Source organism: Xyrauchen texanus, chromosome 10, assembly GCF_025860055.1.
Source record: "Xyrauchen texanus isolate HMW12.3.18 chromosome 10, RBS_HiC_50CHRs, whole genome shotgun sequence".
In the NCBI taxonomy this organism is placed as follows: Eukaryota; Metazoa; Chordata; class Actinopteri; order Cypriniformes; family Catostomidae; genus Xyrauchen; species Xyrauchen texanus.
Window position 1 is genome coordinate 46,698,751 of NC_068285.1, and position 58,984 is coordinate 46,757,734.

General features: G+C 41.9%; 2 protein-coding genes across 2 annotated transcripts; one reads left to right on the top strand and one right to left on the bottom strand.

The window, feature by feature from the left end:
* The first annotated feature begins 25,928 nt into the window (after nucleotides 1-25,928).
* Nucleotides 25,929-43,594, top strand: clic1 (chloride intracellular channel 1). Its single transcript, XM_052135567.1, has 6 exons — nucleotides 25,929-26,429; nucleotides 34,841-34,950; nucleotides 36,784-36,909; nucleotides 37,128-37,234; nucleotides 40,121-40,302; nucleotides 40,387-43,594. The coding sequence occupies exons 1-6, from the start codon at nucleotides 26,391-26,393 to the stop codon at nucleotides 40,546-40,548; spliced, it is 726 nt and encodes a 241-aa protein (XP_051991527.1). The 5' UTR covers nucleotides 25,929-26,390; the 3' UTR covers nucleotides 40,549-43,594.
* Nucleotides 43,595-43,710: 116 nt separating this feature from the next.
* lypc (ly6 domain containing, pigment cell) lies at nucleotides 43,711-53,254 on the bottom strand. Its single transcript, XM_052135581.1, has 3 exons — nucleotides 52,943-53,254; nucleotides 52,221-52,343; nucleotides 43,711-44,506 (listed from the first exon to the last, which is right to left on the bottom strand). The coding sequence occupies exons 1-3, from the start codon at nucleotides 52,995-52,997 to the stop codon at nucleotides 44,292-44,294; spliced, it is 393 nt and encodes a 130-aa protein (XP_051991541.1). The 5' UTR covers nucleotides 52,998-53,254; the 3' UTR covers nucleotides 43,711-44,291.
* Nucleotides 53,255-58,984: the final 5,730 nt, after the last annotated feature.

Consider the following 58,984-nt stretch of genomic DNA (forward strand, 5'->3'; position numbering starts at 1 on the left):
GTCAAAGACTTTGATCACATTTACTAAAAGCTTCCAAAACATCCCATAAAAAACAATGCTCAACTCAATCAAAAGCTTTCTCCTCAAGTGATACCAGGCCTACACATAAGTTTTCCAATATCCAGGATATTCCTGACAAAAGATATACAGGTGCTGGTCATATAATTAGAATATCATCAAAAAGTTGATTTATTTCAGTAAATTCCATTTAAAAAGTGAAACTTGGATATTATATTCATTCATTACACACAGACTGATATATTTCAAATGTTTATTTCATTTAATTGTGATGATTAAAACTGACAACTAATGAAAATCCCAAATTCAGTATCTCAGAAAATTAGAATATTACTTAAGACCAATACAAAAAAAGGATTTTTAGAAATGTTGGCAAACTGAAAAGTATGAACATGAAAAGTATGAGCATGTACAGCACTCAATACTTAGTTGGGGCTCCTTTTGCCTGAATTACTGCAGCAATGTGGTGTGGCATGGAGTCAGTGGATCAGTCTGTGGCACTGCTCGGGTGTTATGAAAGCCCAGGTTGCTCTGATAGTGGCCTTCAGCTCTTCTGCATTGTTGGGTCTGGCGTATCGCATCTTCCTCTTCACAATACCCCATAGATTTTCTGTAGGGTTAATGTCAGGCAAGTTTGCTGGCCAATTAAGAACAGGGATACCATGGTCCTTAAACCAGGTACTGGTAGCTTTGGCACTGTGTGCAGGTGCCAAGTCCTGTTGTAAAATTAAATCTGCATCTCCATAAAGTTGGTCAGCAGCAGGAAGCATGAAGTGCACTAAAACTTCCTGGTAGACGGCTGCGTTGACCTTGGACCTCAGAAAACACAGTGGACCAACACCAGCAGATGACATGGCACCCCAAACCATGACTGACTGTGGAAACTTTACACTGGACTTCAAGCAACGTGGATTCTGTGCCTCTCCTCTCTTCCTCCAGACTCTGAGACCTTGATTTCCAAAGGAAATGCCAAATTTACTTTCATCAGAGAACATAACTTTGGACCACTCAGCAGCAGTCCAGTCCTTTTTGTCTTTAGACCAGGCGAGACGCTTCGGACGCTGTGTCTTGTTCAAGAGTGGCTTGACACAAGGAATGTGACAGCTGAAACCCATGTCTTGCATACGTCTGTGCGTGGTGGTTCTTGAAGCACTGACTCCAGCTGCAGTCCACTCTTTGTGAATCTCCCCCACATTTTTGAATGGGTTTTGTTTCACAATCCTCTCCAGGGTGCGGTTATCCCTATTGTTTGTACACTTTTTTCAACCACATCTTTTCCTTCCCTTCGCCTCTCTATTAATGTGCTTGGACACAGAGCTCTGTGAACAGCCAGCCTCTTTAGCAATGACCTTTTGTGTCTTGCCCTCCTTGTCAATGGTCGTCTTTTGTACAGCTGTCAGGTCAGCAGTCTTCCCCATGATTGTGTAGCCTACAGAACTAGACTGAGAGACCATTTAAAGGCCTTTGCAGGTGTTCTGAGTTAATTAGCTGATTAGAGTGTGGCACCCGGTGTCTTCAATATTGAACCTTTTCACAATATTCAAGGAAAGGAATGAACACTTGAAATATATCAGTCTGTGTGGAATGAATGTATACATTATCCAAGTTTCACTTTTTGAATGGAATTACTGAAATAAATCAACTTTTTGATGATATTCTAATTATATGACCAGCACCTGTATTGTCAAAAATGTGTCTCCCCGGTACACAATATGTTGGGTCAGAATGTATTATCTGGCCTAACACTTTACTTAGTCTGTTATCCAGAGTCTTTAAAAAGTGTAACGATGCTGGCTAGCACAATGATGAAGATGATGACGAAGGCGTGAGATGAACTCAAGTGCAATTTATTTAAACAAAACTTGAAATCCAAAAACCCTAACTATAAAAGTGAACTAAACATAAACATGAACTAGACATAAACTTGACAAAGATTAGACTAGACTAGACTTGACTTGACTTCACATGGCATGAACAAAAGAACAAAGTTGCATTTACATACAACTTGTGACAAGCACAATGGTAAACATGAGGTCTTAAATACATGACATGGATAAGACAACCAATAAACAGACAGAACTATAAACAAGATTACAAGACTATTAAACATGAACCAATAACAAGACAAGACTTATAAACAAAGGAACCAATGAGAACAAGACACATGAACAGAGAGGGAAACATGAAATTACATGACAAGAACCAGGAACTAAACTTTTCAAAATAAAAGACATGAAGACATGAACCAACAGAATTAACATGTAAACATGACAGAAAGTATCTTGTAGTCAGTGCATAACAAGGAGACTGGTCTCCAATTGTTTATGTTGTTTAAGTCTCCTTTTTTTGGTTACAATGTTAGCACAGCCCTACGACAGCTCAAAGTCAATAGACCCTTCTTTGTGCTTTCATTAAATACCTCCAGTAGGTCTTTTAATTCTGACCAAAAACATTTAAAAAAATTCAACAGAGAGACCATCTAGACCAGGTTCTTTTCCACACTCCATGCTCCATAGTTCTTTGTGCAACTAATCTAAGGTCATTTTTACTGAGTAAAGCATTTGCTTCAACTGAAACTTTCACTAAGTTTTCAAGGAAAGGGTTGACATCTGTTTCACCATTACAAAATGAAACATTTAAGTTCTTTATAAAAGTCATTTGCTCTCATTCTGATTTCAGAAGGGGTTGTTAATAGATCCCCATTCTCTGCTAGTAAGGCATGTATAACCTTATTATGACCGTTCTTCTTCTCTAAATTAAAGAATAATTTAGATGTTGCAGCCATCAATTCAATATTTTGAAAGCGGGATCTAACTAGAGCACCTCGAGCCTTTGTCTCTAGTAAGTCAGACAGAGTTTTTTCTTTACTCTGAAAGCTTCCAACACATGCGGATTTTGATCTCCCCCAAACTGCTCTTGGAGAGTAAGTATATATTTTTTCCAGTGATTTCATTCTGTTTGTGATGTCTCTGGTGACATAATTGGAATATTGCTGGCAAAACTGCCTAATTTCTATTTTTGCGCAATTCCATGATAGCCTCAAAGATTGAAAACTTTTTTCTCTCTGTAAAATAATAATGACCTCTCAACAACTTCTTCTCTTGTTAGTACAGCTTACTTTGTTATTCCAAGACACAGTTGCAAATCCTGTTCTGCAAGAGGATGTGTCTATAGGAATGTATTTCCTGTTTCTGTACTCTCACGTATCACACGTAGCTCAAACATATATAATGATGAGCTGGACAATAAACTTTGAAGAAGGATCTGATATGCTGTGGTGTCTGTATCACTTCTTTCTTCCCTCAGCTGAGACTCCTAATCGAGACGGGGACTGCAGATCAAGAATAATCAAATATATTGCATGACAAAAAGCACACAAGACTCTCCCTTAGATTTTTCCAAACAAACTTAAAAGCCTCTCTAAAATTCTTATCACGTAACAGGCCATTATTAAAATATCAGTATGCATTTTTTGCTTTTATAAAATTAAGCGAGAGAACTCATTGTACCATACTGTGATCAGACAAAGTAACCAGGACTATGCAACATTTCCTAACCAAACTGGATTGTTGTCTAAAACAATAAAATCTATCTAACCTTGCAAAGGAAAACATATTGTCAAAAGTATGAGTCCAGGTATACTGCCTCTGATCTCCATGAAGATTTCTCCAAACATCAACCAGTTCAAAAGAGTGTATCATTTGAGTTAGCCTTCCACGAGAGGGCAAATGAGGCTCTTTAAGGTTCCTATCCAAAGCTTGTGTAGTGCAATTAAACCCTCCCTATTCACCCCCCAGCAAGAAAAAATCAATCACAATCTTTCAGTGCATTACATAATACGTCTAAAAAAAGCATCCCATCAGCATTTTTATTTGGGGCGTAAACACACATAAAAATGAAAATATGATTCTCATAATGTGCTCTGACTTTTAAAATCTTCCTTTTACAATCTCCTCAACTTGATAAGAAACAGGTAAAAACAACCTGGAAAACAAAATCGCGACCCCACCACTAGTTAAGGAGTTGTGACTTAACACAGATAACCCATCAAACTCTCTGAACCAGTCGGATTCAACTGCAGCATCAATACAGGTCCTTCTCAAAAAATTAGCATATTGTGATAAAGGTCATTATTTTCCATAATGTAATGATAAAAATTAAACTTTCATATATTTTAGATTCATTGCACACCAACTGAAATATTTCAGGTCTTTTATTGTTTTAATACTGATGATTTTGGCATACAGCTCATGAAAACCCAAAATTCCTATCTCAAAAAATTAGCATATTTCATCCGACCAATAAAAGAAGTGTTTTTAATACAAAAAAGGTCAACCTTCAAATAATTATGTTCAGTTATGCACTCAATACTTAGTCGGGAATCCTTTTGCAGAAATGACTGCTTCAATGCGGCGTGGCATGGAGGCAATCAGCCTGTGGCACTGCTGAGGTGTTATGGAGGCCCAGGATGCTTCGATAGCGGCCTTAAGCTCATCCAGAGTGTTTGGTCTTGCGTCTCTCAACTTTCTCTTCACAATATCCCACAGATTCTCTATGGGGTTCAGGTCAGGAGAGTTGGCAGGCCAATTGAGCACAGTAATACCATGGTCAGTAAACCATTTACCAGTGGTTTTGGCACTGTGAGCAGGTGCCAGGTCGTGCTGAAAAATGAAATCTTCATCTCCATAAAGCTTTTCAGCAGATGGAAGCATGAAGTGCTCCAAAATCTCCTGATAGCTAGCTGCATTGACCCTACCCTTGATAAAACACAGTGGACCAACACCAGCAGCTGACATGGCACCCCAGACCATCACTGACTGTGGGTACTTGACACTGGACTTCAGGCATTTTGGCATTTCCTTCTCCCCAGTCTTCCTCCAGACTCTGGCACCTTGATTTCCGAATGACATGCAAAATTTGCTTTCATCCGAAAAAAGTACTTTGGACCACTGAGCAACAGTCCAGTGCTGCTTCTCTGTAGCCCAGGTCAGGCGCTTCTGCCGCTGTTTCTGGTTCAAAAGTGGCTTGACCTGGGGAATGCGGCACCTGTAGCCCATTTCCTGCACATGCCTGTGCATGGTGGCTCTGGATGTTTCTACTCCAGACTCCCCAAGGTCTGGAATCGGTCCTTCTCCACAATCTTCCTCAGGGTCCGGTCACATGTTCTCGTTGTGCAGCGTTTTTTGCCACACTTTTTCCTTCCCACAGACTTCCCACTGAGGTGCCTTGATACAGCACTCTGGGAACAGCCTATTTGTTCAGAAATTTCTTTGTGTCTTACCCTCTTGCTTGAGGGTGTCAATGATGGCCTTCTGGACAGCAGTCAGGTCGGCAGTCTTACCCATGATTGCGGTTTTGAGTAATGAAACAGGCTGGGAGTTTTTAAAAGCCTCAGGAATCTTTTGTAGGTGTTTAGAGTTAATTAGTTGATTCAGATGATTAGGTTAATAGCTCGTTTAGAGACCCTTTTCATGATATGCTAATTTTTTGAGATAGGAATTTTGGGTTTTCATGAGCTGTATGCCAAAATCATCAGTATTAAAACAATAAAAGACCTGAACTATTTCAGTTGGTGTGCAATGAATCTAAAATATATGAAAGTTTAATTTTTATCATTACATTATGGAAAATAATGACCTTTATCACAATATGCAAATTTTTTGAGAAGGACCTGTATGTGTTTCTTGAGCAAACTGTACATCTAAATTCCCCTGTTTCATTTACTCAAATAATTGAGCACTTTTCATTCGTTTCCTAGCTCCGTTTAGATTTATGGATGCTACACGTACTTCTCCCATACTGCTACAAAGGAATTAAGATGTACTGGTTGCTCAATTTAGGTAAACTCAGGAAAGGGCATTTATCTTTGCAAAGATTTTCTTTAGCCGATAGCCTTCCTGATCAGTGAAGAGTCCTTAAGTCTTGAAAAGCATTGTTTTCTCCACAAACTGTTTCACATCTGTAAAATATTCATCAACTTGAACTTTGCGTGCATTCTTTGTTCTTTTCAGAAACTACTTAATATCGTCTACCCCATACACTCTACCAGAGGGCTCCATTGAGTTCGGACTATTCGCTTTCAATTTCTGTGTCAGTCTGACTTTACTCTGAAAACTCATCTTTCTTAGCCTGTATAACTGTGTGTCACTGCTTTAATATTCTCTTCTGGAGTGTTTTAAAAACTTCATCATCTGCCATCTTTTCTGCAATAACTTCCCCTTCAGCAATTAAATTAGTTGTGCTTTCTGTGATGTCAGTAGTTTGAACAGTTCACTGCTCAACTTCACTAACATCTACACTAACACTTTCATCCATATGTACCTCAGCAGTGATTACATCAAGGTTTTGCAACCCCACAGTGGTGTCAGTGTTTGTTTCCAAGGCCTGAGAGTCAGCAGACTACACAGACTCTCTTAAAGCAGAGGCTGGAACATTCTCCATTAATACACTGCATTTTCTGCCTCTCTTACAGAGTTTACTGCATTTGTTTTCTGACTTTGTGGACAGGCACGAATGAGATGTCCAGTTTCATCACACCCCAAAACATTTCATATTCTGAGTTGTTGCATAAATGCTGAAAAAAAGCTGAAATTGTCATATTTAAAGTTCAGCTTCATATCCAGATCATCATTATTATCCTTCATGTATACATGTCGCCTGAACGACGCTACAAGCTTGAGCAACAGGGATTTACTGCTAATCTGAATAATTTTAATCAGTGACACTAGCTTGCCATAATGTGACAGCATATCAGACAACAATTAATGTTTAATGAATGGAGGTACATCAGACAGTATTACCCATTTGGATGGTGTTGACAGGGTTAAATGTCCCATTAATCACCACGCAACTTTCCACCTGCGCTTTCCCGAGGTCCACCGTTTTCAGAAAAATTAGGATCATGTTGTTCATTCTTGACGTGGATATAATGTTCACGTAACCAACAGTTTCTCCAACAGCCAAGCTGCACTCCTTTATGCTGGTGTTTGAGGCTATCTTACCAGATCCTCTGCACCTGCAGCAGCCATGCTTCACACACCTCACCTGAGGCAAACACCTGTGTAACGGCAAAAAAAACTCCTATCTTAGCTAAAAAACTCACTAAACTATCAAAAATAAAGAAAAAGAACCAAAGACAAAAAAAGAGCAATAAGAAAAAGTTATAGAAAGTAGTACACACTATTATACTCATCACAATCTCAACGCTCCTCACCCCCTCAGCACATGCGCAAGAGAGAGAGAGAGAGAGAGAGAGAGAGTCAGACAGACAGAGAGAGAGAGAGAGAAAGAGAGAGATGTTTAACAAAAACTTTATTGATACAATTACAAGTCAAAATGTATCAAAATAATTTAGTTATGCAATCTACAAAAAACATCATCAACCTCTTATCAAAGAAAAACAAAATCAAAATAAATATTATTCCTTTTAAAAAAGTAAAACCAACAGACCATCATCAATTGTACATAAAATTCCATTAAATATCGAAATTTCAGAAAACCTCATCTCATCTGTCACGAACCCCGCTCCTCTGCCCCATCCCCGCTTCGTCGCACACACACTCACTCCTCAAGCTCGCACGCTCGCTCCGCCCCCTCGAGCTTTTCACGCTCTTTTTGCTCTCTGGAGCCCTCACGCCCACTTTGCTCCTACTCGCTCACATGCTCGTAGGCAATCTCCCTTCCTCGAGTTTCTCACGCGTTTCCAATCCCCCAGAACATTATGACCACCTGCACTCGCGTCATCTGCACTCCTGCACATTAGTTTCACCTGCACTCGTCTCATCACCTATCATTGTTTACACCTGCACTCGCCCCTATATATTTCACAACCCGTTCGTCTCACTGCTGTTGGTTATTGTATTTAGTTTCCCATGTCTTTGCCCCCCGCTAGTCTCGTCTAGTTTTGACCTCCTCTCGTTCACCTCTTAGCTTGCCAGCTCCCCTTGTTCCCCTGTCTTTTGCTCCCACTAGTCTCGTCATTTTCCTCTTGATTCCCCGGCTTTGACCCTACTCTTTCCACGACCTCTCTCTTTAGATTTGCCCCTTTTATATTCTCCGATTCCCCGGCTTCGACCTCTCGCTCCCCTTGACTACTCTTCACTGGATTTGCCCCTTGATTGCACTTTTGCCGGCCTGAAATAAAACGCAGTTTGACTTACATTGTGACTGTCTCTTCTTGTGCGGGTTACATCATCATTGATAAGAGTATAATAAGCTAATTCTGCAATCATACTCTTAAACATAATTTCAACATGTCTACAAAAATGTTTTCCTTGTTTTCCAAATCACTAGTTTTGCTGTTCCTATCAAATAATTTAATAAACATGCTTTCCTTCTGATAGAAAAACTACTATTCACCCCTCCAATAAAAACATTATCTAAGAACTCCTCCTCATTAAATGTTTGAAACCAATTCTTAAGCATCTTAAAAATGCCTACTAATCTTTCACATCTTAAAAACACATGTTCTAAATGTTCAACCCTCCCACAAAACCTACATTCCTCTCCTAATGCTGGATTCAGGTGTGCCACATGTCTGTCTCTAGCTATTGCCCAGTTCTCCAAAATGTAGCATTGCCTGGTAAAAGGTATAAGTTTAGACAGACTCACCTCTCCCAGCCTTATTAAAAATAGATGTCTGTCCAATCCAAGACCACCAGCCTTCTGTAAAATCCCTTTTTCTGAGTCCAAGAAAGGTCTTTATGGTATAGGAGTCTCTGGGCCACTTGTATTCTGAAAGCATGAATGTGGCTCTTTACGTCCACCAAGCCCTGTCCTCCTTCCTGAACAGGAATATAAAGCGCTGCATGAATCCAGAGCTCTCCATTCCAAAAAATGTCCACAAATGTCTTTTGTATATTACAAATCATGTCATCAGGTGGCTCCATAACAATAGTTTGATGTCACAATGTGGAAGTGGCCAGGTTATTTACTACAAGAACACTTCCTCTGTACGACAATTGTGGCAATAGCCATTTCAATTTAGACAATCGGGCAGACACCTTATCCAGGATTCCCTCTCAATTTTTACTTTAAATTGTTTATTCCCTAAAAAAAAATGTCAGCCCTTCCTCTTCCCCACAGCAATCCACTCAGCAATTGTGGAGGTCCTATCACCTCTCAATTCCTGATAATAAACCCTTCACATTTCCCCAGTTTACTCTTGCTGATGATGCTTTCTCATACTGTTCAATAGCCTTTGTTAACACTGTAACATCATTTTGACTTGTAATAAACACTGTGATGTCATCAGCATAAGCTGATAGTGACACTCTAGAATTACTTATTATTCCGGGAATTTAAATTCCACACAGATCTCTTCTTAGTCTACACAAAAAAGTTTCAATCATAAGGCTGTACAATTGCCCAGAGAGCGGGCAGCCTTGTCTAATACCTCTTAATACTGGTATTGGTACACTTAAACCACCACCAGCTTTTACTATTACAGAGGCATTAGAATACAATAATTGAATATATGATATAAAAATGTCACCAAAACCAAATTGTTTTAAGACATTGAAAAGATAACATGATCAACTCGATCAAAAGCTTTCTCCTGATCCAATGATAAAATGCCAAGGTTAGAATTATTGAGCTGATTAAAATCAATTAGGCCTTGTTCAGACTGCCACTAAAAATCAGATTTTTTGCTAATCCAGATTGTATCCAGATGAGTTTTTGATAGTATGGACAGCAAAAAACCACATGAAATCCGATTTTTCCGAATCTGATTCAAACCACATCGGGAGGTGGTTCCAAATGCGATTGAAATCTGATTTTTTCAGATGCGTCTTAGTCCGGACGCTCTGGCTGCTCAATTCGGATTTCAAATGGTCTTTTGCGTCAGTCTTATCGTGACACACAATGATGATGTCAAAAGATTACTGCAGAACAGAACATCAGAACAATCAGAACAATATTTACCAGTCTCCTGGTAAAGCTTCAGGTTTGGAGAGCGAGATGATGCACCTCAATTTTTCTAAGATCTGTTTTGAAAGCATTGTCATGCCTACGTCGTTACCAAAGCAACCCATGTAGACAGGTTGGGTATGTCTGAATGCACAAAACTGATTTGATCACTTGCAATTAATAGTGTGGACAGTCTGCCTGAAAAGGTCTGATTTGAGAAAAAATCTGATTTGCCTACAGTCTGAACATAGCCTTCATCCTTCAGTAAAAAAAGATACAAAATGTCTGGTCCTTCTGAATTAATGATTCTAAGTAAAACTTGAGTCTGTTTGCTAGACATTTTGAAAATATTTTATAGTCCAGAATCTGGTCTCCAATTTTTCACAAGGCCAATATCCCCTTTCTTTGGGATTAAAGATAGTACTGCATGATGACAACTTGTAGGAAGTAGCTTGTTTTCAATACTTTCTAAAAGTATTTCATATGCATCTTGCCCAAGAATATCCCAAAATTGTTTATAAACTCTGCAGGTAGTCCATCAATCCCTGGGGATCGACCGGTAGACATTTGTTGCATTGCCTCTGTGAGCTCAGAGTGTAATTAGTTTGTCCAGGATCTTTTCTGCTCATCCCCTAATTTAGGTAATTCATTTAGCAGATCAGAAACATTCCCAGAATCACAACACTCAGCATCATATAAGTCTCTATAAAAATCTGATGAGTTGGTTACAAGAGTGGCAGATGTTGAGAAATGAATCGATTATCTGGAGTCACTGGAGAGAGATTTATCCGCTGAACTGCCAGCGACCAAAGTTGATTTGGAACACGTTCTTGGAATGCTTGAAGATCTTGAGAATTGGAGCCGCAGGAATAACGTCCGAATTGTTGGAATTCCTGAGCATGAGTAGGGCAGAGATACACACTGGATGAGCTTTTCCCAAGTCGGCTCGACATAACAGGCCATAAAATGGAAATCCCCTTTCGGAGATCTGATGAGGGAGAAAACAATCCTGGCAAAATTTCTGAGATAAAGAATCCGATAAAGATCTCGTAACTCCAGGCGAGGAGACAAGGAAAGTTTTCTTGGAAGAATCATAATATTTTCTTGTTCTCAGAGAGAGAGAAACGTGATAGGTTCAGGGAATGCAAGAAACTCTTGTATCAACATAAGATTGCTTTTGTATTGATGTTTCCGGCCAAGCTGAGAATAAGAGCAAAGGACGATTGCCAAGTATTTACATATTTACATGTATTATGTCCAAAACAGGCGCTGTCTTTTATAGAAACATTGGGTGACATGTGAGTGGGTTGACTTGCTGTACTTACTCTGGCTTTCGGAGGAAGCTGGGCGTAAGTTTTGTATCTTTTTTGTTGGTTCCACCTAGCAGCTGGAGTTTGTTTTTGAATAACACTTTTCCTTAAAGAAACTTTTGCATTGATGGAATATCACTTTCACACTGAAGTTCCCGTCCAGATTGAGAATAAACATTACAGATGACCGCGAAATATCGAAATGCTCACACAAAGGATGTCTTTAATAAAGCTGATGGACTGAGCAAGTCATGGTGTATACATGTGGCCTCCGAGTGAATTGACTCTTGCTCATCCGAGGAACCGGGATGCCTGTTTTGTTTCTTTATGTGTTGGTTCCACTTAGCGGCTGGAGCTTGTTTTGTTGAATAACATTCCTTCGGGACAGCTGTGGATGAATCTGTTCATTCTTTGTGCTTATGTCTCCTGTTGGCTGTAGTTTGTTTTGTGGAGTATTTTTACAGGACATTGGAATGATTACATCATCTGCTGCACTCATAAGTAAACAGCTTACTGAAAATTTGTTTGTCCGAGGAAACTGAATGGTTTTACATCAGCTGGAGTTTGTTTGGTGGAGGATCACACCTTTGAGACAGTTCTGTGAATAAATCTACATGTTTTTTGTGTTCATTCTGCCTATGGGCTGGTGTTTATTTAACAAAGTATTTTCTGTAATTTTGCCTCACAAATTTGTGAGACATTTGTGGAAATGTTTTATGGCCCCAGAATTGGTCAAAAGGGTATTTTAACATGGAATATGCAGAAAAGTGCAGACTAAGGATGCTCAGGTCAAAGACCATGTACACATCACATGATAAAAAAATCTAGACTTACCGAAATGTGCTTAACACAATAGAACTAACAGTCATATGATTTGCTTAGATAATTTCAAACCAATCACCAAAACAGTATCACCAATTAAAGTGAAGAAGACTTGAGTGACATTGATTTTTACTCAGATGTAGGATATATATGTACATGTATCTTTCTGTTCAAGGAGACTCTCTTGGTTGTTTTGGCCAGTGAGCTCCCAGCCGTGAACAAACTTAATTCCTGCAAAGAGCAACTTGGGAGTTGTGTCTGGTATATGCTGTGCAGCTGTAGAATAGAAGTACTAAATATTCTATGCTCAGAGGACCACAGCAGGGACAGCGATAGTGTTGGAAGACTATAGAGCCTCACTCAGGGTGAGGCTGTAATACTCAGAGTTAGCATTAATGATCAGACTAGCATACACCTGAGGAGGGCGGTGAGAGTGTATATATGCTTAAGACACGGTGCTCACATGTGGTTTGAAGTAGTGATATTATCTTCTTGATTGGTCGCCGTCACCATACTTTGGGAGGTGAATTACCTTGAATATTGGATTGGATTGTAAGTATTTGGAAGAGAATTACCTCAAGATACTGTAGTCAGATTGGTAGGTTGAATTCGTATTAGAGGTCTTCACAGATCCACCCAAACCCGAGGGGTTCACGTCTTAGGGAGCACATATGGCACTGAATGAGCAATCGTTGTTATAGTTCAGGGGTCGGAAACCTATGACTCGTGAGCTACAAGTGCCTCTTTGTTAAAAATCAAGTGGCTCGCCGGGTCTCTCACCATTCACCAAAACATGATCGTTTAAAACTTTCTAGAGATACTTTCCAACAGAAAGTGTGGGTGCGATTCCAAAGCTTGAAGTCAATGACACTGTTTTGGTTTCCTTTCTCCTGAATTTTACAGCCTAATTCTGGTGAACATGGTTTGAAATGAACACCCGCCAAATGCTGATTTTTCATGCCGAGTATTTTGCTGATGTACCAGCCACTGTGGAAGGCGAACAGAAAGACTTGTCGGAGAGATATATAACAAGAAATTAGACACAAAGACGCGCATTTGATGAAACGTGATTATATTTTGAAGACCAGATGAAAGAAAAGCCGTATCCCAGCAATACTCTGCATTCTCTGTTAAACTAACACCTGCCCAATCTGCTCTTTTCCATCAGACACCAGCCCCACATCTCTGTGGGAAAGAAAGAAGGTTTGTGGGGAAACGTGGGGGTTTGGCTCATTACCCAGTTAAAAACTGGGAACTGGACTTGGGATAGTAGTAGGAAAAACTATATCAACCAAGAATGGGTAAAAGCATATCTCATAATGCAGTCAATCGAGATTCACAGGCTGTGTATCGAGGAGAGAACAAAACCCAAATTTTATTCTAAAAGTGGTTCAGATTTATTGGTAGGCATTACAGACACTCTTTGGTTAAATTCTAAATGAATAGGGAGTGGCCAAATAAAAAATGCATGCACCATTTAGGCCACAGTATCCGCTCAGCAAAGAGGCTATAGAAGGAATATCAAAGGGCATGCGGCATTAGTAGAAAAAGGTACAATCATACCCTGCCAAAATTCACCTGTGGACTCTCCTATTCTGCTGGTATGGATGGCATCAGGAGAATGGAGATTTGTACAGGATTTGAGATTAGTAAATGGAGCCATATAGCCGCAATCTCCAATTGTACCAAACCCTTCTACAATTCTGTCTGAAGTGCCTAACAATGCTACATATTTTTCAGTTATTGATTTAGCAAATGCATTTTTCTCAATTCTAGTCCACCCAGATATTGAGAAAAAAAAGGTGAGAGGTGGACATTGACAGTAATGCCACAGAGCTAGACAGAATCATCAACTGTGTTTTCTGAGGAACTTTCTAGAAATCTGGAAAGTACCCTAATTCAGTAAGTAGATAATTTTATGCTGTGTTCTCCCAACAAAGACACCTGTGAGATCGATATGCGCACATTACTGGAGTTTTTAGTAGAGAATGGGCACAAAGTGTCGAAATCAAAACAACAGTTAGTGCAGCAGGAATTTAGGTACCGTGGTCACCTCATTTCAGCAAAAGGTCACGTGCTAGGATTTAAACTAATTGAAGTAGTTCTGAAAATTCTGAAACCCATCACAAAATCTCAAATGGTGTCATTTCTAGAAATTACGGGATATTATAGGCCATGGATCCAAGATTATGCAGAAATTTCAAATCCTCTAATAACAGCAGCTCATGAGTAAGAAAGTTCTTACTGACAAATTGGTATGGACGGAGGAATGACAGGTTGCATTTGAAAACTTGAAATTGGCTCTCTCAAATGCACCATGCTTAGGCTTGTCTAACTATTCAAAACATTTTGAGCTCTTCATTTCCGTAAAATTGGGGTTCATGTCCACGCTTCTAACACAACCCCATGGTGATCGCCGTCAACTGATCATGTATTACTCCAAACGATTAGACACTGTCGTACGTGGAATGCCACAGTGCCTTCGTTCGGTAGCGGATGCTGTTGAAGCTGTTTTACCGTGCTCGAATTTGGTGGCATTCCACCCTTTAACTGTGTTTGTTCCACTTGCAGTCACGAACGGCTCATTTAACTGCTGCCCATTCGCTGCACTGCCAGAATATCTTTCTGACAATGTCCAATGTCACATTGAAATGGTGCACCATATTACATCCATCCACACTGCTACCTACTGAGGATGACGGAGATCCTCATGATTGAACTGAAGTTGTAGGCATTGCTGCAAAACTGCATCCCGACTTACATTTACATTTATTCATTTGGCAGACAGTTTTATCCAAATCAACTTACAAAAGGCTTCTGGTGGGCGTGTAGCTCTACAGAAATGATTTTAGGTATGCTGGAGCAGACCCAGTGACTGTTTTGTATGCCAGCATCAGAGCCTTGAATTTGATACGTGTATCAACCGGCAGCCAGTGGAGACAGACAAAGACTGGTGTAACATGTGCTCTCTTTGGTTCATTAAAAACCAGATGTGCTGCTGTATTCTGGATAATTTGCAGAGGTCTAATTGCACTTGCAGGGAGGCCTGCAATGAGAGAGTTACAGTAGTCCAGTCTAGTAATGACAAATTACTGAACAAGCAGTTGTGTGGCATGTTCAGAGAGGAAGGGTCTTATCTTCCTGATATTGTAGTGTAAATCAACATGATCTCGCAGTCTTTGAGATGTTGTCTGTGAAATTTAGTTTGTTATCGATGGTTACCCCCAGATTTCTGACCGTTTTGGAAGGCGAAACTGTAATTGTACCGAGCTGCATGGTGATATTTTGTTCAACAGCAGGGTTGGCTGGAAAGACAAGGAGTTCGGTCTTGGCTGGGTTAAGTTGCAGGTGGTGTTATTTCATCCAGGCCGAGATGTCTGCCAGGTAGGCAGTGATTTGAGCAGTCACTGCCTTGTCGTTGGGCTAGCACAGGTTCACGCTATGCATTCGGCATCTGCCATGATCATGGGGCAATTTGTAAAAATCAAGGTTTCCTTACAGCAAATGGGAAACCTATAGTGCATTCAAAATTGATTGACAAATCACTCGAAATCCTACAACTTCCATCGGAAATTTAAATCTGTAAATGCACAGCACATGTTAAGAGCAACAATGACGTTTCAAGAAGTAATGATTTTGCTGACAGAACAGCAAAGAATGCTACACTTACACATCAGCCGTGTTAACCGCATTCACATCACACCTGATAATAATGTTCAGCTCCCACCAACATTGATCAAAATATGGGCACCGTTTAGGAGCGAAAACATTGGTTGAAGGGGGGTGTAAAGATGGGTATGGAAAATAAAAAAAATAAAAAGGCCTTTCCTACCAAAAGAATTATATCCAAATTTCGCAAAGTGGTCTCACGGGCCAGACCACACCTCAAAATTGGCAATGAATGATCCATTGGAACTTCATGCGAGGCCCCGGGATTTACAGTTGTGACAGAGAAAAACTGTTACATCTGCACAGCAAATAACATGGGAAGACTATGCATATGTTATTTTATTTGTTTCCCTGTCTCAACCTCGGGACTCCTATCCTGAGGTCACCGGAACCAGCTGGATCCAGCATTCATGCTTCGTGTTGGACTCAACTGCTACGTGTTGCTGAATGATGATTAAATACACCCGGTGCCAGCCAAACATCACTTCAGTCTATCATGATGGACTTCAGAGGATGAACTGATGCCAAATCCAACCATAAGACATGGGATACTTCATGTGCCACTGTCTGAACCTTGGATTTAGGATGGACCACACCGAACCTCACCGAAATTACCGGCCAGGTTGAACTGCGTTTCACATCCCTGATCTCTGCCTGCATCACCTTGGTCAATTTATGGACTACAATCAAATGGAATGCATAGACTAACAATTGCCAACAAAAGCCTTCATCAGCCAATTAACAAGGACAATTGCACCTATGTGAACTTCTGCAGTTAATCCAGAATGGACTTCAAAGTCATTGGTCATTAATCTTACAGTTCAAACAAAATCGATGTTTAAACACTGACCCTTAACACTTACTTAGTTTAATAATTTTAAACCATGACTTTAACTATACATAAGTAATATTTACATTATATTCATGATGTTAGCCAGAGGGGAACTGGTTTCTCCCAAGGTTATTTTTCACCATTAATCAACATCTTATGGAGTTTTGTGTTCCTTGCCACAGTCGCTTTCAGCTTGCTCACTGGGGTTATTAATACAATTATTATTTAATTACTTATTTTTAAACACGATAAACAATCGTATTTTATCTAATTACACAATGATGATTCATCGACATTATAAACATTACAGTTTTAGCATCTGTTAATGACTGATCTTCTGTAAAGCTGCTTTGAAACAAAGTGTGTTGTGAAAGGCGCTATACAAATAAAATTGACTTGACTTGACGACGAAGTAAGCCACAAACTTACTCTGTTCACCTTACACCAGAACATCCTTTTCAGCATATCATGATGGATTTCATTGAGTTGACACCATGCCAAGGTAAGTATTACCTTGTAATTGTTGATATGTTTTTAAAGTGGGTTGAGTGTTTCTCAAGTAGAAAAGCTGATGCTACGCAAAAGCTCTAATAAGAGAAGTTATTCCAAGGTGGGGAGTAAAAGAAAGAGTGTTCAGTAATAATGGGACACATTTTGTAAATAAAGTAATCACAGAATTGGCAAATGGATTGAGAATAAATTTGAAAACTCACTGTGCTTATATCCACCAAGTGGAGGTGCAGTGGAAAGGGCAAATCAGACTGTAAAAACCAAATTGTGTAAAATGATGGCAGAAACATGTATGACATGGATTCAAGCCTTTCCAATAGTCTTTATTGCCATGAGAGCCCGAAAAGAGTCCAGGATAGGCCTCAGCACACATTAAATTCTTATCGGTCGGCCTATGCGAGTGGGAATCGAGCCTCCTCCCCAGGAGGGCCTTGCGGCAGTCGATGAACAATTGAGAACAATTAAATCTATCCACTCACAGGTGAAAGCTGCTTTGCTGGTTCTAGGTGATGAACCCCAACATTCCTGCTAGGACACTGGATTTGGGTCAGAGACTTCCAGAGGAAGGCGAGGCACTGTCCGAGGTGGTTAGGGCCATATTAAATCATCCTGACAACCAACACTGCCATCAAGGTTGCCGAGCATGATACCTGGATTCACGTGTCGCACTGCAAACATCACCAAATGGACGGCAAGTAAACGGAGCCGAGGAGCTACACCTGCCGAAAAGAGATAGAAACATCTTGGAGGATGGAGACATTGAGATGTCTGTGGGGCTGGCCAGATGAGCATAGGGTCTGGGATCGACTGTGGGCCAGCAAAGGCTTCAAATTGATTGTGATAATCATAATATCAATCCCAGTGCTAATTCTGATAGATATGCTGATTTACTTCCAATCAGCTAGAATCTATACTATAAGAGAAATGCCTAAAGGTAGAATGAGATGAGAAGTGCCTGATTATCATGACCACACATCTAACACACAACAACACCATTTTGAATTGAATTTGGAAATACACACATTTTTCAGCCAAAAAACATGTACCTTGCAAAGATTGCTATGTTTTTGCTCACATTGCCTTCTCTGCCTCATACCCTTATCCTCTTTATCCAGAACTAATTGACGATGAAGAGAGAGGGTGTGTAATAATTAACATACCCGGACCAGGTGCTGAGTGCTCGCTGAGAATAATCAATGCTATCCAAGCAAAAGCAGAGTGGGGTGTATGTGCACAACTTGGGAAGGAATGTTGCACTTTCATTCCAGCATGATACTGATGGGGGAAATATTTCCAGGGTAATAACAGACATGAGAATGGGGAGTGACACACTGTGGAATGATGAACAGGAAAAATACAAGGGTCCAAATGTTAATTTGGATTGGATTTCTGATATTTTTCATGATGCTTTTGGTAATTTTCTGTGACCAATTCTCAAGTTTTTTATGCCTATGTAAAGGGGATTTAATGGAAAGGAGGAGGCGAGAACCGGCTTGATAATAATATTTTAATGAATAACTTAAAAGACACAAACACACGTCTCTCTCCTCGCACCACCATCTGCCATCAGCCTTTATCCCTCTTGGAGGCTTAATTAGCCTGATAAGGCACCAGGTGTGTATAATTACGACCCGGCCCCGCCCTCCGCCCTGCCACAATCCTCCCTTGTTTTCTCAGGCTGGGGAGCCCCCGGCCTGACGTACACCCCCACCGCCCTCTTTCCCTGGGGGAGGGCATGCTTTAAGCCTGGTCTGCCGGCAGGTCATTCCCATCTACCTGGAAGAGGGAGGGGACAAGGGGAGGGAAACAGAAATAATTAAAATGGGGGGTACTTCCTGTAACAGTGTAGTTAAACCATATATATACATACATATATATATTAAACCATATATATACATACATATATATATACATATACACACATATATATATATGGTTTAATTCCTCTCGCTTAGTTTCACTTTCTCTTCTCGCACAATGGGGCTCTTACGTGCGTTTAGCATCGGTTCAATCTCTCTCGTGCAGGTAATGGGTGTTCTCTTACGAGAGGTTCTCTCGTATTGCGTAAGCTAGCCTACGCTACAGGAAAGATTCATCTTTTCTGAGATATTGCCAAATTATCCTTAATTTTGTATCCATTGTCAACGCAGTGCGGCAGCTGCAGACCTTGAGCGGGCTAGCTAGCGAGCTCATTGGTTGCTCTGCGGCAACTGCTGAAGCCTATAGACGAGCTTGGGCGAACTCGCATCCAATGAGAGGCGTCCGCGCGCTCACTGCATCAAAGCCCGCCAAAAAGGGCGTGACTAGAGTGCATATAAGCGTAGTTCGTAGGCTGGAACCCTGATTTTCATCTCTTCAGCGAAGCTCTTTGCATCTCTGAACTGGAAGCCGCGTCGCCGTTCGAGGGGCATCTAGCAAGCGTGGACAGCGCTCGAAGAAGCCGGCCGTCTTCGCCACCTTCAGCAATCCTGCGAGCTACGCCATCCGGCGACGTATCCTTTTTTAGAGCAAGCTCAGTTCCTCAGCGAACTTCACAAAAGAGTATCGAGCGTCTTTTTAAAGATGCCTCGCACTTCCTGCGGCTCATGCCGCGCTCCTCTCAGCACCGGAGACCGACACAGCCCTCGCTGACGGCGGATGCGACCTCTGCGAGGAGCTTCCGATGTCGACCCTGCGGGCTCGACTCGAAGTATGCAAAACCGGAGCTGCCGCGCCGCCTTCTGTTTCGCCGCGCCGGAAGAAGCGCCGCTCCCAAAGGCTGCCGGAACCGGTTTTAGAAGAGCATCGCTTTCACCCTCCCTGCCCCCCCGGGACACGCAGTTGCCGCCGAGCGGCCGCACTGCTGCCACCTCGGAGAGCGAGGCGGAGGACAGCGAGGAGTGGTCACAAGCCTCCTCAACGGCCCAGGAATCCAGCAGGACCCGCGCCGGAGTCGAAGGGGAACTGATACGCCTCCTCACACAGGCCGTCGACCGCCTCGGGCTCCAGTGGTCACCGCCCCCTGAGCAGGCTCCCAACAGACTCGACGGCTGTTTTCTTCAAAGCCGTCACCGTGCGGCGCCCGCGGCCCGGGCCGCTCCCTTCCTGCCGGAACTCCACGCCGAGCTCTCTAAATCGTGGAACGCGCCTCTCTCGGCCAGGACTCGATCCCACGTCTCCACCGCTCTCGCTTCAGTGGACGGCGCCGCCGAGAAGGGCTACTCTTCCATCCCCCCGGTCGAGGATTCGGTAGCAGCACACCTTTGCCCGCCCTCCGCGAGATGGCGGTCTAAACCAGTGCTCCCGTCTAAGGCCTGCAGAACTACTTCCGCCTGTGTTGGCCGCGCCTATTCCGCCGCCGGCCAAGCCGCATCTGCTCTGCATTCCATGGCCGTCTTGCAGATCCTCCAAGCGGACCTTCTTCGGGAGTGGGATGAGAGAGGCAGGCACCCAGAGGCTGTTACAGATCTAAGGAGTGCGACGGACCTCGCCCTTCGCGCCACCAAAGCTACAGCCCAAGCTATAGGGAAGTGCATGGCCTCGCTGACTGTAACTGAGAGACACTTGTGGCTAACGCTAGCTGACATGGGAGAAACTGAGCGCTCCACGTTCCTCAACGCGCCGCTCTCTCCGTCCGGTCTCTTCGGTTCCGCGGTAAGTGGCATTGTTGACCGTTTTTCGGAAGTCCAGAAAGCCACCCAAGCCATGAATCTCTTCCTGCCTCGCCGCGCTAGCTCCTCTGCAGGCCGCCCACGTAACCAGAGCATCTTCACAGCGCCCAGCTCAACAAAGCCAGACTTCCCAGCGCCGACAGGGCGGCCGCCCCAGATCGCGCTCAGACAGCCGCCGTAGACCACCGCCCCCCCGCGGGCCTCGGCCTAAGATTGCGCTGAAACCTGAACAACCGAAGTCCTCCTAGCTTTGTTGAACAAACGACGGCTCAGTCCCGCCGCGGCGGACCACCGTCAAAGCTTCGCCCCCTGTCAGTCCCCTTCTCTCAGGCTACTGCAGTGGTGAATTTAGCAGCCAACAAGCCGGTGACACTGCCCGCTTGCCTGCACTCAAACGCCGTTTTCACGGTGACCCAAATAAATCTTGTAAAGAGCAAACATGTCTTATGTGTAGAAAATGTGCCCACAACCCTGTGTTCGCCCCTACACACAAGCATAACACATCCCGTGCCCCTATCAGAGCACGCTCTCATAAAGCGGTTACTGAACCGCTCGAGCGTCAGAGTCAATGAAGGCGCCCACAAATGCGTCGTGCGCCCATTCTCTGGCCGCTCTGTAACACGACAAGCCCTATGTGTAGAAAGCGTGCCCACAATCCAGTGTTCACTTCTGCACACAAGCACTGCATGTCTCGTGTCCCCACCAGAGCACGCTCACATAAAGCGGTTACTGAACCGCTCGAGCGCTAGAGTCAATAAATGCGCCCACGAATACGTGCGGCGCCCATTCTCTGCCCGCTCTGTTACACGGCCAGCAAACATTCCTCTGTGTGTAAGTCTTGTGCCCATGACTATGCTTGCGCATCACGTAACAGATGTGACTCTTTCCCCATTCATTCCAATCGGAAGTCACTCACAAAACAGCCTGTTCATGCTGTCTGCGAGCAATCATGCATAAACACACTAAACGCGCTCACACATTTTGTTCAGCTCTGTGTGCGGCAATCAGAGCGAATTGGCCATTCACCCTCTAGCGTTACGCTTCAAAGCGTGGGAAGCTATTCCAGGGATATCCAAGTGGGTGTTAAGCACAATACAACAGGGCTATTTGCTACAGTTCGATCGCCGCCCTCCTCGCTTCAGAGCGGCTCGAAACCACTGTGAACACGGAAGCAGCGTGCATGCTTCGTTCAGAAATAGCAAGCCTTCTGTGCAAAAGGGCCATAGAGAAAGTGCCACCCTCTCTGAGCGAGTCGGGGCTTTACAGCCGTTATTTTCTTGTTCCCAAGAAAGACGGCGGCCTCAGACCCATATTAGATCTCAGGGTTTTGAACAAGGTGCTTGCAAAAAGACCGTTCAAAATGCTTACAATCAGGAAACTCCTCGCGCATGTGCGCCAGGGGACTGGTTTATTTCTCTCGATCTGAAAGATGCATACTTTCAGATTCAGATAAATCCCGTCACAGGCCATTCTTGAGATTCAGCCTCGACGGCCAGGTTTATCAATACACCGTCCTTCCGTTCGGCCTGTCCTTAGCACCCGTACTTTCACGAAGTGCATGGATGCGGCGCTCGCACCCCTGCGGAGTCAGGGTTTGCAAATTCTGAACTATTTGGACGACTGGCTGATTATGGCTCAGTCACATATGGAGCTTCTGTCTCACAGAGCAGTTCTCCTCAGCCATCTGAACAGTTTGGGTCTTGCAGTCAATTGGACCAAGAGCTCACTACAGCCCAGTCAGACAATTTCCTTCCTTGGGATAGAACTAGACTCCGTGGCAATGACGGCTCGCTTATCTACACAGCGCGCGCCGTGTTCAGCGACTAGCCGCATCTTTTCAGATGAACAGCCTCACGCCTCTGAAGAAATTCCAGAGAGTGCTAGGTTACATGGCCTCAGCCGCAGCAGTACTTCAGCTGGGTTTACTGCACATGTGCCCGCTTCAGCATTGGCTAAGCACCCGGGCGTCTCGCCGGGCTTGGGCCACAGGCCGCCAGCCCATCAAGGTGACTCAGACCTGTATTTCAGCTCTGCAGCCTTGGACAGTGGCCGAGTGTTATCAGCGAGGAGTGACAATGGGAGCTGTATCTTGCCGAAAAGTCATCTCGACAGACGCGTCCAACACGGGTTGGGGCGCGGTCTGCGAGGGCTCTCCGGTTTTCGGCCTATGGACAGTTCAGGAAAAGCTCCTTCACATAAATTGTCTGGAAATGATAGCGGTCGAGTACGCGTTCGTGCGCTTTCTCCCGGTCATTCAGGGTCACCATGTCCTGGTCCGTTCGGACAACAGATCTGTGGTATCCTACCTAAACCGTCAGGGCGGTGTCAGATCCAGGAACCTTTTCCATCTGACGGAATGCATACTGAGTTGGTCCCAGTGCCACCTGCGCTCGCTGAGGGTGACGCACGTGCCAGGCCACCTGAACGACGGCCCGGACAGACTGTCCAGAGACAATATTCCCCCAGGGGAATGGTCCCTGCACGCTCAAACAGTCCAGACATTATGGCACCTATTCAGCAGAGCAGAGATAGACCTCTTTGCGTCAGAAGAGAACTCTCACTGCCCGATATTTTTCTCGAAAAGCGAGGATGCGCTGGCCCAGGACTGGCCCAGGCGCTCGCTTTACGCCTCCCGTCTCGCTATTGCCACAGGTAATGCAGAGGATCAGGGAAACGCATTACTCGGTGCTCCTCATAGCCCCGCGTTGGGAGAATCAGACATGGTTCCCGGAGCTTACGCAGCTGTCACTGACAGCGCCATGGCCCATCCCAGTGAGAGCAGATCTCCTCTCTCAAGCTTGCGGCACAATCTGGCATCCCCACCCAGAACGCTGGGCACTGCATGCTTGGGTGATCAACGACTACCCGTCGCTCTGCCAGAAGGAGTAATAAATACCATTATACACGCTAGAGCCCTTTCCACAAGAAGACTCTATGCGTCAAAATGGTCTGTGTTCTCAAAATGGTGCACCGACAGAGACCTGGACCCACGGACATGTGGGGTGTCGTCGCTGCTCGTATTTCTACAAGAGCTGCTGGATAAGGGCAGATCCCCATCCACGCTCAAAGTGTATGTGGCAGCCGTTGCGGCGTTCGCTGAACCCCTGCACGGCCAGTCATGGGGAAAAAACGAGCTGGTCATCCGCTTCTTTAGGGGAGCTAGAAGGATGAACCCCCGCACCCCCATCGGTTCCTATCTGGGATCTTTCTATAGTTCTCGAAACTATGAAAGCCCCCTTTCGAACCACTTCAATCCGTGGATTTGAAATACCTTTCACTCAAAACCGTTTTTCTGACTGCCCTGTCATCAGTCAAACGTGTGGGAGACCTTCACGCGCTGTCTGTCAGCCTGCGTGTCTTGAGTTTGGACCAAGTGACTCCAAGGTCATTTTAAAACCTAGACACGGCTATGTTCCCAAGGTGATCGGTACTCCTTTCAGAGCACAGGTCATTTCCCTATCGGCGCTACCAGCATCCGATAGCGAACGCGACGCCAATCTCCTTTGCCCAGTCAGAGCACTGAGATTATATACCGCGGCTCCGCCGCTTTCAGGCGCTGTGAGCAGCTTTTCGTTTCGTTCGGAGGGCGCACCAAAGGTCTCGCCGCCTCGAAACAGACACTATCTAGATGGATAGTGGACGCTATTGCTGCTGCATACGGCGTCAAAAGACCTGCCATGCCCGTTGGGCATTAGGGCTCACTCCACTAGAGGCATGGCATCCTCGTGGGCATGGTCCAGCGGGATTCCCATTCACGACATATGTGTGGCAGCGGGATGGACTTCCCCCTCCACATTTGTCAGATTTTACAATATGGAAGTGCCCGCTCTGCAGGCAAAACTACTAGCGGTTTAATACACTACAGCTCCCCTGGTGAGCTGCACTGATGGGACACATTCCACACAGACCGGCACCGCCGCTCTGTCGTTCCCTTCCCACTATGTGCTTATATATTACACAAACACTGACCCGCATTCTTGCCGGCCAAATCTTATTTCCCCACTCATAAGGGCTCTCCTGGGTTCCCCTTTAATTCCCTGGGGCTCATACAGTGGATGCTTGGCGCGCACGGCATTGACAATGGGTTCCCGTAGCGTAAGCTAGCTTGCGCAATACGAGAGAACCTCTCGTAAGAGAACGTATCGGTTACCTAACGTAACCTCGGTTCTCTCTAGATGAGGGAACGAGTATTGCGTAGCCGGCCGTGCTCGCGCCACGAGCGACTTTTCGCTTCAGTCAATGAAAACCAGGGTTCCAGCCTATGAACTACGCTTATATGCACTCTAGTCACGCCCTTTTTGGCGGGCTTTGATGCAGTGAGCGCGCGGACGCCTCTCGTTGGATGCGAGTTCGCCCAAGCTCGTCTATAGGCTGCAGCAGTTGCCGCAGAGCAACCAATGAGCTCGCTAGCTAGCCCGCTCAAGGTCTGCAGCTGCCGCACTGCGTTGACAATGGATACAAAATTAAGGATAATTTTTTGGCTTCAATATCTCAGAAAAGATGAATCTTTCCCGTAGCGTAAGCTAGCTTACGCAATACTCGTTCCCTCATCTAGAGAGAACCGAGGTTACATTAGGTAACCGATACGTTTCTCGCGCATGGCCAAACGCACCTCTCGCTTTACTTCTGTCAAGTACCCCGCATCATTGTCGACAGCAAGGTGCTCTTAAATGCGGTCGAGTGCTGTCATCACTTCCAACTAAAAACATGCCCCACAGTATAAACTCCACCCCAACACTGATTGACAGGTGTCTGTGTAAGGTATCGGAAATGCAAGTGCATCAGGACTCAGAGGAAGTGAAATAGCAAACGGGTAATACGGGTCATAACTCGAGACAAATGTAATGGCAAATTGACTTTGCTTTTTCATTTGATATTTGGTAGACATTGTACGTTCTTGTAAACGAAAATGCAAACGTTAATACGCGATTTGCAATTGCATTTGGATTATGTCACAATTTATGCATACACAAATAGAAAACGCAAATGCAAATACAATTTGCTATTTGTTTTGAAAATTGCCCGGAAAATACTTCCATACTACAGCTTTCCAAACGAGAAACAGCTTTAGAAATGCTCAGCTTTTGACGGGCAGCGGATCAATGTTAGTTTTAAGACAATGGACCAATCAGATTAATCTGGGGGCGGGATAAACATCTCGAGGAAACATAAATAACGGGGAATGTGTAAAAAAAGAGCGCGTTTTCTGTTCTATTTGACAGCAAGAACGTGTGCTTTTCGAATGTTCTCGCATTAGCATAAACAATTACACCATGATTATTTCAAATTGGAGGAAGTTCCAAAGTTCAAAATGAGGAACGAGAGAGAGGGAGAGGAAGTGAGAATGATCATGCAGTAGGCGTCACTGGTTTCAACACTGAATGCATTTATTTTAATTACGTGGGAATCAGACACTTTTTGGTGGGGTCTGTTTGGACTTTGCTGCATGTTTCGCGCCCACTGACTGATTTATAGCTCGAAGGGGAAAAGTTACGTACAGTTTCACATTGACCAACTCAGACAGAGCGGAAGTGAATTTGCGACAGTGGAGTTGAAGCTGCACGGGCTGTGTTATAAAGCTGTACGGGCTGTGTTTTAAAGCTGCACGGGCTGTGTTATAAAGCTCTATATTTATTTGTGTTTGGCTCTAAGGTCGTCTTGTACTCCAGTATGAGTGAGGAGAAACTTGAGGTGGAGCTGTTTGTGAAGGTGAGTTGACTCGCAGGCCATTATTTGAATAACTGATTAGAATTCATAACGACATTTCATGATTAAATATCTGTTCAAAGTAAATTAATACAATGATTTGAATGAGTAAAGTGATATTTTTATTTGAGTTATAACGTTGGTCTTAGACTGTTTGTATGGAGGAATAAAGTAATCTAAAAATTAACTTATTATTTGTTGTGTTTTGAAATTGATAACTAGAGACCTACTTAAAAAAGGCACTTTAATATATGTGACAAAAATATAGGCCTGCATGTAAAACTGTTTATTTGATTCATGTTAACTGATATGGATGGATATCCCTTTACTCTCAGTCCAACATTTAAGTATTGCCAACTATGTGTCAAGAAGATTTGCAATAATTGTCTTTTAAAGGAAATGTACTTCGTCATCCTTTCATAGAAGGAGTATTCTGGGGCGTTGCCCGTTTGCCTTTCTAAGGGAGCCAAGTGATTTTTTTATTGGATTAAATACATTAATATTTTATTAATATTTTAAATATATTTAGTTTAATTTTTCCCTTAAAGTATGAAGGCTGGGTGTGTTTGTCATTTTATTCCCTTTAAAACACTTCCGTGTTCTTCCAACCTGTTGCATCTTAGAAGTGAATGAATAGCAGCTTTATCAGAACAATGACAGGAAATCTCTCTCTCACTCTCTCTCTCTCTCTCTCTCTCTCTCTCTCTCTCTCCCCCTTACACTCTCTCTCGCTCCATTCTCTTTCTCTCTCTCTCTCTCTCTCTCTCTCTCTCTCTCTCTCTCTCTCTCTCTCTCTCCTTCCCTCAAGTCAATTCAGCTTTTTTGGCATGACCATTGGAGTCTAGTATTGCCAAAGTATTTTAAGGTTATGTAAATACAAACTGTTTTAAATAAGATAATAAATACAATTAGTAGTAATAAAAAGACAAATTAAATACTAAGAATGATTAAATAGCATAAAAAGACAGAGAGAATAGGAGAATATATCCAATATGAATGAAATGTATACAGTGAATTAGTCATGTCTAACAGTGTGAATGGCAGCTAGTGTGGCTGTGCTGTCCTCTTCTGCAAGTATATAGGGGATTTTCTCTGTATCACTGAGTTTAAGGAATGATGGATTCAGTGTTTCAAATTCAATGTATCTTTTAGATTTTTCTCAGTGTCTTTAAAAATGATTTTAGAGTTGTACCTGGAGTCAATCACAGGTTGAGTTTCATTAACTAGTTTAAGAGCCAGTGTATTAACAGGATGAGACACTGGTGGGATCTCATTATATTTTAAAGACTCCGGATCAGAATGATGGCGGTGGTGCCAGATTTGAACTGATCCCTTCAAAATCCAACTGAATTTTTTCTACTGAAGTTTTATCCCAATTTTGAGAATTTAAGAGCAGTCCCCAAATTTCACAACCATATAATAGAATTGCTTTAATGATTGAGCTATATAATTTAGTCCATGTTATAATTGGTAATTTCATATGGCCGAATCGTGATTTAATTGCATATATTGCCCTCCGAGCCTTTTCACTCAATGCTTTTACAGCCAGACGAAACCCCCAGATGCACCAATCTCAGTGCTGAGATAATTGAAGCTGGTGCTGTAGGACCTCTCCTCTGTAGCTGAACTGGGATTTGTTTCCCTGAGATCTGGCCTTCTTCTGGGATACCATGACTTTGGTTTTGTCCAGGTTGACTGTAATGGCACTTTTGCACTGCACGTTACGGTTCGACTCACCTCAGCTTGCATTTCCACTGCAGTTTTGTGCCGCATCAACGTGGGTGGGATTATAGTCTGATCGTCATAGTTGCGCTACCTCTACTGCCGTGACATCATATAAAACACAACACAAACCGACCAAAACAATAACATGACCGCTAGCTGTTAGCTGTTAGATACTAGCTCATTGTGCTGTATAAAGCAGTTGTTGCGTGGTGATTTTACACAAGTGTAACAGTTAAATTGGCCTGGTTGTTTTAGAAGCAAGCTTCCACTAGCTGGTCAACTAAATAAATAAGTGATGCACCGAAATGAAAATTCTGGGCCGAAACCGAAAATTCAGGATGCACTTGGCTGAAAACCGAAAATTACTTTTTTTTTATTTATAACTATTTTAAAATATTTTTTTATATATATATATTAGGGCTGTTGATTTAACACGTTAATAACGTGCGATTCATTTTATAAAAAATAACGCGTTGAAAATAGTAACGCAATTAATCGCAATGCCTATGACATGACGTCACGTCACTGCGTTGCTGTGGCGTGAAATGCAGATGGAGTGCAGGAAGTGATTTTGTACATAGGATTATTAGCATACAAGCACTACCACAAACTCAAAATGCCTATGTTTTGCATAGTTTACAGTTGCTCAAATCGACCAAACCGAGAAACCACAAGGAGCTTTTTATCGTGTACCAAATGTTGTTGTTCATAAGGGGGAAAATGAAATTGACTGAAAAACGCTGGACAACCTGCATCTGTGATTTAGAGGAGCCAAGTTGGATAATTCTCATGTGTGCAGTGAGCACTTCGTCAAAGGTAAGTTAATACAACTTGTGGCTATGTTTCTGTAACGTTAGCTGTTTCCGTACTTTGTAAAGTTAAAGAAATCGTTTTTTCTTTTGTATGTTTGTTTGAGTTTGTACCCCTGTAACTGAACAAAAATACGTAACGATAGCAAAGCCTTTACAGGCGATCATAAATAACTTACCCTGCCATGCAATTGCAATGAGCTGCAATGACTTCTCCGTCTTGTTTCGCGATGATCCATGTCTTTAGTGGCGTTTCGGCGGATCTTTGAGAGTGGTTAACCTAATCACGTAAACAACCACAACGCTAACATAGAGAGGCGCCGCAGTGTTTAATGTTTGTTGCTAGGTTAATCCACAGGAAAAAAAAAGTTGTATGCCTCCATACTTTTGTATGCTTTCATTTGTGTTCTGGAGTAGAAGGATGTCTGGAGGACAAGGTAGTTGCTTATATCCACTGCCTCGATGGCAGGCAAGTAGTCAGTTGAAAAATTGCTCCTTTTCAAAACATAAGGATCAAGTTTCTGTTTATTCCTTTCTCTCGTAATATCGTCTAAACTAGTAAAGTATGGACTTTCCTCCATCTCGTCCATTGTGCTTTTCACTTCCTGCCCTCCATCTGAATTTCGCGCATCGTAAGAATCGCGTGACTGCAAACAAGCTAAGTATTAAACTATTACTATTTAACTTGACACAGTGACCTAAACATTTTATGTTTATGACGCGACGCACCCGAGACGCTACACAAGCATGTCTGACGCAGGTGTACATTGACGGGTCCTTAAACAAGCCCTCATAATAATTCTCAGACTGATTGACAAATTCACTAGTGAAATGGATTGCTGTGAACTGTTTGCCAATGATTGACTTATGATCAGTAATATGGTAGGAAACAATGCATTGTATTCTAAAGCCGCTTTTTGTATTGTCTTATCAATGATTGACTCTTCTACCACAAGAATGTAATGCATTTTAATTATCTGAATATTTTTTCATTTTATACATTGTTTTAATATGTAAAGATAACTGTATAATTATGTCATCATTATATATGAAATTATTGTTATATGAGGGGCTTTCTCAGCAAATATTTGTATATGCGATTAATCGTGATTAATTAATCGGGACACCATGTAATTAATTCGATTACATTTTGAAGCGATTGAAAGCCTTATATAATTGTATTAATATTATACTTTAATTAATTTCATGAATTTAATTAATCTGAATTGAAAAAATATTGGACATAAAATATATTAAAACATTATTAAATATATTATTCTTTATTCAGTTATTTAACTTTCAAATTTAACAGATTTTTTTTTACCAATTATCCAAATAATGTAATGTTCTAGAAAACTACAATGATTTGCAAAACGTCTAGGTTATGTATGTAACCTCCATTCCCTGATGGAGGGAACGAGACGTTGTGTCGAAGAAGCAAGACTAGGGGTCTCTCTTGAGCGCCGAATATGCCTCTGATCTATGAAAAAAGGCCAATGAGAATTAGGCGGACAGTATTTGCATACCCCCCGGACATACGGGTATAAAAGCGGGGAAATACGTTGAGTTCATTCAGGATTTTTCTGAGGAGCCGGAAATGGTCTGGCCACCAAAGTGGCTCGGCTCAGCGACGTGGCCAGGAGGGGCAGCACTTGCAGGTTCACTACCTGGTCTCTGAAGGGCATGGTAGGAACCTTGGGCACATAGCCCGATCTTGGTCTTAGAATCACGTGTGTGTCTGGCAGACCGAACTCCAGGCAAGTGTCACTGACAGAGAACGCTTGCAGGTCCCCGACCCTCTTGATGGAAGCGAGCGCGATCAGCAGTGCAGTCTTTAGAGAGAGGGCCCTGAGTCCAACTGATTCAAGCAACTCAAAGGGGGGGTCTCTGAAGGCCCGTGAGGACCACTGAGATATCCCAGGAGGCCGGGAGGGATTTAACCTCCGGACACCGCTTAGGAACCTGATGATTAAGTCGTGCTTACCCAAAGACTTGCCGTCTACTGCGTCATGGTGGGCTGCGATAGCAGCAACATACACCTTCAAAGTAGAAGGGGACAGCCTCCCCTCCAGCCTCTCCTGCAGGAATAAGAGCACTGACCTAACTGCGCAACTCTGGGTCTTCAGCCCGGGAAGAACACCAATTTGACAACAAGCGCCACTTCAGGGCGTAAAGTTGCCTGGTAGGGGGGTCTGGCTTGGCTGATCATGTCTACGATGGCAGGTGGTATAGGCTGTCGCGAGGAGTACGAGGTCTGAGAACCAGGACCGAGTGGGCCAGTAAGGAGCCACTAGGGTGACATGCTCCTCGTCCTCCCTGACCTTGCACAGCACCTGTACAAGAAGGCTCACTGGGGGAAATGTGTACTTGCACAGCCCCGAGGGCCAGATGTGTGCCAGCTCGTCTGCCCCGAGGGGAGCCTCTATTCGGGCATACCAGAGCGGGCAGTGAGAGGTCTCTTGGGAGGCAAACAGGTCTACATGGGCCTTGCCGAATCGTTCCCAAATCAGCTGGACCGACTGGGGGTGTAGCCTCCACTTTCCACCAGGCCAGCGTTGTCGTGACAGCACGTTCCGCATTGAGGTCACCGGGGATGTGAGTGGCGCGCAGCGACTTGTGGCTCCAAAGGAGGAGACGACAGTCGAGTCGCGACATGTGGCGGGAGCGTACGCCACATTGGCGATTTATGTACGCTACCGTTGTGGTGCTGTCTGACCTGACTAGGACATGTTTGTCTTGAACTAATGGGAGAAACTTCCGCAGGGCAAAGAAAGCAGTCAGCAACTCTAGACAATTGATAAGCCAGCGCAGCGGGGCCCCTTTCCAACAGGCCGCGGTTGCGTGCCCGTTGCACACGGTTCCCCAACCCAATCTTGAGGCGTCGGTCGTGACCAGGATGCGTCAGGACACCTGCTGCAAGGGTACTCCTGCCCGCAGAAAGCAGAGGTCTGTCCAGGGTTTGAACGTTTGGCAGCAGGCGGGGGGTGATCATCATAAGGTGCGTGCCGCGGCTCCATGCTCGACTCAGAACTCAAGTCTGAAGCCAGTGCTGAAGCGGTCTCATATGCATCAACCCCAGCGGTGCGACCGCCGCGGAGGATGCCATATGCTCCAGGAGCCTCTAGGAATAGTTTTTAATGGGGCCGCTGTGCCCGGCCTGAAATTGGCGAGGCATTTCAGCACCGACTGCGCACGCTTATTGAGACTGAGTCTAACTCCATGCCGAGAAAAGAGATGCTCTGAAGCGGGGCGAGCTTGCTCTTTTCCCAGTTGACCTGAAGCCCCAAACGGCTGAGGTGCCTGAGCACCTGGTCTCTGTGAGTGCATAGGAAGACATGAGGGGACAGAGACATGCCGAAGGTGAGGACTTTGTACTGCCTTTTGTAGCCTCAAGTGAAGAACAAAATTTTGCAGGGCTAAACACATTTTTATGTAATTGCTATACACATAGCAAATTGTACTGCTTTCTATTTAAATAAAAGTGGCAGGTTTCTGTTCAAGAACAAAAGTTGCTCAGCTTTCTGGCAGGAGAGACTGTTCCTCTTCTCATCAAGAACATGAGATGCTGCACTGAATAGTCTCGATCTCTGAGCTAGTGCTTGGGGCAGATAAATACCTGCGATCTTTATTCATGCACCATTAGTCAAAAGGATTGTCGCGTTTGCATGATATGAGCGTGAAACGATCATCTGTGTTCCGCAACTGCTGTCGGGTCCTTGAATAACGTATAACGTGCGAGGAAGGGCACCCGGTGGACTTTCTGGTGCCGTCCAAGGGAGTCGGTGCCCTACGCAGACTGTGTAGTATGTGTATAGGGAGCAGCGGTACTGCTTTGAAGTATTTCCACACCGCTGACATCGGCCTTTGCTTGGTAGCGGCGTGATTATGGCTTGGTCGATCGAGAGTGAAAACAAAATATGCCATTTTCGGTGGCCGAAATTTCAGTGCATCAAGCTAAGTATAGAGTTAACGTAAAAAAAAAACTTACCATCCTCCATCGTGGCTGCGTCCAGGGCACTCTCCTTCCATTGCTCGCCTTCTAGATAGCGTCCATTTGGTCGAACCACTTCCACTTTTCCTTGATGGTTCTGTAGTCACTTAAGTTTTTTTTTTTTTTTACTTTTCCCTACACTGTTGGTAGGTCTGGTGGTAACAAAAAGCTGATGCACTTCCTGAGAGACTTTTTTGTTTCGTTCATCGCTAATGTCTGCACCTCGTTTATTGACCACGCCGTGGTTTTGCGCACAGGCATTTCTTTTTTCACAATTCGAAAGTTGCGTGAACAAATGATACTCTTATTGCTGTTGCTAACTTTAAAACTAGCGGGTTGATGTCGCGTGTCGGAAATCCAGTGATGCTGGTAGTGACGATTCTCCCTGACCAATCAGTGATCTGCAGGATTTTGACATCACATTTAGTATCGGCTCGGCTCGATTTGGACCTCGACCGAAGTGGTACTAAAAAAGTACCAGGTACTATCCACAGTAGAAAACCCAAAAAAGTGAGCAGAGTCGAGTTGTTCCATGCAGTGGATAAGCCTCATAAGGGCCCACTCCTGAGAGTACTCCTCTGCTGTGGGAGAGAGCAGAATAAGATATACTGCTGCACAATCATTTATATAGATGTTAAATAGAGTTAGACTCAGACTGTATTGCTGTCTCACTCCACGTCCCTGCTGGAAGAATACTGTTCTGAGATTTCTCATTTTTACTGCACATTTACTGGATTGAATAATATCAAATGCTTTTCTGCTAATGGCAATTTGAGGAAGTTTTTCAAATAAACCATCACGCCAAATTGAGCAAATGCATTTTTTTTTTTTTTTTTTTAAATGTATAAAACATGAAACTATGTTTTTATGTTTATCATTGATGTTTTTGTTAATTCGAGTTTGACGAGAATAAATGTGGTCGTGTTTTGGTAAAAAGACAATTTGTGATTTATTTAAGATGTTGTGTTTTGAAATTAATGTGACTTTATGAGTATTTATTATACTACAGAATAACTTCCCTAGGGCACTGCCCACTTGAATGCCATGGCCATTATTGGGGTCAAATTTATCTCCTTTTTTAAATATAGGGGTGAACAATCTTTCAGACCAGATCTCATGGAAGAGACCAGACTTTAAAAAAAAGATTGAATGACTAAAGCTTTGCATTACATGTTGGAGTTTAAGCATTTCATTGCTAATGTTGTCTTGTCCACATGCTTTTTTTCATTTCAGATCTTTTATATGATCTATTATTTCTGACATTGTTATAAAGGTAGTCAATGGATTTTTTTGTTTTTTAAATCTAGTTTAAATCTAGGCTGGTTGAGGTCTGTGGGTTACATTTTTTGATAAAGATATTTGAAGATTTCCAGATCGAGCCGCTCTGAAGTGACATTTCTGGTTTAGGGGTTTCAAATTTCTTATATAGATTCCAAAAAGTGTTTTGGTGTATTGATTCATAAATTTCATCAATTTTCAAATAGGTTTCTCTTTTGTAATTCTTCAGACAGTTTGAATAAGAAACTCTTATTGTCTGGTTCATTGTTGTTTTCTGAAACTTTTACATTCGTTATCAAACCACACATCTTTTTCTGTATGTTTTATATTCGTTTTGTTTTTTTAATGTTAGATAAAGAAGTCAATATTTCAAAGATGTGATTAAGGTTGTTTGTAGCTAAATTATTTCCATTAATATCTGGGGTGATCATAAAATCATCCAACAGTTTTAATAGAATAGAATGGTTCATGTTTTCTTTGAATTGTTCAAGGCTGAATTGGTTCCATTTGAGTTTGGGTATCAGAAGAAACCATTTTTCAGATTCAAGGGGTGGGTTGTTGGTCTTTTCACATGGTTCTCTCTTGCTCTCTCTCTTTCTCTCTGTCTGTAGGCAGGAAATGATGGTCAGAGTATCGGGAACTGCCCTTTCTCTCAGCGGCTCTTCATGGTGCTGTGGCTCAAAGGCGTCACGTTTAATGTCACCACTGTGGACATGAAGAGGTCTGTATGTCAGGATTCATGCAGTCATTCACAAACATTATTTTAACCTTGTTGAGGTTTACTTCTGAAATGTAAAGAAGTACAGTATGTACACTGTATATATACTGTATTAATGTTTAGTATGCAGTTAATTAAATCAGTGATATGGAAAACAAGTCTGATCCATCAGCACCCACACATGTCAGGGACAGTTTTTTCCCAGTGTCATAAGACAGCTGTCACACTCTTTATATCGCTTTAGATATACACATACTCACCGCAATAGAAACTACTGTCGCTTTAATGGCTAATGTCAATACACCTTACACTTTTATTATACTGCTGCTGCTACTTTGAACATTATAATACATATCTTTTGTTATATTTTAGTTTTGTTTTTTGGCTTATTCTTATTTTATTGTGTTTTGCTTAAGCTATAATGCACGAGCGACATGTTATATTGTGAATACTGTCACGGCTGAAGGGCGTTGTTAGGCATGACATGAAGTGAAGTAACTCCTTCAGCCGTAACTGTATTCAAATATAGCATGGCCTCGAGTACTTTATTGCTCTTATAAAACCAGTCACCACATAAATATTAAGGACACAAATGTTCATTTAAATGTTATGTTTTAAATAAAATCATTAAATGCTATCCTTCCACCAGAATATATATGCAGTGTTCACATTGTTTCAGAATTACTGTAAATACATAATTATATATGGCAACTCAGAGCTGTTCACCTCCTGTTTCTATGACAAAACTCATCACGCCAAAAACGTCTTTGTTGCTGATAACAGCAACATGTTTCTCTTTACATGAATTAATTGATTCACCTCTATATGTTGTTGAAAATGTTTAAGAACAAAGGAAACACTCCAGGTAACGATAGCATCAGAAAATGGTAACTAAAACAGAAACGTGTTCAGCTCCTTTAACTGTTGAGGCAACACCAACAGCCCCTGCTGGTAAACAATAAATAGAACGTTGCTAGGCAACAGGAATGACGTTCAGCTATGGGTGCTGTGAGGAGTGATCTGTGATCTGAGCTGTGCTTTATCATGAATAAAACACAAATGTTGACCAATCAGCATCCAGGACTGCAACTGTCTGTTTTAAAATGATACATTATATATGTTCAGCTATGTAGTCATCTTTTTCTATTGTACACATGTATTGAAGGATCCACGGTAAGACTTTAATTGTACTCGGTACACTGTACTCTGTACATAAGAGAGCCTAGCTTTGTCTTGACTTGCTGGTGAGACACAACACCCATATGACACAGTTTCCTGAGAGTGAGACTTTCATTAAAGGTGCTTTAAGCGAATGACACACAGAAAATGTCCCTCTTCCCTGAAAGATGCCATTGAAAAATCACACTTCTCTCTGTAAACAGAGGGGTTGAAAAACTTTTTGAAGCATTTTCTGCCAGTCAATCATTCTGCATGTTCGTAAGGCAGCCCATATATGGGCAGCAGGAAGCTGAGTGTTGTCAATTTGAGAACACTAATTTGCTACTGTTGCTTTTCACAACTATCATCACAGTACCTATACAAGGTCAGTGTAACTGTTTGGGTTTGTGGACATCAAATTGCATGTTTCTTTTTCTTACCTGTGACAATACTGATACCAGTGGTCTTCAAGTGTCTCTGAGTGTATGTGTGTGTCGTTTTTGGGGAAAGAGGGGGCGTGTCTTATTTGGTGGCTAAGTTTGGAGAAGGTTCTAGAACTGGTCAGATTTAGAAGTATTCTTTCAATGTGTAAAGAATGATTTGATTATAGGGACAGGTGTATGTGACCACTTGACTTAGTGTGTGAGAGGGTCTCTGTCTCTTTCTGTTTGTGTGCAGGAAGCCGGATATTCTGAAAGATCTGGCTCCTGGTGCTCAACCTCCATTCCTTCTGTACTGCACTGAGGTGAAGACCGACACCAACAAGATCGAAGAGTTCCTGGAGGAAACGCTATGCCCTCCCAAGTATATCATCTGCTCATTACTACATGCTACAGCTCCTTTGATTCAACTGAACAAACCTTTAAACCATTAAATAAGAACATAACATATCCTGCACCATTTGTGTGACAGACATGGATGATTCCTCAAATTGAGCAGCTTCTTAAGAGGGATGCGCTTTTATTTTTCATTGCGGTCATATAATGTTCTGTCCTCCTCCTGTCTCTCTGTCTCTGACACAGATATCCTCGGCTGGCGGCCCGTAACCCTGAATCCAACACTGCAGGTCTGGATGTGTTCTCAAAGTTCTCTGCTTACATCAAGAATTCAAACCCTCAGATGAACGACAGTGAGTTCATTCATTCAGTTCTTTTTACTCATTTTGTTTAGCCAAAATTTGTATTTCTTTATTTCTGAATTTAATTAACATTGTCCTCATTTGATAAATGGCAGTTGTAGAAAGTGTTTCAGTCTTGATGTTTATCACCAACTGACCAATATCATGGATTAATCTCATGAAACCTGTTAATATCACAGGAGTATATGGGTCATTTTTTGTGGTATTTATATTGTTTCATTTCACCCAATTACAATTTGAATAGGCTTGGTAAAAAGAAGACCATTTATAATATTTCACACTGCTGTGGGCCTTAGTTACATTTCTCCATGTTGTGTCAGAGAAGCGACGCTAGGGGTCTCTTGAGCGCCGATATATACCTCTGTTCTATGAAAAAAGGCCAATGAGAAGTTGGCAGATGGTAATTGCATATCCCGCCCCCGGACATATGGGCATTTAAGCAGGGCAAATACGGGAGTTCATTCAGAAAAATTATTCGGAGCCGATGGTCGTGCATGCAGTCTGCTGTAATAATAATTTGATAATAATAATAATAATAATAATAATAGCCTAATAATAAAATACATTAATGGGAAAATGAGCCAAATATCATCATGACATGTTCAAAGGCATCAACTTTTGGCGATCACTCTGACCATTGTCGATCCCCAAGATCATCGTCTGCTCAACCCGAATGTGCATTTCTCTCTATAAATTAACACAATGTTCAGACAGTCTCTTGCTGGTGTTTTTGACACATTCAGAATCATTACCGCTTTTCCCAGTGTCACTGCGACTCACTTCATGCATGCGCTTGTAAAAATTATATTTTGAAGGCTCATAATTATGGTTTAGTTTTTCTCTGTAATGTAGATCAGTGTTAGCAATGTTACTTGTAACATTCTTTCTCAGCCCTGCAACTCAAACCATTTTCTGATGCTCCCCCAATATATATATATAAGTAATTAAATTAATATCATAAACGTGCAACAAGTAGTTGACTAATGGCTTAAACTAAGGACTACAGGTCAACTAGAAAAATCTTTGGTCAGGGGCAGCCCTAGTGTGCTTGCAGAAGGCTTGAAATATGACACATATTTTGCAAGGATTTAGGATAATTTTAAGTCCTTTTAAAGCTGTAATGTGAGAAATTATCCTCTGCCATTGTATTGAAAATATGAGAGCTATGTTCATTAAAATATCTATTGAGTGTTTTTGAAGGGATTTTGCACATACAGATGGGATATCTGCCAGTGGATAAGTGCACTAAAGATGGAGCACTAATCCACACATAAAAGCTGAATCACATATTGCTTATGTACATGAATGTGCTTTTGCTAAATTGACAACTTTTGAAACAGTTTTGATTCAGACATAGTGAGTAAAACATACACAAATAAATCATATCGTTCTCATATTTTGATCCATTATGATCCATTATAAATTGTGAATCTATGTAGTGATTATCATTGTCCCATGTGTGTCAAACATGTTGAGTGATCCAAACATCATCTCCAGCCTGAAACTGAACTTTGTGTCAGATATTAGGAGTGAATGCACTTGCTGCATTGAGCTATAGGATGCTCCCTATTTAGTGAATGAGTTACCCTCCAGGGTGTTGCCTATCTGGACTGGTCTCAGAACAGTTCAAAATGCACCTTATTTTCATCCTAACGCCATATAATGCCTCTGAAAGAAACATTCTTTTGGATGAGTACATTGATTCTCAATGCTATAATGACAGTAAATATTGGATTTCTAATGAAAAACTAGTGCTGTTGTAGAATCATTGACTACCCCCTTTAAATGCTGGAATTACCTCACGTGCCCATGTAAAATAATTGCTATCCGAAAAGGGCTAAAGACTATGTTTACATGGACACCAGAAAGCCATTTATTGCGAGAAAGCTCCTTGAGTATCGAAATCAGTGTATGTGTTTACATGAGCTGTGTTAGCAGCATACTCTTTACTCCCATGGTCAGTAAGCATCTTTCTCCACAGCAACGTTTACTTATGTAAATAATAAACATGGCATCTGAGTAAGACTGCACTATTTTATTTTCTGTTGCTTCACTTTATTTCCAGATATTCTAGAGTTGTTGCTGTCTTGTTTCCTTCACATTCTTTCGTGAACTGCAGCAGAATTGCAGCGCAGTAGTGGGGTTTCCCTCTTACGTAAAACTCTGGGATTCCCCCAATATACTGTCAAATGTGAGGGACAGTTGATATTTAACATTGGTTTGTATAAATGGGTATAGTTTATAGTGTATGTGATTTTCCCACTGTACTTCCAGAAATGTTTAATTCTTTCCACTGTGTTGACTTGTTGTTGGGCTCTATCCTACAACGTTTGTTTTCCCGGTCTGTTCACGTACATGAGCACTCCTAAAAAAAAACAACTTGAATGTAGCTTATGCATTTACATGACCACAACTAGCCTTGTTGTATGGGAGAAACCTAGGTGTGTTAAACCGCTTTCTCTTAATCCCTTAAAAAGCTTAAGGATATAAGACGTTTCAGAATGCGCTTTCAGCAAAAACCCTGGACCGTTTTCTGAAGTGCATGCAAACATGGTCATAGTAAGCCATCCAAGAGTGAAAGTGTCTAATATCAGGGCAGTTACAGAGACAAAGCGAGTAATATTCAGCCTTTCGTGTGATGCTAACATGGCAGCCCCCATGTGTGGACCCTCTCCATGTAGAATAAAACAGCTTTTTTTATAGTTTCTGATTTGACTGGAGACTTCATCTCATGTGAGTGCTCATGATTTTATAAACATGTTTTTTTTAAATGACAAAGAATTCTTTAGGAGAAAAAGCTTTAAATGAAGAAAAAATGATTGAGTGTACCTTCCTGTTTTGTATGAAATAAAGCCACATGGACTGTTGTGTGTGCAGATCTGGAGAAGGGTTTGTTGAAGGCCCTGAAGAAGTTGGATGATTATTTGAGCTCCCCTTTACCTGAAGAGATTGATGAGAACAGCGCTGATGATGTCACTTCCTCCACGCGCCCCTTCCTGGACGGTCAGGAGCTCACGCTTGCCGACTGCAACCTGCTGCCAAAACTACACATCGTCAAAGTAAGACAGACAGCCAATGGACATTCTGATCATCAAGCAAAAGAGTTTACAAATCCAATGTTTACATTCTCTCTTTCTTGTCAGGTGGTGTGTCAGAAGTTTCGTGGTTTCTCCATCCCTCCCTCTCTGACGTCTCTATGGCGATATCTGGATGCGGCGTATGCGAGAGAGGAATTCTCCTCCACCTGCCCGAGTGATGAGGAGATACACAGCGCATACTTCACTGTTGTGAAGGCACTCAAGTAGAAGGAGAACACACACACACACAAACTTGTGTGTTATGTCAAACTCCGTTCATTGCGGATGGTCATTGTGTTTCAAGTGTTTCCTTTTTCACAAACACCAGCAAGGTCCTGAAGTTTCAGTCTTAAGTGGGGTCATATTATATTTTTTTTTAATGTTTTTAGGATAATTATATGAAGTCCACAGACATTTATTATGACCAAATACAATCAAAATTTAGGTTTTCATTACCATGTTCCAGCCTTGGCAACAGCGCTTGGCTGCGTTCACACATGAGCTTTGGGTTTGATGTTGGGTCCAGTAAAGTGCAACAAAAAACATAAATTTTTTCCATAGGTGAATTAATCTTTAGCAATAATTTATAAACCTTGAAAGAGCTGAGCTCCGAGGTTGTTAATTGATGGTATTGAAGCCATCAATCCACAATATATCAACAAAACATGTTTAATAACAGAATTCCTGGTGAAGAACTACACTACCCATAATCCTGTAGAGAAAAGATCCACCAATCAGAGAATCGCAGACAGCAAAGCATGCCAAAATTACTCTGCAGCAACAGTCGACTCCCATGATGCACTGTGAATGAAGCAATCGAGCCCTGACACTTGAGAACTACTTTTATATTTGAAAATAGTGGTCGTTTTTGCTATGAAATTTAAATGGAATGTTTCTATACTTTCTATATGTTTCTAAAGCAATAATTGTATATTTTTTTTATTTGATTATATCATTTGCAATGCTTCATGGGATTGTAGTTCATTCGCTCATGAAAGACGTTAAGTAGACAGTCTTGTACCTTTTGTCTTTTGGTCAGAGTTTTACAAGAAATTTTTTTTTTTTGCTTCAAATGGAAGTTTGTAATGTGGTGATTCACCATGGAGCTGGTTGCTTACAACTCGTTTATGGAGATTTGTATGAAATCCCTGTGTAAAAAATACTGTCTGGCAAAAAAAGTGTAATTTTAGAATTGTAACTCCCCCATTCTTCAAAAACTGTTCAGATCAGACTGAATGATCAGGTATCTTATTATCTTGCTATTTATTCAGCTTAATTCAGTAAATGCTTTTATTCACTGGGAAGGAAGTTTTGATACAATTTGTTTTCATTGTGATATGCTCTTTTTTATGTTAAATGATTGAGGAGAATTTGATTCCGCTTGAGATGATCTCTTTAAATTTGGTCTCATCGTTTCCTGTTTTTGTTTCTTTGTTGTCATGCATAGGTCACGAGCTGTCCACATAAAACAAACTGCATTAGCTTTAATATTTCAAAAGAAAAAAGAATTGTGCTTTCATAGCAGTTACAAACAGGATGTTATTGCCTCATTGCTGTCTCCTCCCTCTCTTTGGCCACGTCCGCACTGCAGCTAAATACGCTTGTCACTCCTCTTCTGAGGGCTTTATGTTCTGTACACACAATTCATGCAGTAACAGTGTATTTACATACAGAACCCAACTGAACAACTTGTTATTAATGATGTCATTAAAAGTGTATTTGAGATCACGGAGACAGAGGTACTCATTGGTCTGTCATATTTTCTCTCATCAGCCCTGTGATGAGCGTTAATCCAAACATCATGACCCAGAGACCGTGCGCTGTTTGACTGCAATAGGTAAAACAAACCACAATGCCTCTGACGAGGTATACTAAACATTTTCAGACAATAATATATCTCTGGTCGCTAGTATGACTTGTAGTAGTCTGCATGCTTATGACAAAATAAAAATTATAATTGTAGATTATTTCCCTTGATATTGTAATCATAATTATATTCATTTCAATTATTCAGCTATCTTCACTATGCATGATTCTATGGTTAGTTGCATAGTATGTAGCATTTTTTTATTCCCTGCTGTTTATGACCCCAGTCAGAATAGACACTGACCCAACATTTGAAATACAGGGCTCATGTGATTCAATTCAGTCATAACTTTGCCGTTTGTATGTGGTCTTTGTGTCCTCTTGTTTCTGTGGTTGAAATGCAAAGTTTTTAATGGCACACACGCACATACAAATAGGCACATCCATTTTACACACTGTTCCCAAGCAGCTCTTTTCCGTTTTAATGAAAGTGTTTGGTGACTGTCCAGCTCCAGAAAACACCATCAAAGTATCACACAAGTAGTCTACATGACCAAGTCTTCCGATGTCCTGCTTTATGTCATTATTCATTGAAATTCTGTTGAATCGGGTACTGCTAACATCAGTCTTGGTGCAGTTGAAATATTACAGTGCACATGCAAATTACAAGAATATGACTGAATATGACTGTCAACATCCATTCTGAAACGTCTGTTGTCTAATATTTGAGATGATGATGTTTTAAATATGCAAATGTTTTGGTAGTAAATGTCCACTCTGGTTACAGGCAGAAAATTGTGCTCATCGGTTTGTTCATATTTATATTCTTAACATAAGAAAACCTAGTTTCAGAGAGACTTTGTAAACTTTGAGAAATCAAATGGAACAGGTATTATGTTAAGTCAAATAACTTCTGTTTGTCTTTATGAAACAAGTCTATGTTACAGTCTTACAAGACATGATCATAAGGGAACATCACTAATAGATTCAAGTGCTGTTTATGCTGTAGTCTGATGTTGTGGAGCACTCTCTCCAGATCAATGATTGTTCAAATGTTTCTTAGTTGTGTATGTTCTTTTACTTTTTACACACTGTACATGGCATTGGTGTGCTTTTAACAGAACTGCTAGCAAATTAAACTATCTAAAGAGTATATCCAAGTTAAAATGATGAATAGAATAAAGTATAGTACAGGAGAAGTGCAATGGGTGAAACAAGCACAAGATTACCAAATAAATAAACCACTGAGGTCATATACTGCACGTCCAGGCACTTCTGCTTTCATTTCGAACTCATTACTGCACAACACAACGTCAGTGCAAATGTGGATTAATGAACACTTTATTGATTATGACAATCAAATATGAGAAAGATCTCATTCTTTCATTGTTTGTGAATTTTCTCCAATTGTTAACCAGCAATTAAACAAGCTATAATAAAGACAATTAAATGAGTAGATTTCTTCTTTATACTTGATCATTTGAATATTTAGATTTACTTACATTTATTTATCATAATTATAAAAATTAAAAACATATAGTAAATGAAAATAGTAACAAAGATTTTATGAAAATATTAAGGGATTTATTTAAAGAAAATTTAAAAAATATTTGTTTTAATCCGAAAGAGAATAATAAATGAGCAGAAAATTCTAGAATATGAGCTGTTGAAATAAAAATATGAAAAGATGTTTTCTAAAATATGTACTATAATGAAACTGTTATCATAATGTCACGCTGTTTCTGTGTCTATTTAGAAGATTGACTTGTGCACTTTACCACTCTTGTGAGTGTAAGAGCGAGATAATTGAGGAACACAATGACTCACACTGGTGTGTGTGTGTTTTTTTTTTTATTATTGTTCATGCATTTTTGCCTCAGAGTCTACATTTGTGCATGCTGTATGAAAGCTTTATAAATGCACTTATTTTAATAGATTAACAGGTCTTAGTGTGTTAAATCTGTCTCACACACAAAAAACAACAGTAATTTTATTTTTTATATTTAGATTTTGTTCATTTCCTTGTTCTGGTGGGGTTTGTGTTAGTCTGTAGTATTTATAATTAGCATTATGTAAAAGCAACAGAAGTCTATGGTATATCCTCATGAAAGATCAAAGATATAAGTGGCTTAAGACAGTGTTGATAGTTTATTGAGCAAGTTGACTCATGGCAGCTGCAGCACCTGCATGAGACTGAAGAGGCTCAGTACTGCTCCAATCCAGAAGGAGGCACTGATGTGTGCAGCAGTGTTGCACAGATCTGTGTCACAGCATTCATTAGTGTAATTGAAGTTGAGTCCTGCAGCATGTTTCTCTCCACTCTGATCACACTGTGATGGCAGTGCACAGCTCCGCTCGTACAGAACAATGTGCACAGAGCCTGAACACACAAAAACACACAAACATGTGATGCAATGAAATGTCATTACTCGTGTAAGGGCCCCAGGCCCCCGGGACCAGATTTCTTTAGTCCACATCTGTCTCAACTGAACTGAAATGGTTGATATTTAAATATGCACTTTTATTGGTTTATATGAAAAATACATTAATGTTAGTAGAATAGAATATAATGCATAGGCTATATAGTTTTATCACCAGATATGATTTAAAACGGGTGAAGTCAAAGCATATTCACTGACCATCAAAATCGTCTAGTTACGGATGTAACCTCCGTTCCCTGATGGAGGGAATGAGATGTTGTGTCGAAGAAGCGACACTATGGGTCTCTCTTGAGCGCCGAATATGCCTCTGATCTATGAAAAAAGGCCAATGGGAATTAGGCAGACAGTATTTGCATACCCCGCCTCCGGACATACGGGTGTAAAAGTGGGCAAATACATCGAGTTCATTCAGGAATTTTCTGAGGAGCCGGAATGGTCCGGCCACTACAGTGGCTCGGCTAGCGACGTGGCTGGGAGGACACAACGTCTCGTTCCCTCCATCAGGGAACGGAGGTTACATCCGTAACCTAGACGTTCCCCGTCTGTCGCTCACTTCGACATTGTGTTGAAGAAGCAACACTAGGTGTCCAATTGAAATCACGCCATGCGCTGAGCCGTGTACGTGTACTGCTGACACAAGAGTGGGCAGGTATATTTACGTGCAAAGGTGACCAGTTGTGTCAGACTGCACGTACCCTTCCCCAATGCCCCATAAAAAGATTTCAGAACCCTTTTGGTTACCCTAAGCAGGGGAACAAGGCGAAGCTTGCCATTCTGGGATGGGCCGAGCCTAGCCTGGCCTCTTTTCTCTCTATGTTTCTCGCATAGTGCCAAAGCGGCTGGGGCCCTTACACGCATTGTGGGAAGGGGGTCTTACCCAGTTTCCTATTCTTTATTCTTGGAGAAAAGACCCTGCGGAGACCACACCTGCCCAGGAACGGGGAGGTAAGTGGCGAGATACATCACATGGGCCCCTCAGGTCACATGTGGAAAAAAATGGTGCGGTGGTAGATCCAGCCTCAAGGAGGGGGAAGTTGCTATGGCACGGCGACCGGAGGGCAGCTGGAACTGCCTGAGGGAGACGCGGGTCCACTCGCAAGTGGACCGTACCGCAGAATATACACACAGGAGGAGTCCACGCAGGAGTCCGGACCTGTGGAGCACCTATTCCAGTACAGGTAGATTAAGTACCCGTAGTGGATTGGGTTAGCGAATTCCTCCGCCAAATTGCGGACCCATAGGGCTAGGGAGGAATCGTCCAGGGATCCGAATATATGTAATCTCCTGGGAGCGTATGCCACCTTGGCGATTTATGTATGCTACCGCGGTGGTGCTGGCTGACCTGACAAGGACATGTTTGTCTCGAACTAACGGGAGAAACTTCCGCAGTGCAAAGAATACAGTCAGAAACTCTAGGCAGTTGATGTGCCAGCGCAGCGGGGTCCCTTTCCAACGGCTCATTGCTCATTGCACACGGCGCCCCAACCCGATCTGGAGGCGTTGGTCGTTACCAGGACAATTCGGGACACCTGCTGCAGGGGCACTCCTGCCCGTAAAAAGCAGAGGTCTGTGCAGGGTTTGAACGTTTGGCGGCAGCCATTGCTGAAGCAGTCTCATATGCATAAACCCCAGCGCAGGTACGACCGCTGCGGAGGGCGCCAAATGCCCCAGGAGCCTCTGGAAACGTTTTATAGGATTGAAGAGAGCGAGGCATCTGAGCACTGACTGCGCACGCTCGTTCGTGAGGTGTGCTGCCATTGAGACTGAATCTAACTCCATGCCGAGAAAAGAGATGCTCTGAACCGGACTACTGCCGTGAACCAATCTTGATGCCGAACGTAGGTTAAAATCTGTTTCTGCATGAGCATTTTGAACAGGAGTTTGTGTAAAGCCCAGTTGCGAACTAGCAAGTCCAAGATTGGCCGCAACCCACCATGGCTACGATGAGGTAAGGGCTGTAGAAACCCTTCTTCATCTCGGCTGGAGGGACAGGCTCTATTGCGTCTTGGAGTAGCAGAGTTTTAATCTCTATCTGTAAGGTGCTGGTATTTTTGCCACGCATCAGTGTGGAGCAAATACCGCTGAAACGAGGCGGGAGCCTGGCGAATTGAATCGCGTAGCCGAGTCGGATGATCCTGGCCAGCCAACGCGACGGGTTGGATTGCGAAAGCCATGCATCCAAACTCTGTGCGAGGGGCAATAGAAGGATGATCATTTTTGACGTACCGTTTCACCGCTTCACAGCAGGGGGGAGCCGGAAATAACGCATCAGGAGGCAACCCGAGGCTTGGGTGCTGAGAAAAGACTGAAAGCACTAACCTTGCTCTACGCACCAGGCAGGGGGCAGGTTAGAGACTGAAGAATAGGTCCTGGAGAGACATTTTTGGAATTCGTCAGCGCCGGGGATGGGCAGTCGCGTGTCTGGAGGCGAGGTAACTGGATCCGGGGAACCGGGACTGTAGGATTTTGGTGCCGGGGCACCGTGAGAACGGCACGCACCGGCTAGATGACCCAGGGAGTGAGGAAATCACTCTTTTATTGACAGTGTGGTTACCGCAGCCCAAAGGGGGTGTGGCAAAAGAAAACAAGGAAAATAAGGATTTTCCTCCCAGCCCTCAATGGGGCGATGGAGTGGTCTTGATACCCACAGCGGATAGATGGGGTACGGCCTGCGCTGGGGCGGCGCCGTGACATGATGTGTGAAATCGCTTCCGTCTGCCTCTTTACCGCCAAAAACTGCTGGGCGAATTAATCGATGGTGTCGCCGAAGAGGCCAAGCTGGGAGATGGGGGCATTGAGAAAGCGGGCCTTGTCAACATCTCAACCATGTTCAGACAGGGGTTGTGTTCCTGGACCACGAGGGTGGCCATCGCCTGCCCGAGTGCCTGCGCTGTGACCTTCATGGCTCTGAGAGCGAGGTCGGTGGCAGAGCGCAGTTCCTGCAGGACGTTGGGGTCGGGACTACCCAGGTGCAGTTCTTTGAGTGCCTTGGCTTGGTGGACCTGCAGGAGAACCATGGCATTCAGTGGAGTGGCACTGTAGGCTTTCGAGGTCAGTGACAACATCATCCTACAGGCCTTGGAGGTGGATACCGGGTGATCCCACCAGGTGGCGGCGTTCTCAGGGCACAGGTGGATCGCAACCGCTCTGTCCACCTGGGGGACCTAATTTGACCCGTGGGCCACCCCACCGTCAAGGGTAGTGAGAGCGGACGAGTGAGGAGGTCGGTTCCGGGAAGTGAAATGTGCCCTCCATTACCTCGTCAGCTCGTCATGCACTTCCGGGAAGAAAGGTACCGGGAGGGACATGGCTGGGAGCGGCGCCCTGACCCAAGGTACCAATCTTCAAGCCGTGTAGGCTGTGAAGACGACGGAGTGTTACAGTCCAACCCCACACTCACGGCGGCCCGGGAAATCATGTCGGCCATCTGCACATCAGCCTCAGACTGGGTGGCAGCCCAGTCGAGTCTTCTGCATCAGACGCCTGAATGCTCTCCGATGCAGCGGCGACGTCATCAGCCAACTCAGGGGGCTCAAGGGTGAAAACGGGCTGGCCGTGAGGCGAGCTGCACTCACCTCGAACACGGATGGAAGCAAGCGAGCGTGCCAGGGGGCGGGTGGTTCGTGGGGACTTACCCGGCAAAACCGAGCCTGCTGCCATCCCCATATCGCCTCCATCGCCAGCCAGGTCCTCAGTCCCGTGGGAAGGAGCGACGGGGGGGGGGGCGGCTGAAGTGACATTCACTTTGAGAAATGTGAGGCATGGTCATATTTTCGTAGCGAGTACATGAAACATCCACAAACGCTGCCTCAGTGTGATCGCAACCCGGGCACACGAGGCAGCATCTATGACGTCAGTCTTGGAGTGATATCGACCGCATCCAGGAACTACACAAAGGCGGAAGGGCATCTTTAAAAAGACGCGTCCTGAAAAGGACGTTCAAAGCCTGCTGTGTATTGCTCTTTTGCGAGTGAAAATAAACTCTTTTAGAGGACAAATACTCTCTTTTAGAAGTATACACTCTTTTAACAGAAATGCCGTGTTACGATAATCTATGCTAACCTTGCAGGCTTTCTTATCAGAAGGGCTTTGAATGAATGAAGCAGACACATTACATTTTGTGGACGCCAGATGGCGATAATCAATTGCTGATATCCTAGCAAAACCAGTTTCTGGATGTATCTTCGTACAAAAATGCTGAGGCATTGAGTGTGTTTACATGGACACCAGAAAGCAGCATATTACGAGAACACTGTTTATTGAGAGAAAGCTGCGTTCCTGTTTACGTATGCTGTATAAGCGGCATACTCTTAACTCATGTATTAATGATTCTCCAAAGAAACATAATATCCATGCGACGCTTGTGTATATAACAAACATCTGAGAAAGACTTTGCTATTTTACTCTCTGTTGCTTTGCTTTATTTACATATATTCCACAGTTTGTGCTGTGTTTGTTTCCATTACTTTCTGTTGTGACCTGCAGCGGAATTGCGCAGCAATAGTGGGGTTTTCTCTATTATGTAAAACAACGGTATTCCCCCAACGTATGAGTGCATATAAGCGAAGGTAAGGCACAGTCGATAATTTACACTGGTGCTTATGAATGAGTATAGTTTATTGTGTATGTACTTTCCCTACTGTACTCCTGGAAATGTTGAAGTATTTATGCTTTGTTTACTTCTTGTTCGGCTCCATCCGATGACGTGTGTTACCCTGGTCTGTTCACGCACATGTGCACTCTTCAAAAACCTGTAAGAATGCCACTTATGTGTTTACATGGCCAGATGAGATGCGTTCTCCAGGAGAAACCTAGGTGTGTTAAACCACTTTCTATTAATCCCTCAAGTGGCGTAAGGAAACTTGCGTTCTTGTTTACATGCCGTTTCAGAACCCTAAACTGTTTTGAAATAAACTGTTTTCTTAAGTGTATTACAGTCAACGGGTCATTGACTGATAGGTCAGTGAGGCAACAAGACAGCAGCCTTTGGTTTCGGACACAGCCAAAGACAACTAGGACAATAAACAAGAAAGTAAAATTCACGCTGTAAGTCCCATACATTACAAAAGCACTATTCAAGTATATCCAAAGGACTCATGCTTCATTCAAAGTCATCAGAACTCACATGATAGCTCTGATATTTAACTGAAATTGAATCTCTGAAAAATATCTGAAAATCACATGGCAGTGGAAGATCTGGAGTATAGCGCACAAATGTCATGGAGTATTTTATGATCATGCTTTTCTAATTTGTTGAGCCACAGCATGGACAATCTGAAAAATCCCTTTGTTTCCCACGTCAAAGAAAATGAAAATAAAATTAAAAGCAGTGAGGAAATTACAATTTTCAATTAATTTAATTTTAAAATGTAGCTTTGATTAAAATCTGAAACATGGCATCTGAGTGACATTTAAAATAGGGATCAAGGGGACGTTTTGGTGCATGGTGCAGGTAAAAAGTTGCCAAATTGAAGCCTTGTCATGAGTGTTAATTTCGCCCAAAATATTCCATTAATTATTTAAAAGATTTGCAGAGCTCTGTATGGTACAAGGATGTGTAATCAAGCTTGAAATCATGATTGCCAAGGAGACTGCTGATGTCAAGATTTATAGTGAAAATATAATTCTATTTTTTTGTTCTCACACAAAACTGACTGGATCACATCTGAAGACATGGATTAAACCACTGGAGTTTTATTAATTTATTTTATGTGCTTTTTGAGCTTCAATATTTTGGTCACCATTTACTTGCATTGGAATTACAGAGCTGAAATATTTTTCTAAAAGTCTTAATTTGTGTTCTACTGAAGAAAGAAAGTCAAACACATCTGGGATGGCATGAGGGTGAGTAAATGATGAGAGAATTTTCATTTTTTGGGTGAACTATTTCTTTAAAAGTCATCAAAAAATATATGCAGGAGATATTTGTCTACACAACCACACAACTTAAGCATGTCTGTACAGGACATTAATTTTCGAATCCTAAAAAGATTAATATGAATTACATCATGAAAATATTTGTCCAGTAGACCAGCAGTGGACCTGAGAGTCACATCAAATTATATCATAGCAAATAATATCAAAACAAGTGCCACCTAAAAATAAATGATGCTACAGCTTTTCTCACAACTAACTTTTAGTTGTGAGAAATGTCTTTTATAGAAATGTCTTTTAAGCAACTGTGTCCAGGTGATTTTAGTGTATATATGAAGTCTCTTAAGTTCACACAGATGTCTTGGTAACCACAGGTGGAGTTCATGACATGTTCCCCACAAAGCATCCAAATACTTTTTTTATACATTTTTATCACTATCCCTGCATATGAATATTCACTTTCTCTCACTCACTTTTCTCTGTTTCACACACACAAATGTTTCTTATCATTAATTATAGAGCAGATTTATTAATCCTCAACTAGTTGAGTCATAATTAGTTTCAGCCACAGATGACTCTGTTTATTTGGACACATACTGTGCACTAAGATGACTAAAACTGCTGAAATCCACCTGGTCCAATGTTACAGGCTAATGCACAATCACACATGAACAAGTCTTTGAACTGAACAAGTTTGTGTGAGGTGAGACATTGAATCATGAAATGATTCAAGATTTTGCTTGATGCAGTTAGTAGTAGGTAAAAAAAAGACATCCTTCCTTTCATGTTTGACAACTGCATGTTGAAAAAGACTGCCGAGTCTGGCTCCGGAAGTAAAAAAAACCATTAGTTTTGGAACAGATTTTTAACAATAACATTTAAATCTTTAAAGACACGCCTACAGTGAGCTCTGAGGTTATTAATCGATGGTATATGCTTCTGTTGAAGCCATCAGCCCATGCCATTTAAACTTCATTTTAAAAACATTCACGTTTAATAGCAAAATATCTTGAAAAAGTTGTAGAGTTCTGGCTAACTAGCCGGAAACTTTCCGCAAGATTTGCCACTCGTTAAATGTTTGCTAGAAGTTTGCAGCTCTTCACCAGTAGTGGTGAACCTGCAGGAAACCTTTGGTGACAATGTACAATTTGCCGCAAGTTTGCAGCAAGCAAAGCTCATTTACATATAAAAATAATCAGTGGAGAATTTGCGGCAAATTTGCATTGAACTCCTGATTCTTTAGCTCAACTGGTAAAGCATAGCGCTAGCAACACCAAGATCATGGGTTCGATTCCCAGAACACAGAAATTGATCAAATGTATTGGTATGCTTTGGATGATTGCGTCTGCCAAATGCATTAATGTAAAATGTATATGATCCTGAAATTATCCTGAATTATAAAGCATTGCGGCAAAGCCCACCAAAAGAGCTCTGCAGCGACCTCCCACTCACATGACATACTGTGAATAATGCAACTCTCCCAACACTCTCAAACTACTTTTATGTTTGCATATATCAGAATATTTTGCAATAAAATAAACAAAATATAGTTTTTATGCGTATAATCAACAACTTTAAATCAATAGTTTTATTGATTTCTATTGTTTTTTATTCGATTACGTCATTCGCAATGCTTCATGAATTGTATGAAATCCCTATGTAAAAATATGAAAGGGTAAAATTGTTCCGGAAGCAAGACGGCTTAAAAAGTGGGCGGGCACTGTTGCGCTCAATTGGTCATCTAAACATATAGTCAAATCAATGGTTGTTTCAGTTGACCTTTGACTCCAACAGCTGTGCTGGCGAGACATCGCTGACCCTTGGGACATTCCTGAGGAAACTTCAGGCAGTCCAACGGAGAGATAGCCGGGAACACACACGTGTAGCACGTCAAGGATAGCACTGAGAGAAAAACAGAGAGCCGGTCAGGTGAATTCTGAGGTTTCTGACATGATAAAGGGAAGTCATATACAGTTTTAAAACCAAATTCATCAGCAATTGAACACAGTGGATTTAATCTAGACAACTGTTATATGGTGTACTATTCAGGAAGTGGAGCTCATGTGATCGAGCTGTGATAGACTCTAAACAGAAACCCTTCAGAACTCGTGACGCTGAGATTCTCATTCAGTTAGACTAGGAACATCACAAAATATCTGTTCATAATGCTTGTTATGTGCAATCTCTGCTCAAATAAAATCAGCACCTACACAGTTAGCCAGAATAAATCATCTAGATTCAAGCTAAATACATTTATAATCTACACTCTCTTCATTTCGTCTTAAATTTTAGTGTAGGCAAATTTGATATGAGGATCAATTGATCATGTTTTAACTGGTTGGTGACAAGCCCTCAAAAACACATCATAGCAACACTCATATACAGTAGTGAGAGGTTTCATCTGAGACTCAGCCTGGTAAAACACTTTGACTCACTCTCAAACTGAGTCTGGATTTACTGGGTTGAGAGGAGATTAATTTCCATGAGTACATTTATCTTACCTGCTAAAGGCAGACAGCAGAAGAGGACGAGGAAGAGTCCTTGAGACTTCATCATAGCGTTCCAGTCGTCTTACCTCAGATCTGACCAACAGTCTACCAGCTTTTTGTTCCAGAAGTCAGTAGATTTTTTTTTTTAACACAACTGTTCCTATTTTTCCTACTCACTGACCTCCGCAGTTTGTCTTTCCTAATTCCTGGAATTTAATATTGAGTAATCTGGTAAAGTCATTGAGCAATATAAATATATTTTATTGTGAAAGTCTTAAAGCTTTTGGATTGCTGTGGTCTGGAGCTGTGGAATGAGATTGTGGTACAAGGGCTTCGACTAGACGTACTCCACCCTGACGGTTTAATTTGATTCAGTGGTAAACACTTAACAGCTAAGACTGTTAACACTAAGACTGTAACAGTAAGGCTTGAATTAGGAATATACAGAAGATTTATTTTCCTTAAAATTACAAAGTATTTTTGTCTTGTTTTTTGGTAAAAATTTCTAAACGTTAAAAAAAAAGAAAAATGACTTGAGAAGCAGAATGACCTAAGATATGAAGTCTTGAAAAAGAAAAGTGAATTGCCAATGGGGGTAAGAAAGAGTGAACTTTTCTATCCCCATTGCATAATAGGAAGAAATCCTTTTTCTTGATATAAGCACAAATATTACTAAATTTAGTTATATCAAAATTGTATTTTGCTTCTCACGTTAATTTCTCTGGTTGAATTTTTTTTTCGATAGTTTTACTGGGAAAACAGGACAACAATACTCAAGATATATATGTACAGTATACTCATAATACTCATAATTTTTTATAATTTTTTTGGGCAGAGAAAAGACAGCACAATAATAGATCGTCTGTAAGCTTAGATTTTGGGTTGTATAAAGGACAGCAGAGACTATGTGCAAAGTACAAAACGTAAACACACGTACAATCCGAAGTGTTTTTGCAGAGATATGGGAAAGTTGCTGATAAAATGTTGCTGATCTTGGGAAAGTATTTCTAAAGACATAATTTTTCTAATTTGGTGAATTATCAGTGTAAAAGGTGTGTATGTGTGTGAATCATGCTGGGAGTAAATGCACGCCCTGTTTGCTCCAAATTACAGACGTGGAGCAGAGAAATCAAATGACAGCAATCTTGTGACACAACGGAGATAACCCGTTTAGAAGTGATTATGCCACAGACACACACACTAATGCAAATCATGGATACACCGTTCACAAGGGTATAAAAAACAAAAACAAAAAAAAAAACAACAACAAAGAAGCATATTTTTCCAGGTCCCTGCTGGACTGACACTCTCACACACACTGAGTGGAAGAGATCATGCATGTGTCGGTTCTGTGAGGCTGTTTGGTGTTTCTGTTGGAGAAAAGAGGAATGGACAGATGGTCTGTTCTTTAATCCTGTCTGTCCTCTTCTAGTCTCTCTGTCTCAGTATCTCTGTCTATGTAATCATGTTTGTCTCATTCTCTGTCCACTCTTTTCTCATTATTTAAGGGCAGAAGTGCTTCCTACAGAGGGTGCCGATTAGTTGTTCCTTTAACATTGTCCACACCAGATCGCACCATTCGTCCTCTTGACAGACCTCATTCATGAAAAACAAGCAAAATACATTTCCATGCAAATTCAGAAAACCAGGTTGTGTCTAGATGGCAATCCCCATTCTGTGAACCAACCAATCACTTTTTGTCTGGTCACAAAATGTATCAAGGTCAAAAAGAAAACAAAATCTTTATTTTTATTGAATATTGATGGAGCAGCATAATTTGTGTGAAAAGAAATAACAACGGAAGATTGTTCCGATTAAAATTCAGTTTTTAAAAAAGGTGGTGAGGGAGCCTTTTACCCCACACTTGAGGGTTTAAAGTGATATCTTGTAGATACCGGGGCAATAGTTATAGGTTGCAATTTATCAACTAATGCAAATCATTTTGAGACAACAAGATTCTTTTTTGAGTAACAAATTAATATGATGCTTACTTTAGCATTTTTTGGAAATGATTTAGATGACGTTGTACCCTATATTTTATGACGTTGCTTCAAGTTTTGTTTTTAAATGGGAAGAGCAAAAAAAAAAAAAGATCCACATACTATTAAACTTAAGTGCTTTAATTGTTTTCAATGATGTGCAACATGTACATATCTGTGAACATCATTTGAAAATATTCCAATAAAAGGGCTTCAGATAATCAAGAAAATCTGACTTTTTTATATATATATAGTTGAAGTCAGAAGTTTACATCCACCTTAGCCAAATACATTTAATCTCAATTTTTCACAATTCCTGACATTTAATGTTAGAAATTTTTCCCTGTTTTACATCAGTTAGGATTGCTAATTTATTTTAAGAATGTGAAATGTCAGAATAATAGTTTTATTTATTTCAGCTTTTATTTCTTTCATCACATTCCCAGTGGGTCAGAAGTTTACATACACTTTGTTAGTATTTGGTAGCATTGTCTTTAAATTGTTTAACTTGGGTCAAACACTTGGGTATCCTTCCACAAGCTCTTCACAATAAGTTGCTGGAATTTTGGCCCTGGTGCAATTGGTGTAACCAAGTCAGGTTTGTAGGTCTCCTTGCTCGCACACGCTTTTTCAGTTCTACCCACAAATTTTCTATTGGATTGAGGTCAGGGCCACTCAAATACCTTGAGTTTGTTGTCCTTAAGCCCTTAATTTTGACACAACAAATGCTTGGAGGTATGCTTGGGGTCATTGTCCATTTGGAAGACCCATTTGCGTCCGAGCTTCAACTTCCTGGCTGATGCCTTGAGAAGTTGCTACAATATATTCTCATAATTTTCCTTCCTCATGATGCCATCTATTTTGTGAAGTACACCAGTCCCTCCTGCAGCAAAGCACCCCCACAACATGATGCAGTCACCCCCATGCTTCACGGTTGGGATGGTGTTCTTCGGCTTGCAAGCCTCACCCTTTTTTTCGCCAAACATCACTTTTGTCATTATGGCCAAACAGTTACATTTTTGTTTTATCAGACCAGTTACCAAAAAGTAAAATTTTTGTCCCCATGTCAAGTCAAGTCAATTTTATTTGTATAGCGCCTTTCACAACACACATCGTTTCAAAGCAGCTTTACAGAATATCAGCATTAACAGATGATAAAACTGTAATGTCTATAAAGTCGATGAATCATCATTGTGTAATTTAGATAAAATATGATTTTTAATAGTGTTTAAAAATAATTAAATGATAATTGTATTAATAACCCCAGTGAGCAAGCTGTAGGCTGACTGTGGCAAGGAACACAAAACTCCATAAGATGTAGATTAATGGAGAAAAATAACCTTGGGAGAAACCAGACTCACTGTGGGAGCCAGTTCCCCTCTGGCTAACATTATGAATGTAATGTAAATATTAATTATGTATAGGTAAAATCATGGTTTAAAATTATTAAACTAAGTGTTAAGGGTCAGCGATTAAACATCGATTGTGTTTGAACTGTAAGATTAATGACCAAAGTCTTGGAAGTCCATCTTGATTAATTGCAGAAGTTCACATAGATGCAATTGTCCTTGTTAATTGGCTGATGAAGGCTTTTGTTGGCAATAGTTAGTCTAAGCATTTCATTTCAAGATCGTAGTCCATAAATAGACTGAGGTGATGCAGGTTGGAGTTGGCATCATTTCATCCTCTGAAGTCCGTCATAATAGATTGAAGTGATGTTTGGCTGGCACCGGCTGCATTTAGTCATCATCATTCTGCGACATGTAGCAGTGGAGTCCAACATGAAGCAGGAATGGTGCTGGATCCAGCCGGTTCTGGTGACCTCAGGATAGGAGTCCCGAGGTTGAGACAGGGAAACAAATAAAAAGATGTAAGCGTAGATGCAGGGCCGTATCAAGACAGTGTGGTGCCCCTGGGCACTATACCTCAAAAGGCCCCCCCCCAATCAGACAAGACATAATCAAGGTGATTTCTCAAATGTAATTTCCTAACTTGTCCAACTACATACATGTAGGCATATGAGCAGTGAGCACTATATTCAAATGTCTCAATTTATTAATACTACCATTAAAACACATTTGATTTTTAATCAATGTAGAATGTGTAACTTAAAAATAAACAGATTTGTGTGTGTGTGTGTGTGTTTTGTTGGGTGACAGTTGTAGGTTACAGTTTGACAAGAGTTTAGAGTGTGACAAAAGCACTTTGTTGTGTTTTATTGCGAGTGTACACGAATATAAGTAAACACTTTGCAGTTTGAATGATGTCCTGTATGAACAAAATGACGGAGTATGTTTTTATGTTTGATCAGGCCCACGGCTCTCTCTCTCACGTCACACACACACACACAGTTCGATCGCGACCACGGCTCTCTCTCTCTCTCACACGCACACACACAGTTCAATCGCGCCCGCGCCTCTCTCTCTCGCGCTCTCTCTCTCCACTGATCTATATAATGACATTCTATAATAGATCAGTGTCTCTCTCACACACACACACAGTTCGATCGCGCGCGCGCACACACAAACACACACACACACACACACACACACACACACACACACTCCAGCATTGCAATCTTGATCAGACTGGTCATTATGCGAAATAGAGCGATATGTATCGCTATTTAGTTTTATTTATTTTTATACCGTGTATTCTCCGTGTAAATTCGTGCACCGAGACTTGACGCCCGTACCGTTTCGGTTCAATACGAATAACTTACATGTACCGTCCCACCCCTAATATTTACCTTCATTAATGTCCTCTTCCTCACCCGAGTCTTCCTCGCTCCTGTCTCCCCCAAGGACAAGGAGAATATCCTCATTCGCCTGGCGGTCATCGCCGACGCCCTGACTAACATTAGCAGCTGCTGCATCTCCCCCGCTAGCAGAGCCGGCAGTGTCAGACTTAGCGCTGCTGGTGTCTGCAATTCCAGTGTTCTCCCAAAAAACTAGTGATCTAACAAAAAAATTGTCGATCCCTGGAACATTTTTTATTGTAGCTAAACGTCTAGCATCCTTGTCTTTCTTTAATCTTCTTTTTGCGAAACCACTCAATTGCCGTCTGTCCATTTTGGATTTTGATTCATTTTCTGTAGCCGTTAAAAAAATGACACATTTGCGCGTACTTGTTGTGGACCAACTCAACTCTGACAGATTGGGGAGGGGAGGAGTGATAGTGGTCATGTAATCTTCATTTATTTATAATTTATTATTATTATTATTATTATTGTTAAATTAGTGTTCATAAACAAGTTATGTATGGTCTTACAAGAATTTCAAGTTAATAATATAACAATTTACGAAAAATATTTTTAAAGCTTGTGTCATGTGGTGCCCCCCTAGTGGTTGTGAATGGTTGGTGCCCCTGGGCACTGGCCCAAGTGCCCTTATGGATAATCCGGCTCTGGTAGATGCCATTTAATTTATTGCAGAGTTAGAGATCATGCTCAATGTTTCTGGTTTCTGGTTCCGGCAGACCCAACTAAAGCAGCCTAATTGTGGGTTGGAGGATAAATGAGGTGTATGCCTGGCTAAATAGATGAGTCTTTAGTCTAGACTTAAACTGAGAGAGTGTGTCTGCATCTCGAACAGTGTTTGGGAGACTATTCCATAGTTTAGGAGCCAAATATGAAAAGGATCTTCCTCCTTTAGTGGATCTTGATATTCTAGGAACTATTAATAGGCCAGAATTTTGCGATCTTAATGAACGTGTTGGAATATAGCGTGGTAGAAGATCACTTAAGTACTGTGGAGCTAGACCATTCAAAGCTTTGTACGTAGTTAACAGAATTTTAAAATCAATACGGAATTTAACAGGTAGCCAATGTAACGATGATAAAATGGGGCTAATATGATCATATTTCTTGGTTCTCGTCAGCACTCTGGCTGCTGCATTTTGAACCAATTGAAGTTTATTTATTGATCTTGCTGGACATCCTCCCAGTAATGCATTACAATAATCTAGTCTTGAGGTCATGAACGCATGAATTAGTTTTTCGGCATCAGCAACCGAGAGCATATGCCTTAATTTAGCAATATTTCTTAGGTGGAAGAATGCTGTTCTACAAACATTT

Bases quoted from the DNA above. Each gene is read 5' to 3' on its own strand.
- clic1 (XM_052135567.1), top strand. From the start codon at position 26,391: ATGAGTGAGGAGAAACTTGAGGTGGAGCTGTTTGTGAAG. The intron at 36,910-37,127 runs GTATATCATCTG...TCTCTGACACAG, and splicing joins GAAACGCTATGCCCTCCCAA to ATATCCTCGGCTGGCGGCCC. The intron at 37,235-40,120 runs GTGAGTTCATTC...TTGTGTGTGCAG, and splicing joins AAACCCTCAGATGAACGACA to ATCTGGAGAAGGGTTTGTTG.
- lypc (XM_052135581.1), bottom strand. From the start codon at position 52,997: ATGATGAAGTCTCAAGGACTCTTCCTCGTCCTCTTCTGCTGTCTGCCT. The intron at 52,344-52,942 runs GTAAGATAAATG...TTTTTCTCTCAG, and splicing joins CTGCTGTCTGCCTTTAGCAG to TGCTATCCTTGACGTGCTAC. The intron at 44,507-52,220 runs GTCAACTGAAAC...TTGTGTGTTCAG, and splicing joins CACAGCTGTTGGAGTCAAAG to GCTCTGTGCACATTGTTCTG.